At 48.9% G+C, this 69901-nt stretch overlaps 2 long non-coding RNA genes across 2 annotated transcripts in view; both read right to left on the bottom strand.

Moving 5' to 3' along the window:
* Positions 1 to 17425: 17425 nt before the first annotated feature.
* LOC122419760 lies at positions 17426 to 20217 on the bottom strand. Its single transcript, XR_006262983.1, has 3 exons — positions 19831 to 20217; positions 18895 to 18992; positions 17426 to 18011 (listed from the first exon to the last, which is right to left on the bottom strand). It is a non-coding gene; the product is annotated as an uncharacterized LOC122419760 (long non-coding RNA).
* Positions 20218 to 68764: 48547 nt separating this feature from the next.
* Positions 68765 to 69901, bottom strand: part of LOC122454792 — a 17996-nt gene continuing 16859 nt past the window's right edge. The window contains exons 2-3 of the long non-coding RNA XR_006273521.1: positions 69451 to 69459; positions 68765 to 68782 (exon numbers count right to left, since the gene is read on the bottom strand). This is a non-coding gene — a long non-coding RNA (uncharacterized LOC122454792). The remainder of the gene's footprint in view (positions 68783 to 69450; positions 69460 to 69901) is intronic.

The raw sequence follows: 69901 nt of genomic DNA, 5'->3' as shown, positions 1-69901 counted from the left end.
ACCACTCACAGTGGGGTCTAGCCTCAGCTGCAACAGTTCTCGCTCACAGGGCTGTGATTTCAAGCCAGGCTGAGGAATTACAGTGAACAAGTGGCCTCCAGGGAAGGCTTCCCCTGGAAGTGTGGGCCCCAACTTGGCATAAAAAGCTGTTTTCACACTTGCCTTTATTTTTTGCTGCGAGACGATAGCCTCCTCTGGATGTGGAGCCGTCAGGGAGCAGTCTCGCTCCCCAGGAAGACACGTGTTAAGCAGGACGCGGAGAGGTGCGTGCACACCCTTGCAGCCTGGGCCCCGTCTCCTCTGTCCGAGCCCCACGGCGTGCTCCGCCCACACAGTGTGGAGGGGCCCTAAGTGCCCGCGGCCTGGGCACGAAACGAGCATCCGTCAGCTCCCGGCCAGCGGCAGGCTGATGGGGAGGTGGTTTTTAACAGCCTCCTGCTTATTGATTTCTGTGTGGTGAGGTCAACTTCAGCCGCCCTCCCATGGAGAGAGGCTGCAAACCAAAGCGGTTTGGTCCCCATCTATTTCCTGCAGGCTCGCGGCAGTGTGACCAGCTCCCTGCTGGCTGTGACCTTGGGCAGGTCGCCTTGCCCAGGTCTCGGCTGCTCTCACATCCGTGTCCCCTGGCGATGACATGCGCTGGAAGCCTGCTAAGGGCCAGGCACTGCCTCAGTGACTGACACCTGGTCACGCCTTCCAGCCTCGCCCAGCTCCCTTAGCCGATCCTGGTTTTCCAGGTGAGGACGCTGAGGCACAGGGAGGTTAGGCAAGGTACGTGAGGTCACAGCGTGGTGGCTCTGGGGCTCAGCACGGCGCCCGGCCCTGCAGCTGGCTGAGCACCTGGACGCTCAGCTGAGCGCTGCCCAGACGCTTCCTGGGGCACTGCCGTGTCCTGCTGTTGTGTCCTGAGCCAGCTTCGTCCCTGGCCTTTACATCACAGGTCCACCATCTTGTTCCCTGATGGGGAACCTCACAGGGGGCTGGGCATTAGCTGGGCGCACAGCCAAGCAGAGACCTGACGGACTGGCCTCTCTGCAGGGTTCGAGACCTCACCTGGGGGTGGGCAGGAGCTGCCAAGGGAAGGCTGTGGCACCAGGTGGCAGGGCACGGTGGGGAGGCCTGTGGGCCCACCTGAGGAGGCAGGGGCCAGACTGACGCAGCAGCTGAGGGCAGGGCTGGACTTCCTCCTCGGTCACCCCCGCACCCCACACAGAACCCCAGAACTGACCTGGCCCCAAGCAGCAGCTCCTGGGAGTGCTGCCCACCGGCGGGTACCACCGCACTCCCAACTAGTGCTGGGAGACACAGTTTCTGGCCCTCCAGTGGCCAGAAAGCTGGAGACAAATTGGGGGTGGGGGGCAGGCCCTCCTGGGAGACATCAGGGCAGGGCTGTGGCCTGGTGGGCATGAGGAAGGGCAGCAGCCATGGGAGGCCCTGGACTCACCCTGGGACCCAGCCAGGTGAGCTGCCCAGGACAGCACCTGTGGGAAGGGGGGCCCTGCCTACTTTTTCCCCTGGAGCCACCATATAGGCTAATGAAGGGACACGACCAAAGACTCTGGAAACACTGGTTTGGTTCAAGGTGGGCCCCTCACTTCAGCTGGGTCCCCCCAGGGTCTCTTGGAGGCGGACTGGGGGCTGTACCTGGGGGGGGTGCCCTGTAGTGGCAGCTGCCTGGCAGAGGGTGAAGTGGGGGGCACAGGTGTCTGCTGTGCCCAGCCATCCCTCCACGTGCAGGAAGGAGCTGCAGACTGGGGGTGCTGAGCGTGAACTACCTCCCACACCCCCGTGGCCTGAGGCTGCCCGCCCCTCTGTCCGAGTCCTGGGCTTTCCCGCTGCCTACTCTGCAGCCGCTCTGGGTACAGACGGGAGCTCGGGGCTCCTCCAGGTCCTCCTATGCGCCCAGCCCCGCTGACCGCGGCCCTCCCTGCTGGATGCCTCTCCCCACAGCTGCCCCTGGTGGGCACCCAGAACCTGGTGTAACCTCAGCTCACGTGTGGGCAGGGACGGCCCCTTGTGGGGGAGCTCAGGACATGAAAAGGCCATCGAGACACGAAGGGACACCTTCAGAGGTCACCGCGGCCACAGTCATGCCTGCAGCTGGTTTGTGCCCCGCGGTGGGGTGCGCTCAGACAGAGCCCGGAGGCCGGCTGGGGAGCCCAGGGGGACGTGTGCCAGGCACAGGGACACTCTGCTCAGCCCCTCTCCTCACGGGGTCACGGCCAGCGGGACTCGGATGCCTCCTCCCAGCTGCTTCGTGGAGGACGGTGCGAGGAGACAGGCTGGGATGGACGAGAGGGCCACCGAGCACGAGTCTGACTGAGAGAGCACGGCCCTGTGTCTGAGAAAGCCCTTTGCCTGAGAGTGGGGCGCAGCCGCCCAGCGCGGCTTTCCAGAGACCCGGCGCGGGCGCGCGCAGGCAGGAGACCACGCCCCCCCCCACCGGAAGCTATTTCTGCAGCTTCCGGCTCTGGTTCCCCTCAGTCTGCTTCCACCTGCGGCGTGGGTCTGAGGTGCCTGCGGGCAGAGGCTGCGAGTGGCCGCACAAGGCCTGGTGAGGAGGGGAGCCTCCCTGCGGCGACAGCATGTTGGGGGAACAGACTGCCGTGTGTTAAACCCAGGTTTAACCCCTAGGGTTTCAGTTGAAATGGACAGTTTGGAAAATCAGAGCTGCTGTGGCTCAGCCCGCCTCTCCCCCATGAGCAGGACGTGCTGGGATTCTGGGGGGTTCTTGGTAACTTCTTCAGGGCGGGGACGCCACAGAGCTGGGGGTGGGGTGCGGGATGGGACGATGGCCATGCCCGGCCACTCCCGGTGCCTGGCCCGGGCCGGAGCCCGTGAGAGCCTCCATCTTCCTTCCCCTGGAGCAGTGGGAGAAACAGGAAGGCACCCCCCTGGTGAGGGGGTGTGCACCCCTGGGGGGTGCCCCCCCAGCTGCTGGGGACACTAAATGATACGCAGACTCAAAGCGCCCAGCCCAGAGCTGGCCTCCTGTCCCTGTCCCTGCCCGCCCTGATGGCCAGTCCTCCGTGGGACAGCCTGACCTCCCCCTCCTCCACACCCCGCGGAGGCCACCCTGCAGACCCCGGTGGCCAGGCATGGGAAGAACGAGACTGTCACATAGGGTTCCTGTGCTTGTCACACACAGAAATTACTTCTCAATTTTTTAAAGAGCTTGTATCTTTGGCTCTTACAAACAATTTGTCTTCTAAAAGTCCACTTGGGAGCCCTGGATAGCACCCCCACCCCCAGCCTGCCTGGATTTGCTCTCTGTCTCTCTCTGGTTTATTTTTCTCTATGCCTTCATTACCAGAAATACACTTTGTATTTTATTTATCTCACTTAGCATCTCTCCCTGCCCCACTAACAAGAGAACAGAAGTGGCAGGAGGGAGTCAGGCATCACGTGGTTTCTTTTGTTTACTCTGTATCTTCAGAACCTAGCTGTGCCTGGAATGCCATAGGCACTCAGTAAGTACTTGTGGAAAGAGTTGGTCAAAGGGATCCATTTCTCAGGAGAGGGTGACACCTTCTCACCAGGGTCACCATCTCTTTGTAGGAACCCTCCTGGCTGCATCATCTGCCCTGGGCTAGAATCAAGTGCACCTCCTTTCTGGTCCTCACCAAGACCCCAGAGGCTCTGGGCCCAAACCCCCAGTTCTGCTAGGAGGCAGGCAGAGGTGGGGGGACCTGCTCCCAGCACCTGGCCAGTCCTGGCTTGCTGCCTCCCATTGTGTGCTTCCTGGCACTTTTGAGCTAACACCGATGCCTGCAGATGATCACCAGGCAGCTGGTCAGACTCGCAAAGTCTCCAGCCCCGCCCTGGACCCACAGAACTAGAGTCTACCTTTTAGCAAAATCCCAGGGTCATTCAAGTGCTGCTTCCAGTTTGAGAAGCGCTGGTGACCTGCTCAAATGCCCCTTTCTCCCAGGCTAAGGAAAATGCTTTGCTGAGACCATCTTGATTTCTTTTTGTCTCTGCATTTATTGAAACAGACAGCACCCGAGGCTGAGGGGGGACGGGACTTAGAGTTACTGTGCGGAAATGGTGAAGGGCAAACCCAGCAATTAGCGGCAGAGTGGGGAGGCGAGGCAGGCAGGATGGAGAGCCAGGGAAACAGCGACCATAATTGTAGGGTGTGCCAGCCTTGGGGACTTGCGGGGGGAGGTGGCATTAAGACAGCAGCCACCTATGCGTGGGGGGATGACAGGGTGGAGCCCGGTGACAGGGAGGCAGAGAACGTGTGGACCCAGGGGCCTCCTTGGGGCTAGATTCAGCCCAGGTGGGCCTTTGTGTCCACCACGTCGAACCCTCACTGCCACACCCTTTGTGAATGCTGCCATGGTACCTGCACAGGCCTGCACAAGGTTTTTGGCAGCTGGGAGGGTCAGGTTTCCTGCTAGAAGCTCTATTTGCCACATTTGAACTGACTACAGAGAAGGCTAGGCCTTCAGAGGGATGTTCCAACTGGGGTCCCCAGCACCCTGGGGCTTCACGGAGGGTTGTGGAGGCAGCCACCAGCGCGAGATGGGGGCTTCCCATCCCTTGCCCAGTACCCCATCCCGCATGCCCCACCTTCAACCAGGCAGCTCTGCTCTTGTCTCTTTTGCATGCTGGAATTCTGAACAAAACGTCACTGGATTTTTGCTGCTTTAGGGAAAGAGAGAGAAGGAAAGTGTCTAGGTCCTGCACACCGTCTCACCTCACAGGTAAGGGGTCCACCCAAAGTGACTTGATAGGAGGGATGTCCTGTCTTTCTTCCCTGAGAGCCGGGCCTCAGAGAAGGGAAGCCACATTTAGTCTCCTTGTGCAGATGACCGGAGCCTGCTGTTTCCACAGCCTGAGAGAAGATGAGGAAGCTGTTAGGGCTATTAAATCCCCCAAGGACACATAGAGGGTGACCCAGGCTTGGTGCCCAGATCTGTCCGGAGCCCAGAAGCACCTCAGGCCACTTAAAGCCCCAGTGATGTCACCCACCCCATCCCAGGCTCCTCTGGCTCTCTTGATTGAACTCTGCTCCATCCACTGTTCGTCAGCTGCCGTGGTGGGCAACTGTCTGTAGTGAGCCTGGGCATCGGGCAGCAAGGTGAGGACCGCCTATGGGACGGGCATTTCAGGAAGCAGAGCTGGAAGAAACGATCACCTGCACTGCTGCCTGGGGAGCCCCTACGTGACCCAGGTCAGCCCAAGATGACCAGGGAGGGAGATGAGATTGGCTGCTTTGCACGGGCAGGCAGCTGTCCTCAGGGCCAGAGACTCTACAAAGGCCGTTGGGGTGGTTCCCCTCTGGCCGGGGCTCCCGGGCCCCTCCCTATGTGCCCCCTCTGACCACTGGCTCTGTCTCCCGTTCTCTGTGCCTCTCTGCTCAGGGGACACTGGGTCTGCCCCGTGCTGGATGGTGCAGGACAGCAACTGGCTGCAGCCTGGTTCTCACATAGTCCACATGTTTCTGTCCCCTCTGGTTGGGAGGACTTTCTACAGGGAAGGTTCCCCAGAGTCTGGAGTCAAGCAGGGAGGAGGCCTGGAGGAGGAGTAGGTGGCCAAGGCCACAGTGGCTTGTCAGTCCATCCCTGGTTAGAAAGGCTTGCTCCCAAGAAAATAGCAGCCTTGTATTTGATACCCAAGCTTGGCTTCCTGTCACCTCTCAGAGCATGTTTAGCTGAGTGGGAACGATCTCCACTGGAGCGATTAGCAGTGTCTAACCCTGAACCCCTGAGACTGTCTGAGTCATTCTGTGCCTTGGGCAGCCTTCTCTTGCTCACACACTGTGTGGGACCCAGAGGGACTGCGAGACAATGTTTGGGGCTGCATGACGGTATTTTATTTTAGCATCTAGATTTCCTAGCTGCACCAGCGGTGTTGTAGCACTTCCTGTGAATGTATTTATTATATGTTGAAAGGCAGATGGCAAAACAGCTCCTGCTTTGGATTTGGACAGGGTCCTGGCGCTATGATTTCCCAGACTTCTTCCCCACTGACTACCCAGATATAAAGGTTGACCCTTCATTATTCCCCCAACCAAAGACCAAGCATCCCCAGACCCAGGCCGTGGGTCCCCACCTGGGGCGGGTTGGAGGCTCCTGTCCACCTCCCTGCCCCCACCCCAGCCTCTAAGAAGTTCTGAAATAACAAAAGGAGTGAGGTGGGAGAGGTTCCCCAAATAAAGGCCTCTGAGGATGAAAGCCCAAATCCGGTCTTTCCACTGAAAAAAACTCCCATTTGTTCTTGGGTAGAGTTTAAAGAAGAACAGAGTATTGTCCCTGTGAAATGGTTTCATTTTAAGCCTTTACTTTGGGGGGTTTGTTCTGGTTTTGTGCGTTCTCTCCTCCCCGTGGCCGCTGCACATGAAAGGCTGGGGTCAGGCCAGGCATGAGGGGGGCAGGAGCCGCCTGTTCCTCTTTGATTTACCAGAGAACAGCAGGATGCTCCCTCTACCTGGAGATGTCTGGCTGTCTCCTTGGGGCCAGTCCCAGACTTTGCTGAGAATAATCCCTCCTTGAAGAAGAAAAAAAAAATAACAATTCCCATTAAATGATTCACATCGTCCATGCCAAACTCAAAGCTCACAGAGAGGGCTTTGAAGCCTTTTCACTGAACAAAAATAAAACCCTTCGCAGACACTGGAGAAATGTTGCTGAAATAACTCTCAGGTATGTGAAAGAGCTGAGATGTGTGAGCAGCGGAACAACAGCCCAAGATGAAGATGGTTTGATGAACAAATGGAAGGAATGAGGAATGTGGCTGGGAGAGGGGCTGCTTCCTGGGAGATTTCTGGAATGTGTGTGATTTGATCCAACATTGGGCGATGTTGGCACTGATGATTACCTCCACAAAAGAGGGAAGCAGATAATCCCAAACGACGTGTGGTCCCCACACTAGAGGCACCTTCCAACAAGACAGCCAGAAAGGAGGGGTCCAGTCCTGGCAGAAGCCCCATGGTAACATGGGAGAAAGTCTTTGAGGAATTCTGAGCCTGGACCTAAGTCAGACATACCCAAATTCATTCATTCATTTATCCATTCACTCAGTAAACATTTACTGAGCATCACTATATGCCAGCCTTGTTCTATATCCTGGATATACAGCACTAAGCAAAAAGATTCCTGCCGGCCATGCTCCTGACATTGGCTGCATGGTCCAATAAACCCAGGCAGAACATGTAACCAATCTCCGGAGGTTGCTTCTCAAACTGCACCATGCAGACGAACTACCTGGGACCTTGTCAGAAGCAGAAGGTGATTGAGGAGTCGAGGAGGGATGGGAAGCTCTGAACGTCTAGCAGCTCCTGGGTGATGGCATTGCTGCTGGCCCATGGGTAGAGCACCAAGCCTGTTGGGTTCCACCCCAGCTCTTTTATCTGCTGCATGAGTTTGGCCAAGCACTTCAAGCGTATTCTGCCTCCTCAATCTTTCCATGTATAAAAGAGAGGTTGAAGCAGTCCCCAGCATATTCGTGCACAGAGTCTCAGCAATGCATCTTTGTAGCTTGCTTTTGTTATGAATTTCCCTGACTTTCCTGCCCTACAGCTACAACTGCTTGGTTCAGAAGATTCCTTCCAGACCTGAGAGAGTGGAGGGATGAGCAGCATTTGTCTTCAAATACTGCCACTTGGGGTAGCTGGATGTGAGGAGGGAAGGTTTCTCCACAACACTGCTGTGGGGAATCATACCCTGGGCAGCCACCTAGCAGCTGGGAGACCAGAGCAGACAGCTGTGGACTGCAGCATCACATAGGGACCACTGGGATCATCCAGAAAGACAGAAAAACGGGAAGTTATTCAACACCCAGAGTCTGGGGTCAGATGTAGTTGTTCAGTTGCTAAGTCATGTCCAACTCTTTGCGACCCATGGACTGCAGCACGCCCAACTTCCTTGTCCTTCACTATCTCCTTGAATTTGCTTAAACTCATGTCCATTGAGTTGGTGATGCTATCTAACCATGTATGGGTGCAACTTGTGTCTCCACTGAAGCTCTGGGTGACTGTAGGCAGGGTGCTTAGTTTCTCAGTGCCTCATTTTATTCATGAGTAAAACAGATTCCCATGGTCTAGTGGATTTCCCTACTTTCTTCACTTTAAGTCTGAATTTGGCAGTAAGGAGTTCATGATCTTAGCAACAGTCATCTTTTAGGATTTGAAATAGCTCAACTGGAGTTCCATCACCTCCACTAGCTTTGTTCATAGTGATTCTTCCTAAGGCCCACTTGACTTTGCATTCCAGAATGTCTGGCTCTAGGTGAGTGATCACACTACTGTGATGATGGGTCCTGAAGATCTTTTTTGTATAGTTCTTTTGTTGACTAAGAGGTCTACTCCATTTCTTCTAAGGGCTTCTTACCCACAGTAGTATATATAATGGTCTTTTGAGTTAAATTCACCCATTCCAGTCTATTTTAGTTCACTGATTCCTAAAATGTTGATGTTCACTCTTACCATCTCCTGTTTGACCACTTCCAATTTACTCTGATTCATGGACCTAACATTCCAAGTTCCTATGCAGTATTGCTCTTTACAGCATCAGACTTTACTTCCATCACCAGTCACATCCACAACTGGGTGTTGTTTTTGCTTTGGCTCCATCTCTTCATTCTTTCTGGAATTATTTCTCCACTGATCTCCAGTAGCATATTGGGCACCTACCAGCCTGGGGAGTTCACCTTTCAGTGTCCTATCTTTTTGCCTTTTCTTACTGTTCATGGGGTTCTCAAGGCAAGAATACTGAAGTGGATTGCCATTCCCTTCTCCAGTGGACCACGTTTTGTCAGAACTCTCCACCATGACCCAAAGGAACCAGAGATCAAATTGCCAACATCCGTTGGGTCATCGAAAAAGCAAGAGAGTTCCAGAAAAGCATCTATTTCTGCTTTGACTATGCCAAAGCCTTTGACTGTGTGGATCACAACAAACTGTGGGAAATTCTTAAAGATATGGGAATACCAAACCACCTTACCTGCCTCCTGAGAAATCTGTGTGCAGGTCAAGAAGCAACAGTTAGAGTTGGATATGGAACAACAGACTGGTTCCAAATCAGGAAAGGAATACATCAAGGATGTATATTGTCACCTTGCTTATTTAGCTTCTACGCAGAGTGCATCATGTGAAATGCTGGGCTGGATGAAGCACAAGCTGGAATCAAGAGAAATGTCAATAACCTCAGATTGACTACTACCCTTAAGGCAGAAACATGCCATGCAGATGACACCACCATTATGGCAGAAAGCAAAGAACAACTAAAGAGCCTCTTGATGAAAGTGAAAGACGAGTGAAAAATTTGGCTGAAAACTCAACATTCAGAAAACTAAGACCATGGCATCTGGTCCCATCACTTCATGGCAAACAGATGGCAAAACAATGGAAACAGTAACAGACTTTATTTATTTTGGGCTCCAAAATCACTGCAGATGGTGACTGCAGCCATGAAAGTTATGACCAACCTAGGCAGCATATTAAAAAGCAGAAACCTTACTTTGTCAACAAAGATCCATCTAGTCAAAGCTATGGTTTTTCCAGTAGTCATGTATGGATGTGAGAGTTGGACTATAAAGAAAGCTGAGTGCCAGTGAATTGATGCTTTTGAACTGTGATGTTGGAGAAGACTCTTGAGAGTCCCTTGGACTGCAAGGAGATTAAACCAGTCCATCCTAAAGGAAATCAGTCCTGAATGTTCACTGGAAGGACTGATACTGAAGCTGAAGCTCCAATACTTTGGCCACCTGATGAGAAGAACTGACTCATTGGAAAAGACCCTGATGCTGGGAAAGATTGAAGGCAGGAGAAGGGGATGACAGAGGATGAGATGGTTGGATGGCATCACCAACTCAATGGACATGAGTTTGAGTAAGCTCTGGGAGTTGGTGATGGACAGGGAAGTCTGGTGTGCTGCAGTCCATGGGGTCACAAAGAGTTGGCCACAACTGAATGACTGAACTGAATTGAAAACAGATTCACCTTAGTGCCCACTTCCAGGCTTTGTTCTTTCTTCATTTATCTGCTTTCTTGAGATCCAATTTGGAAGCAGGCCCACAAGGAATATGGCAGGAGGCATCTGTCCCAGGCAGGTGGCATTTTGACTGTGGTGTCAACGTCCTGAATGGGTGGGTTCATGATGTGGGTGTCTTGGTCACAGTCACATGGCTGCATCATAGTTTGGCAACAACCTCAATTCCAGCAGAGACTCAAATGTCTCCAGGAGTGGTGCTTCCCAAGGTGAAATAGTGCAAAGAGACCTATGACTGTAACCCACTGGGCTGGGCAGGTACATGTCCATTGTCATCATCTGAGAGGCCTCAAGTTGGAGTCAGGTGCAGGCAGCATCCCAGGATCTGAGATCGCAGTGGGTGTCCAGACCTGCCACTGACCACATGAGCAACTAAAGAGACTGGGCAGTTCGTTCAGGCCCTCTGGTCTCAGGGTTTTCTTGCATAAAGTGAGAACCTGGGATGATCATTTCTTACACCAGGGAAAAGCCAGTCTCCTGTGGACAAGGGTCTGGAAATATCACAGCCGGGAGGTGAGACATCACCTTAGTCCAGCCCCACCCAAAACCTATGTGTGGGCTTCCTTGCCTATAGCAACACCACACAGTATTTGAGACTTGTGTGTGTGTGAGCTAAGTCGCTTCAGTCATGTCTGACTCTGTGACCCCATGGACTGTAGCCCACCAGATTCCTCTGTCCATGGGATTCTCCAGGAAAGAATACTAGAGTGGGTTGCCATACCCTCCTCCAGGGGATCTTCCCGACCCAGAGATCGAACCCACATCTCCTGTATCTCTTGCACTGCAGGGGGATTCTTTACCTGCTGAGCCACTGGGGAAGTCCATTTGAGACATACGTAACCTAAAAACTATTCATTGTTTGTCTGAAATTCAGTTTTAAACCAGCTTCCTATATTTTATCTGGCAACCCTACCTCAGACCCCTTCTCTTTTTCTAGGCCCCAGCCCCAGCCCCCAGTGTCCCTGAAGCCTCACCCATCCTGCCCCACCCCTCCCCCAGCCCACATACCCCTCCTGGGTTAGGAAAAGGGAATGTTCTGTCTCCCCTGTATACTATTCAGTTTGGTCACTCAGTCGTGTCAGACGCTTTGTGACCCCATGGACTGCAGCACACCGGGCTTCCCTGTCTATCACCGACTCCTGGAGCTTACTGAGACTCATGCCCATCGAGTCAGTGATGCCATCCAACCATCTCATCCTCTGTCGTCCCCTTCACCTCCTGCCTTTAGTCTTTCCCAGTATCAGAGTCTTTTCAGTGAGTCAGTTCTTCTCATCAGGTGGCCAAAGTGTTGGAGCTTCAGCTTCAGCATCAGTCCTTCCAATGAATATTCAGGACTGGTTTCCTTTAGGATTGACTGGTTTAATCTCTTTGCAGTCCAAGGGACTCTCAAGAATTTACTCCAACACCACAGTTCAAAAGCATCAGTTTTTTGGCACTCAGCTTTCTTTATGGTCCAACTCTCACATCCATATATAGTTGAGTATAAGGACCTTTGTCGGCAAAGTAATGTCTCTGCTTTTTAATATGCTGTCTTACATTGGTCATAGCTTTTCTTCCAAGGAGCAAGCATCTTTTAATTTCAGGCTGCAATCACCACCTGCAGTGATTTTGGTGCCCAAGAAAATAAAATCTGTCACCATTTCCATTGTTTCCCCACCTATTTGCCATGAAATGATGGGACTGGATGTCATGATCTTTGTTTTTTGAATGTTGAGTTTTAAGTCAGCTTTTTCACTCTCCTCTTTCACCTTCACCAAGAGGCTGTTTAGTTCCTCTTTGCTTTCTGCCATAAGGGTAGTGTCATCTGTATATCTGAGGTTGTTGATATTATTAAGATACAAACTCTGCTTATCTTGGGCTGCCTTCTTGATTGCCAAAAGCTATCTTGGGTAATTTAACAGGACACTGCCTGTTTCTTGCTTTTCTCATTCCCACTATTACTCTCCTTCTTTTCAAAGCAACGAGGGTGTGACAGCTGCTGTCCAACCACTAGGAAAAACGTTGGGTGTGAAGACTTAAGTAAAGGAAACAGATAACTGTTTTGAGACACTGTCTCCCTGTGCAATGACCTGTAGCTGGATGGAGCTGCCATTACCAGAGGATGGGGTTGGGGGATGGTGAGGGAAGGAAACCAAGGGATGAACAGGGTTTAAATGTTCTAAGGGTATCTTGGTTGGAGTCTGGTTGTGTGCATCAGTGAGGCCCATTTAAATATTTAAAATAATATTTAGAACAGGAAATGCATGCTTTTTTCCCCCCTCAATGAATAGGAGGTGGAGTTGGCTGCAGCCTCACTCCCACCCTATCCACAAGCCCTTTATTTACTCCCTGGAGGCCAACACAAGGGCGGGTGCCTTTGTCCAGCAGACATGATTGTGCCCCTTGGGCACATCTGTCCATTGTGCTTGGGTAAGTTTCATGCAGAAGCTGTTATGTTTCCTCCTTTCACTCTCTCATCTTGGAGAGCATTCCAAACCCCTCATCTGAGGTCACCTTCAGATGGGTCACCCACGACTGACGCGGGAGAGGGCCTGGAACCAGACGTCCTCAAACCAGCTGGGGAGTCCTTCCGCCTGCCACCCTCCTCCTGGATTGGTCCAGATCCCAAAGTAACATCTACAAGATCAATTTAAAACTTAACTTTGCTTTCAGAAGAAAGTCCAGCCAGTGGCATAGCTTTGCTATTCCATCTGATCTTTGCTGATATATTCAGAACTGCTCTTACACACTTTTAATTAGTGTATACATGCCAACTTTTGTTTTGCCCCCCCCTTAATATCACTTCTCATAAACATTTCCCTGTACTTGCATAAGATCATATCTTTTTGATTTGCAATGGAAAAACTGTGTCACTATTTTTTCCATCACTCAAGCATCTATGGAGTTGATCTTTTTGCCAGGAGTTCTCTCACTGGTGTTTGAATACAAAAAGGAATGTGAAGTATGTCATCTGAAAACTTCTGTTTAACTACTAAAATGGCTCAGATCTCATTTGCTATACATGTAAAGATGAAAATCAATAGTAGTCATGTATCCCCCTCTTCTGTTTCAGAAAAAGGCATGTGGAGGAACACCCCACCCTCACCCCATCTTTGTCACACATGCCCTTCCTCACAGGCTCTTGGCATGGAAAGGATTAGTAAACTATGTCAAAGGCCAGGAGCCAAAACTCACACCCTGTGCTAGCCAGGAAAACACTCCGCTCCCCAGGCCATGCCCTCATCCCACCAGCTCTGACACTCCGGGTGCCTAAAATCATGAGCAGGACAGTGAGTGCTTGGGTGGCCAACTCTCCCCTTCACGTTTGCTTAAATACTTACTGGACCAAGCTGGAAAAGGGTGCCTGTGATTCCTCCTTGCAGGATGTTGAGGCTGAATCTTCTCCCAGACAGATGTCAGCAGTCATTTTACTTTAAAGATGAATCTTGAGCTTGGTGCAAACATAGGCAATAAGAAATTTGACATCACCACATTCAACCCAGGAGCTGGAGGGGCATCACTTACTCAGAAGATGTGGCAGATGGTGGACTGTGCTGGATCCTGGAGCCCACCTCCTAGAGAACAACTGGTGTTAATCCTTTAGATGCTGGGTACCTGGGAGGGTCCCTGGAAGAGGGCTGGGGCATCAGCAGTGGTTATTGGGCCATGGTCTGGAAGGATGACTAGGTTTTAACACCCAGTACAGCCATCACTGGGCATATTGATTGAACACCTGGCTCAGGTGTAACTGAAGGTGTGGGCTCCCACAGGTGGCCCTCATCTTTCCATGTCCCCACCCTGGAGCCATCCTCATGATAAGTCGCTTCAGTCGTATTCAACTCTTTGGAACCCTATAGACTGCAGTCCACCAGGCTTCTCTGTCCATGGGATTCTCCAGGCAAGAATACTGGAGTGGTATGCCAGGCCCTCCTCCAGGGGATCTTCCTGACCCAGGGATTGAACCTGAGACTCATGTCTCCTGCATTGGCAGGTGGTTTCTTTACTACTAACACCACCTGGGAGTTCCTGGCGGCCATCCTCAGTAATCCTCATATCCAGCAATGAGACCCAATTCCATAGCATTCTAATAAAAGGGATAACCTACTGAAGACTTTGGGGGATCCCAGGAGAGCTGCCAACCTGCAGTCAGCAGAAGTACAAAAGACAGTTCCTCAGGAAGCATGCCCCTCGCTCCCCATCAGCAGCCTCTTCTAGCCCGTCCTCTTTTCCAGCGCAGTCTCCAACGACTTTCCTAGGTGGCCTGAGCAACTCAGCCCCAACAGAGTGACAGTTTAATTTATGGTTCAAACTGGGGTGCTCTGAAGGTGAAAGGGGGGCTATTAGCACACCAGGTCCAAACCTAGCAAATCACTCGCTCTGACTTATGAACCCCATTTGGTGCAGAACAAGCCAGTGGTTTGCTAAATAGGTTTGGTATTTCCCCCATTCTCCTTAGAGACAGGAACAGATTTCTCCCTATGGGTCAATTTGGCTGCTAAGAAATTGTTCTGTTCAGGGTGGCCTAACCTGCTAACCAGTATCTCTAAATGAGAAGTGAGGTCTATTCAGAAGGTCATTTACCCCTGGAATGAGTGTTCTTCATAAAAGACTCAAATTCGTGCTGGTGACACTTAACCTTTTCCTTCACAAGTATTTTCTTTTTGCACATTGAACCCTTTTGAGATTCTTTCATCAGTGAGCTGTTTCAGGCTGGTTTTGATAACCACATTTTTATTTACATGCAAATTCACAGCTCGCATGTAAATACTATACTAATTATTAAACTTCTGTGGCTCATCAGAATGCTGTATCCTAATTGGCTGCGAGATTGCCAATAACCCACAGTAGCCTGATTTGGAGCCAGACCAGTTTTTGCATCTGCATAATAAAAGGAAACAGGAGGCTGGGAGAGTGTACACCTATTTTATATGTGTCTCTTCAAGGTCAAATAATCTTGTATTCCTTCTCAATCTACATATTCATAAAGACCTTTGTACAATTAATGAGACGGAAGATTGAATGGTTGCAGATTAAGAACAAACCCTACTGTTCTAATTAGAGTAAAAGTTACTTAGTCAATCAGATAAGAATTCCAAATTCAAACTAGCTAATACAGAGGCATAACAATGCCAACACACTCAGAGTCCTCCAACTTGCACCAGGCACTGGAGCCTGGGTAGGAAAGTCAGAAGCCCTGGTCATGGTTTCTACCTACGCAAGGACCCCTCTCCTGGAGATGGGCCCCACAGCGGTGGAAGAAGGGAGGAGAGCGGATGGAATCCCGTTGTATCACAAGACATGGTTTCTTGACCCTATTGGTGGTAGAAGATATATCAGGGTCTCCCCACTTTGGCTGGGTTGCAGATTTTCCTCAGACTCCTCCTTGGGTAACCTGAAGGAGTTTTGAGAATCAGTGAGACCTTACTGGAGGAGATTGCGGGTCATCGGGGTTGGATGCAGAGAGATTTAAGACGTCGTCCCTTCCGCCAGGGAGCTTGTGCTTCCTTTGGGACGCCAAGACCTGTGCATCTGAAACAGCAGCGAATGGAGATGGGTTTGGAGCCGGGACCTCCCCTGGGCTCCATGGACTCCCTCAGTCATGCAGTTCTGGAACCTGCATTGGAACAATCTGGAACCCGGGTCACAGCGTAGATTGCTCAGTCCTGCCCTGGATGAGCTGAGAGGGCCTGGACATCTGTGTTTTGGAGAAGCCCTGCATGATTCTGATGCTGCACACTATGGAAACCACTGGCTTGGGAGATCCATGGATGGAATTCAGAGAATCCATGCACCCCTAGATACTGACAACAACATCTTATTTTTACGTAAGTTTATTTAGGAAGGGTCCATAGCTGCTACCAGGTTCTCAAGAGTGGCCGTGCTTCAGAAAAAGGTAGTAAGCCCCAGGATGAAGTAAAGAGATTAGGAGAGCAGAATTCTGTCAAGCAGCCGACACAGGCCTCCGTATAACCTACTTTCGAGGCTTCCCCTGTGCACTGAAGTGTTGGCAGTTCTTTCCTTTCCGTTCCTGTGGTGCAGGCGGCAGCCCCACCAGAGCTCAGGGGATGGAGAGCAAGTGATGAGACGGTCTGGTAGGGGAGGGCTCCTCTGGTCCCTGGGGGAGGAGCCTTCTGGGTAGGGACACAGCCTCAGCACTGGCACACGGTGGAGTCAGCACTGCTGGGGAGGAGCCAGGGGTGCCAGGGAGCACCGGCCAGTCTCCTCCTGTCTTGTGAAGCCTGCCCAGTCTCTCCACCAATCCCACTGCATTCCCCTCAACCTGGAGTGTGGTTCCATTGCATCCAGAGAAGATGATGTGGGGCACCTCCCCTGGCTCTGAGCTCCTCCCTCACCCCTGGGGAGCACAGATTCCCCCGCCCCCAACCTGCTGTATGATCACTAATGAGATCACGTCTGCCTCCTGGGAACGGGCGATTAGCCTCCTGCACTGGGTTATTACCCTTTACAAGAGACCTGCCCAGCTGTCTGCCCGCCCCGGGCCATACACACCTGGCCAGGCCAGGACGGCTCGGAACCGCTTGCTGGCAGCAGGCTCCTTAGTAGACACAGCCTCCAGGGCGGGTGGCCGGAGCTGGGGGGGGACCGCACCTGGCCTGCCTGGGCCTCAAGGCCAATCACAGGAGGAGTGGTGCATCCCCAGTGAACCCCCAACCCAGCTCAGCCTGGGGAGGTGGAGGGGTCACTCCGTAGGCCCTCACGGACGAGGGAGGACCCCCACGGTGCTGAGGCCCAGGGGTCTCAGAGGGGAAGGGCCTCACTCAGTGGAAGCCCTTGAGGCCCCTGCCGTGCATGGAGAAGCTCTGTCTCCCCCGGGGCCACGGGGGCTGTGAAGGGAGGTTTCCCCAGTCCACACAGGGCTCCTGCTGAAGGGGGCCAGCAGGGCTTCCTCCACTCAGATCTGTCTCTCCCCCAGTGTGGGGATGCTGGAGCATCACCACCCCTGCCTTCCCAGATTCCCCTGCCAGCCCCTGCCTTTCCCTTGACTTGGCTGGCTTCCAGTCTGGAGTCGGGGTGGCAGACAGAGGAAGGGGTGGCTGGGAACATTCTCAGGATGCCTGGGACATGCCCACCATCCGCAGGAGCCCCGAAGGCCAGGAGGACTGGAAACCCTGGCGCCAGACCAGGCTGTCTCTTCCCCATCACCCTCCCCCTCCATCCACCCTTTTGGTGCTGCCCACCCGGCATGGGCCGGGGGGCTGCTGGCTTCCTGCGCCCGCACACCTGCTCTTGTGCAGCTGCCTGTAGGCCTCCGCGGGTCTGCAGGCCCACGTGGGTGTCCCTGCCCTTGCCTGGGGAAGGACGGGCCCTCACACTGTGCCTGAGCACCTGTCCTTTGGCTTTGATGTTAGTCCAAACCCAAAGAGCTCACATATTGTCTTTCAGATTACTCTGTGGGGGAGGGGAGAGCAGCAAGAACAGGTGTCGGTGTTGGGTTATTGTCTTCAGCGGCGGGTAAGGGGCAAGCAAGACACCCAGATGACCCCACCCTGCATGGGGCCCAGAGAGTTGGAGGCCTGGACTGGACTGCCCAGAGCAGGCCCTTCGAAGCTCCCGCCTTGGTCTGCTGGGGCTGAGCTCATAAAACACCATGCGCGCGCTCCAGCTCAGGTGCTGCAGTCATGTCTGACTCTTCTCGACCCTGTGGACTGTAGCCCACCAGGCTCCTCCATCCACGGGATTCTCCAGGCAAGAATACTGGGGTAGGCTGCCATGCCCTCCTCCAGGGGATCTTCCCAACCCAGGGATTGAAACCACATCTCTACATCTCCTGCATTGGCAGGCGGGTTCTTTACCTGGAAGCCCATAAAACACTGTTGGGGGCTCAAGTGACAGAAACCTGTCTTCTCCAAGTTCTAGAGGCTGGAGGGCCACAATAGAGGTATCAGCAGGGTTGGTTCCCTCTCGAGGCTGTTGAGGGCGGGATCTGCTCCAGGCTTCTCTCCTCGACTAGTAGGTGGCTGTCTTCTCCCTGTGTACCTGCTCTTCCTCTGTCTGTGACCATCCAAACTTCCTCTTCTGATAAGGACACCAGTCAGATTGGATTAGGACCCACTTAATGACCTGATTTTAATTTAATTACCTCTTTAAACAGTCTGTCTCCAAATACGATTACGTTCAGAGGTCCTGAATCTTGAAGAGGAGCATGATTTAACCCTGAACAGGGTTCCAGAAACTCATGATTCCTCTGGGGCTTGCCGATCTCGGGGTTGGAACCTGCAGCCCTTTCTGGGAAGCCCCCACCTCTAGGCTGAGAATCCGTGAAGGAAGCAAGTGAGTATCCAGGACCAAGGAAAGCCTCTTGTCCTTGGGGTTGGGAGCTCATGGATCCATGAGGTCCAGCCCCCTCTCCAGCAGGCTGCCAGTTAATCTTTTTAGTTTATCTAGAGCCTTTCACCTTCTTTGAGTTGATAACGTAAGGAGGTGCCCCAGAGAGAACACACCTGACCTGACTCTATGAAACAAGCATCCTTATCCCCACTCTACACAGTATAAAAGGGAGGTCCACCCAGGAAGCAAGAGAGCTGGGACTGGAACCCAGGCTGTGCAATCCTGGAGTTTAGGCTCTAGTCCAAGAACTTGAAGAAAACATAGGGGATATTTTAAAATCTCAAAATGGGAAAGATTTTTTAAAGTGTGGCACAAATCTAGATATATTAAAAGACTGATATATTTATTATCTTACAAAGAAACTACTTCATGGCTAATAATAATAACAACAACCACCACAAAAACTCAGACAAAAGACAAAGGAAGTACCAGGGAAAACCGTGCAGTATATGCCAGTTACCACTTTCCTTATTATGTAATGAGCTCTTCCAAATCCATAAGAAAAAGTCTAATTACCCAAAGGAAAATTAGGGGAGGGGGGAGAAAGAAAAGGTATGAATAGAGAGCTTACAGAAAAAAGTAGAAGTGGCTGCTAACACATGAAGAATCACCCAAGGGTCCTCACAGTTGAAGAAAGGCACAGCAAACTCTGACTCTCCATTTTTTCACCTATCAGAGTGGCAAATGGAAAAGACCAGTTCAGTACTGATGAAAGAGTGGGAAAGGGAATTTTTTCTGTATTTTAGGAGGGAGTATAAACTGCTGGAATAGGTTTTCTAGGTATCTAGGATCTGAAAGGATATAAAAAAAAATTGAGGGTGTGAGTCTTATTCCTCTAAGCAGTGCCACAGCTAGGTATCTGCCCACAAAGACTCCTCAAGAGGTCTCATTGCACCAGCCTTTGAAATAGTAAAAACCTAGAGACAGCCTAAATGCCTCTGAGAGGGCAGTGGTTGGAGAAATTACACCCCTCTCCCCCTGCAACAGAATCCCTTGCAGGCTTGAAAGGAATGAGGTTGATTCATAAATTCTGGCAGTGCGATGGGAGTAGGGGTCACCTGTGCTGTGCTATGCCTAATCACTTAGTCGTGTCCGACTTTTTGCGACCCCCTGGTCTGTAGCCCACCAGGCTCCTTTGTTCACAGGGATTCTCCAGGCAAAAATACTGGAGTGGGTTGACATGCTTTCTTTCAGGGGATCATCTCAACCCAGGGATCAAACCCAGGTCTCCCACACTGCAGACAGACTCTTTACTGACATCTACCAGGGAAGCCCAGGGGTCATCTCAGTTCAGTCGCTCAGTCCTGTCCTTCTCTTTGCAACCCCATGGACTGCAGCACACCAGCCTTCCCTGTCCATCACCAACTCATCATCTAGGGGTCATCTAGGAGGTATTTATTCTGGGAAAAGGTGAAGTGCTGGGTGTTGCGTGGAAGGATGTGCTCCCATTTGTGTGAGAACAAGAACTAGGAATAGGGAAGGAGACAGAAAGCAGGAAGAAGTTTACCTTCCATTGTTCCAGGGTCTCTGTGTTCCAAGAGTCTCAGAATCCCCTGGAGGGAGTTGTTTAAACACTGCTTGCCGGGGGCCACCTGCAGTGTGTCTGCTCTGGAGGGTCTGGGGTGGGCCCCTGAGTGTTCTCCATAAGTCTCCAGGTAACACTGCAGGTCCAGGGACTGCATGGAGAACCACGGCTGTAGTCTTTGAGTTAAGGTACCACGTAGGGTGCTGGTTGTATAATTTTTAGAAATAATTTATAAAGATAATCCCTGGTCCAGGACCATGGCTGGCCTGCTCCTCTTCTCTGCAGCCTCTGCCAGTAATGAGTCCTCTTCACCTTGCAGTCAGAAACTACCCCCTGCATCTGCTGCTTCAGTGCGGGCCCCCTCCCCAAGTCAGGTCAGCAGCTCACAAGAAGGACAAGCCACATTCAGAGCACATCCACCACCACCTGCTGGGAGGTGAGGAGCAGACGCTGCCCCTAGAGCCCTCTCCTCGCTGAGATCTAAGCCCCGGAGCCCCTCAGCGATGGAGCGGCCCTTCTCAGGCTGTGTGATCACAGATCACAGGCTCGCCCTGCCCTCTTTTCCCACCAAGACAGAGGAAGGCAGAAAAGCCGGGTTGACACCTGTCCTGGTGGAAAGGCGCCGACTTCCCCGTGACAAGCGGGAACACGCTGGAGGCACGCAGCCATGAAGCCAACAGCAAGTCCCGGGCTGAGCAGAGGCGCTTGCTCGGGAGACGGGCAGTCCTCTGGATCACCTCTGCCGCCGCGAGGAGGTCAGGGCCCCTGGGACGGCCCCCAGGACACCTGACCCCGGTGTGTGGGTGCCCTCTGTCCTCGCACCCGCACAAGCAGGGTCTCGTCAGCCCACCGCCCCCTCCCTTCCTGTACCCCCCGTGAGGCTGGTGAGCACACGCAGACACCGCCTGACCACCCGCCTGCTGGTCGCAGCGACCCATCCTTGGCCCCTGTCCCCTCAGATGCCCCCAGGCCCTGCCCCTCACCCCCGTGCCTTCAGGGAACCGCCCTCCTGCCCGCCGAAGCTGGGACCTGCTTCCCGCTTCCCACCTGTCCATTCTCGCTCCATTCTTGTTTTCAAACGGCGGGGAGAAAGCATGTTGATTAGGAAGCGTTTCGAGGGCTGTTAAGGTTTGCTGAGTGCCGGGCCTTTTGTCTGCCGTCCCTCCGCGCTTACGTCCTCCCGACAGGTGGAGAAGTGCTGACGAGGGCGGCCTGAGGGGCCAAGGCCAGGCCCGGGGCGGCCCGGCCACAGCCTCCACGCGGAGACCCGCGGCGCCCGGACCGGGAGAGGGACCCCAGCGCCCGGACCCGGAGAGGGACCCCAGCGCCGGCAGAAGCAGTGGAGGTGAGGAGGGCGAGAATGGGCGTCCCACCTGAGCGGCGAACTGAGAGAGGTGGCAGACGCTGGCGGAGGCAGGAGGGCGCCTCGGACCAGACCTTTCGCCCTCACGCTGTTCCACAGAAGCACCAGGGTGTCGTCCCTCGGGAGGTGCCCTGGGCTCTAGGGGGCCAGGTCACCAGATGGGGAGGAGCAGGGAGCCCCGCTGTGCGCGTGAGGGTCTGAGCGACCCCACTCCGGGGTGAGCGGCCACGGAGAGGCGCCCCCGGCAGGGTCAGTGAGCAGCCCGGCCACCTCCCCGTCCGCCTCGGGCCCGCGCCCCGCCGCCCCGCACTGGGGCCCCGCACGAGATCCGGTTCACCAGCGAGGTGCGCGTGGCAGGGAAGGGCTGGTTCCAGACGCAGTCGCCGCCCTGTCTCCTGGCCGCTTCCTGCTCTTCCTGCCTGAATGCAGAAGCGACGTCTGGCCACTGGTGGCCGTCCGGTAACGCTGAGGACGACAGAGCCTGCAGTTCAAAGGATCCCGGCTCCCGGTGCCCCCTCACTCAGCCCACCGCCCAGGCTGCTTTGGCCTTGTGCCGGGAGAAAGCAAAGCTCCGATCAGGCTAAGTGCCTGAGGCTGGTTACAGGCCAGGGCTGCCGGACACAAAAGCCCCGAGTCCCAGTGCTGGCGGAGCTGATCGGAAAAGAGGGCCGGGTGGTTAGCCTTGGTCTCGGATCTGGCTCCCAGGACCTCCCAGGACCTGCCGCCCCTCTCCTCACTGCACAGCCCAGCTTCCACTCCTGAGGCTGCCAGGAGCTGGGAGAGACATGTACCGCCCACCGCCGCTGTTCTCCTCCAGTTGAGGCTCTGTCCCACTTGCCGGGCACTCCAAGGGCTCCCAGCCGAGCCCACTGGCAGCAGACAAGGGGCCACCCCAGCTCTTCCTTACCTCTGTCCCAGTGCTCACAACGGTCAGCCTGCACACGATCTCAGGACAGCCCTGAGATGACCCAGCACTCAGAGATGCAGTGACGATTGCTGAAGTGACCTTCTGGGGGTACGTGGCTGGAGAACGATGAGATGGAAATAGAGCCCAGTGTTCATGACCTGAGCTTCTCAGGGCGGGTTCCTCAATCCCACATCCAAATATTCAGGGACAGAGCTCACCAGCTCCTACTCTGTGAGTGTGTGGGTGCTCAGTCGCTCAGACTCTTTACGACCCAGTGCACTGACCCCCCAGGCTCTCCTGTCCATGGGATTATCTGTCCAGGCAAGAATACTGGAGTGAGTTGCCATTTCCCCCTCCAGCGCATCTTCCCAACTCAGGGATCAAACGCATGTCTCCTGCGTTGGCAGGCAGATTCTTTACCGTCTCAGCCACCTGGGAAGCCCTACTCTCCTGCTGAATTAGGGTCTCTGGGGAAGGTGCCCCAGAATCTACATCATAAGCATTCCTCCAGAGCCCTGGCAAGATCCTGGTACACCCCAGAGCCCAGCACCCCTTCCCCAGCTGAGCTGCCTTCCCAGGTGCGAGGGGCAGGCCTGTGAGATGTCAGGCACAACCTCCGCCCAGCACTGACCCTCTGGTGCCAGGCAGTGACGTCAGTCAAGCGCTTCAGGAGGCAGGTCCTCGGCTGGCAGGCCGTTGAAAAGCCTGATGCCCAGGCTAGACTTCAGACCAGTGAGATTTAGATCTCTGGGGGTGGGACACAGGCACTGGCATTTTTTTTTTAAGTTTCCCAGGTGATTCCAAGATGGAAAACCTCCTGTCCCCAGGTCGTGTGGGTCGCTCTCCAACCAGAGGGCATCAAAAGCCCCTGGCCAACTATTAAACACAGCTGGCTAGGCCCCAAGCCCAGAATTTCTGATTCATTAGGTCCTGGGAGGGCCCAAGAATTTGTATCTCCAAGTTCTCAGGTGGTGCTGCTGTGGAGACCTCACTGTGAGAACCAGTGGAGTGGAAGGAAGAAGGGGCAGAGGAGAAACTGAATGCTCCCGCTGGCCACTGTCAAGGTGCCACTGATTCCAGTGAGCAGGCCCTGCTAAGGGCAATGTGTGGCTCCCTGGGGACGGGTTCTCCCACATGCACCTGCTGAGGATGGGACCCTATCTCCTGTAACATAATTACCACCATATAGATGGAGATTGGGACCTTGCCCCCAGGGACCTCAGGGAAGATGGGCAGGTTGTGCACCACACAAATCCAGGGGCGACCGCTCACACGGGGGTGAACTACGGTGCTTCCCTTTGCTGTCAAGCCTGACAGGCCTCCCACTCAAAGCTCAGAGAGTCACCATGGAGACTTCTCAGAAATTCTGTGCCTACATTTGCTTTACCACGCCTCCCCTCTGCCCCTTGGCCCCGTCTCCCCTCTGCCCCTTGGCCCTGTCTCCCCCCTGCCCCTTGGCCCCGTCTCCCCTCTGCCCCTTGGCCCCATCTCCCCTCTGCCCCTTACCACGTCTCCCCTCTGCCCCTTGGCCCCGTCTCCCCCTGCCCCTTTGCCCCATCTCCCCTTGCCCCTTTACCCTGTCTCCCCTCTGCCCTCAGCGATGCTTCAGGACTCCACCTGCCTTGTGCCCACCCGCCCCAGGCCCCCCCAGCTGGGCCTGATCTGAGCTGCCGAGCTGGAGGCTCTGCCCTCCCCGGGGCCCCCAGGGGTGAGGCTGGCGCACTGTCTGCCCTGCCAGGCAGACCTTGGCACCGGCTCTGGGCTGGGGCAGGAGCTCATGGCCTTCCTCCTCTGCCACTTCATGCTGCTGACTGTCCCTCCTCCACAGGAGATAAACCTGCGCGGAATCTGTTTTCTCTGGCGACACATGCTGCGGCCAGCAGGCCGGCGGCTGAGTCACCGGCAGTGGTCTCCTCTGAGCCCCCACCCACCCACCCCCAGCCCTCGTGGCCTCTGCGGGCTTCTCCCTTTCACGGGCACTTCCTGGCCTGACACCCATGTCCCGGGTGCTTCTGTCTCATGACTCAGGCTCAGCTGCCCCCACGTTCCTCCCACGACACTTGGCTGGTACGAGGGGGCACCCATGGGTGGGTTGGGCATCTCATCGCAGGCTGTTCTGTTTGGGGCCCAAACACGGGAGAGCTCGTGGGCCCAGGAGCCCGGCTGGTAGGAGCCGAGGTCCACACCTGGCCTACCAGCTTGTGACTCTGCAGGGAGAGAGGGCAGGTGGCTGGGGACCCAGGGGAGAGGGCATCCAACACTCCAGGGGGAGCGGGCCTCTGCCAGGCCTGAAGTAGTCGGGGAAGGAATGTCCCAACCCGCGGATGCCTCCCACGTTCGTCTCTCCAGCCTGGTCCTCTGCCCCAAACTCCAGGCTCATAAATCCAAATGCCTCCTCCCCAAACTGTCACTCCCGATTTCCAGCCCCCCAAACAACTCCTCCTAATACCACAGCAACTCCAGCCTCTCTTAGCTCAGGCCAAAAACTACGATGACATCCCTGACTCCTCTATTTCTCTCACTGCGTGTATCCAAAGCTTCAGCAAATCCAACTTGTCTTTTTCTTTTGCACACCTGAGTTTGTCCATGAGACTGTGAAGTGTTACCAGTTACCCTGGCCAAGGCCAGGGGGGCACGAGAGAGGCCCACCTCCCTTGTCCCTTCCCCCATGAGCCTGCAGTCAGGGGGTGTCTCTCCTGGGAGGACAGTGCTGCCCACCGCTCTGGGCGGAGGCTCTGGGGCTCTCACGACTTGCTGGGACACAGGGCTGGCAGCGTTATTCTCCCAGCCCCGCTCTGAGGGCCAGGCCAGGGCAGCCCCTGGCTGGGGGGCGCTCCAGAGGCATCCTGAGCAGGGGGCTCATGGAGTTCTCTCCAGCTGGGAGGGCCGCCGTCCGGCAGACCTGGGCCTGGAGGGGCCAGATCCTGTCGTGGCCTGGGCTGGGCAAGGCTGCTGCAGGGTGGCTGTCTCAGCCTTGGCTAACCCACCTAGCCTCTTGCTGACAGTGACATCGGTCTCATTTTTGTGAAAAAGCCAAGTTGCATAGTTTGCTCAATCCCCGGATGGGAGGTGGGGGGGACAGAGGGCAGGCGGCACACAGGCTGGGTGGGTCCCCTGGCAGCTGCTGAACCCTGGGACCTGCCACCAGCTGCAATTACTTGCTGCTGACTTTAATTTCACATTGAGAAGCCACAGATGATGGAAAAAGAAATTGGTCCCCATGGGCCGAATGCTTTTCCGATCTGCATTTATTAGCAGAGTTTCTGAAGGTGTCAGGAGCTGAACGTGAGGCAGCCGCCTCTGGAAGTGAGACCCACGTGCAGGGCAGGGATGGTGGGTGAGGGTCAGGAGGAGAGAGGCTTAGGAAAATACTTCTGCTAGCAAGGGAACGTTCTTTGAGAGGTCTGAACATGCTTGCAACACTCCTCCTCTGCTGGCTCATCCACACCTGTCCCTCTTTCCAAATCTCTCGGAGGGCCCATCCAAACAGGCGTCCTCCTCCAAACCTGTGAGCCTGGGAATTTTGGTACCGGTCCACCTCATCTCACATAATTGATGTGTACCTAAAGAATTCTTTGTTCATTAGCTCTATTATAAATCAAATGCGGTTTTAGATGCACCAAAATGTTTGTGCTTTGAGAAAATTCTCTAGTCAATTCTCCGTTTTAAAATACTCTCACAACCAGTCATACTCAAATTTATGTCTTCTCTCCTGAACAGCCGTGAAAACATGGCCAAGACCTCTTAATTGTTCACACTATCACGGAAATTCATAAACGGAAGGAAACGCAGACGTTTCACTCTCATTTCAGATGTGCTCTCTCTCTTTTTAGCCAGGGAGTGGCATCTTCAGATGAAATCCTACCCAGAGGCTGAGCGGACAAGTCAAGGGAGAGGGGAGCATCTCCAGTTGAGTCAGGTGGAGAACCCAGGCGGAGAAGGTCCCACCCACCTGATGCCTCATGCAGCCAGCTTCCTGCGTTCCCCTAACACGTCCATGGAATCCTCAGGTTGAAGACCATCACTGTCAAAGTGCCAAGAGCATTCCCTCTTACCTGTAGTTCCACTTCCAAGACTCCAAATACTCCCAGCTGAGCACACACGTTCAACACAGCTTTGTTTATGACAGCAACTTATAAAAAAGAAAACACTTTACTTCCCTGCCCTCTGCACTGTCAGTGGGGAACATAGGAAGAACCCAGACTTTGCCTACTACTTGCAGGAAGAGTGCATCTCTCCACCTCCCACCGGGACAGCATCAGAGAAGGCTAGTGGTGCTGGATTCCCACGCTGGACCAGCAGTGAATGGAACTCCTCTCGCCTCGGATGTTAACAAAGGCCAAGTGGAGATCCTGAACTTCCACCTCTGCCTGGCAGTGGAGGTGCTGTGCCCCCCACACCTTTTGTTGCAGGATCAATCTCAGAAAAAGCCAGCTAAAATATAAGTTTTCAATAGGATCCAGATTCTCACAGCATAATACCTAAGGTGTCCAGGTTTCAGTTGGAAATCACTCACCATTGGAACTAGGAAAAACCTCAACTTGAATGAAAAAAGACAATCATTAGATGCCAACACTGAGATGACAGAGGTGTTGGAATTATCTGACAAGGATAAAATGCCTCAAAGAGCAATTATAAGCACACTTGAAAAATAGAAACTCTATACCACACAATCCTACAGTCCCACTCCTGGACATATATCCAAAGAAAATTCTAATTCAAAGAGATACATGCACTCCAACATTCATAGCAGCACTGTTTTCAAGAACCAAAGCATGGAAGCAACTTAAATGTCCATCAACAGATGAATGGATTAAGAACATGTGTATCCATATACAATGGAATATTATTCAGCCATAAATAAAAATGAAATAATGCCATTTTCAACAATATGGGAGGACCTGGAGATTATCATATGTGAAGTCAGACAGAAAAGCAAGTATCATAAAATATCACTTATATGTGGAATCTAAATAAAAATGATACAAATGAACTTATTTACAAAATAAAAACAGTCTCACAGACAGAGGAAACAAGTTTATGGTTACCAAAGGGGATAGTAGGGGATGGAGGAGAGATAGGGGTTTGGATTAACATATACAGACTACTATATACAAAGTGAATAAGCAACAGAGACCTACTAAATAGCATAGGGAACTATATTCAGTCTCTGATAATAACCTATATTGGAAAAGAATCTGAAAAAGAAGATGCATATGTTTATATATATATATATACATATATATATATACAATTTTCTGTACACCTAAAGCTAACACAACACTTTAACTATATTTCAAAAAAAACCTCTAAACCATGAAATAGAAGGTACAAAGAGGAACCAAATGGAAATCTTAAAACTGAAAAATACAATAACTGAAATAACTCAGTGGGGAATGCAAAATGGAGAAAATGGAGGACAGAATCAGTGAACTCAAAGTCAGAACAATAGAAGTTACCCAATCTGAACAGCAGAGGGAAAGTAGACTGAAAAAATGGATAAATAGGGCTGTAAGAAAAACAAGAAAATTAACATTAATGTCATTGAAGTTGGAGAAGGAGAAGAGAAAGAAGGCTGGGTTGAAAAAGTACTTGAAAAAAAAATAGCTGAAAACTTTCCAAATTTTAGCAAAAGACAAATATATAGATTCAATAAACTGATCAAATCTCAAGGTAAATTCAAAGAAATCTATATCAAGACATAGTGAAACTTCTGAAAGCTAAAAGCAAAGGGATAATCTTGGAAACAGCAAGATGTGACACTAATGGGAAAAAGCAGTTCAAATGACAGTGAGTTCCTTACTAATAATGAAAAAAAATCCAACAAGGCCCCAAAACATGTCACTTCATTTTCCAAGTGCTGAAAGAAATGAAGTCTCAACCCAGAGTCCTATAAGCAGTGAAAATATACTTCATGAATTAAGGGGAAATCAAGATGTTCTTAGATGAAGGGAAATAGAATTTGTCAGAGATGTACAAGAATAGGCAAAGGAAATTCTCTAAACACAAAGGAAATGATTAAAGAAGGAATCTTGGAACATCAAGAACAAAGAAAGAACAATAGAAAGACAAAATATAGGTAGATATATTTTCCTTCTCCACTTGAGTTTTCTGAACTATGTTTGACAGATGAAGCACAAATTATAGCGGTCTGATGTGGTTCTGGCACTTTGGGTGGTGCGGTGGTAAAGAATCTGCCTGCCAATGCAGGAGACACAGGAGACACGGGTTTGATCCCTGGGTCAGGAATATCCTCTGGAGAAGGAAATGGTAATCCTCTCCAGTATTCTTGCCTGGGAAATCCCATGGACAGAAGAGCCTGGTGGGCTATGGTCAGTGGGGTCACAAAGAGTCAGACACAACTGAGCAACTAACACATACACACAGATACACACACTGATGTGGTTCCACGTGTATTAGAGGAAATATTTAGACAATTATACTATAAATAGGGAAAGGTAAAGGATGTGAAGGGAGGTAAGATTTCTGTACTTCACCTGATTGAGTAAAATGTCAATAACAGTACACCCTGTTATCTAGATATAATACAGTAACTAAAACAACCATTTAAAAAAGCTACGTAAGAGATACACTCGAAACCATTACACATAAACCAAAGTGGGATTATAAAAAATGTTCAGTGCCCACAGGAAGGCAGGAAAAAAAGAACAAACAATGAAAAACAGAGAACAACAGAAAACAAAAAACCAAATGGCAGACAAACCCTCATAGGTCACTAATTACACTAAATGTAAATTCCAAAGGCACCAATTAAAGGAGGTTGGCAGAGTGGATTTAACAACATAACCAAAGTATATGCCATGTATAAACGCATATAGAAACTAATTTCAAATACAGTGGTATAAATGGGTTAAAAGTGAAAAGACAGAAAAATATAAATTGTACAACCATTAAGTACAAACTAGTATCAATTGTGAGCATTCTAAATAATAACAGTAGCTCTCATTTATTGCTGGTTGGAATGTAAAATGGTACAGCCAGTTTGGAAGACACAGTTTCTTACCAAGTTAAACATAGTTTTACTACACAATCCAACAGTCAGGCTTCTAAATTATTTACCCAACAGATTTGAAAACTTATGTCTGGAAAAAAAACCACATGTGGATATTAGCAGTTTTCTTTATAAAACTAAAAACTGGAGGCAACCATGATGTTATTTAACAGGTGAATAGATGAGCAAACTGTGGTATATCCAGACAATGGAATATTATTCTGTGATGAAAAAAGATTTAGCTGCCAAGTTCCCCCTCCACACACACAAAAGATGAATCCAAAATGCACAATGCTAATTGAAATAAACCAATCTGCAAAGACTGAAAATGTATAATTCCATTTATTTAACATCTATAAATGGTGAAACTAGAAATACAGTAAACAGATCACTGATTTCTAGGAATTTGAAAAGGAAGGAAAGTTAAACAGGTGAATCATAGGGGATTACTTTTAAGGCTGAGAAACTCTTCTGTATGAGAATATAATGGTACGTCTATGATGCTATTCATCTGTCAAAATCCTTTGAAATTTACAGTATAGAGTGAATTGTAATGTATGCAAATTTTAAAAATCATTTAGAAAGTCATGGGGTTCTAGAATGGAATACAGACTGTGACAAAACAATATACCTGTATTTCAAATGTGTAAACAGTCTCCCTAAAGGGAGGGAGAAGAAGATAAATAAGTTTGGAAGTAAATGGGAATTCTTTGAGTAAAGGCAGAAAGAATTCTACAAAAGCACTATAATTTCATCGACAGTTGTTTCCAATAGGGGTATGGTATGGGTTAACCATTCTGTAACAAATATCTATGTATGCTGGATTTAACAATTAAGTAAATGGATGGTGAATTTTGAAAGTCAAGTTTCTCACTGTTGGAATGAGAAGTTAAACAAGCAAGGGAGAAGGCCAGAATGATCCATGGATGATGGATTTGAGTTGGAGACAAATCAGTGTAAACTCATGTTTAGCCTAATATAGATATAAGCAGATACATACAGAAATACAGTATTTATAGATATATGTATGCACACAGGTTAGTATACATATACAGATATTTCTTTTCTCTCAACCATGAGGGCCTAGAAGCAATGATATCACAGAAGTATACCTAGTGCCCAGATCTTGGTTTCTAGTACCATTCCCAATAAAATTAATATCTTTGAGTCAATGCTGCTATTTAAAAAATGATTGAATACATAAATAAGTGGGGAATACAGACAAATCTCCCATACAGAAGAATTTCAAATAATTGATGTAGAGACTTTGCCCTTGAGGAAATGGAATATTACTCCTCACTCCTTAGGTTTGGGCTGTGCATAATGACTTGCTTTTCAAAAAGGACAGTATGAAAGGAGAGAGGTGGGGAAGAAAACTTTATAATCGAGAAACCTGATAAACACTTTCTCATCCAGGTGAACAAGGTTAATATCAACAATGACACATCATGTTGATAGTATGTACTATTGACATGATTTGATGAGAATGGCACTCTGTGATCTTCCTCTTCAAAATCCATAACCCCAGTTTAATTGCAAGAAAAACATCAGACAAATCCCACTTGCAGAACATCATGCAAAATATCTTACCTATATTCCTCAAAATTGTCAAGATCATCAAAAACAAGGTCTGAGAAATTGTCACATCCAAGAGAATTCTTAGATGGACAATTCTAAGAGATGCAAGAAAACCTATGACCAACCAAGACAGCATATTAAAAAGTAGAGACATTACTTTGCCAACAAAGGTCTGTCTAGTCAAAGCTATGGTTTTTCCAGTAGTCATGTATGGATGTGAGAAAGCTGAGAGCTGAAGAATTGATGCTTTTGAACTGTGGTGTTAGTGAAGACTCTTGAGAGTCCCTTGGACTGCAAGGAGATCCAACCAGTCCATCCTAAAGGAAATCAGTCCTGAATATTCATTGGAAGGACTGATGCTGAAGCTGAAGCTCCAATACTTTGGCCACCTGATGCAAAGAACTGACTCATTGCAAAAGACCCTGATGCTGGGAAAGATTGAAGGCAGGAGGAGAAGGGGATGGCAGAGGATGAGATGGTTGGATGGCATCACTGACTCTATGGACATGAGTTTGAGCAAGCTTCAGGAGTTGGTGATGGACAGGGAAGCCTGGCATGCTGCAGTCCATGGGGTCGCAAAGAGTTAGACACGACTGAGTGACTGAACTGACTGAAGAGAATTCTAAGGAGACATCATGACTAAATGTAATGTAATAATCTGAATGGAATCTCAGACAGAAAAAGGGCATTAGATAAAAACTAAGGAAATCAGAATAAAATGTAGGCTTTAGTTAATAATGATATATCAATATTGGTTATTTGTGACAAATGTATCATATTAATGTAAGATGTTGGATAATAAGGGAAACAGAGAATGGGGTGTATGGAAACTCTCTTCACAGCTTTTTTAAATCTACCCTAAAATAAAAGGTTGATTTTAAAAAAAAAGCAGGAGTGTTATATTACATGATGAAATATACGTTAAAGAAAAGGTAATTACCAGACAGAGAGAGGCACATTACATAATGCTCAAAAGCTCAATCTACCAAAAGACATAAGAATCCTAAAAGTGTACGCAGCAAACAACCTACAGAAATGTGAAGCAAAACTGATAGGACTGAGGGGACAAATAGACACACCCGTGATTGTAGCTGGGAGCCTGGGCATTTCTCTCTCAAAAATGGACAGAGTAACAAGACATAGATCCAGCAAGAACATGAGAAAACTCAACATCATCAACTAACAGAATCTCATGGACATTTAGAAAGCATTCAAGCCTGTGACAGCAGAAAGTATATTCTTTATATGTCCACGGGACATATACTAGGATAGACTATATTCTGGGCCATAAAGTAAATCTCAACAAAATTAAAATAATTGAACTTATATAGAGAGCACATTCTGACTATAATGGGATCAAACTCTAAATAATAACAGAAAGATAACAGAAAAATTGCCAAACACTTGGGAATTAAATACACTTGTAAGTAATCCACGTGTCAAAGAGAAAGTCTCAAGGAAAATTTAAAAATATATTGAACTAAATAACAATGAAAATCTGTGTTAAGGTATTGCTGAGAGGGAAATTTGTAGTGTTAAAGTTTATATTAGATAAAATGAAAAGTCTCAAATCAATAATCTGAGTTTTTTTCTCAAGAATATATGAAAAGAATAGCAAAGTAAAACCAGAGCAAGCAGAAGACAGGAAATAAGAGCATAAGTCAATGACCCTGAAAACAGAAAAGCAAATCAGTGAAACTAAAAACCTGATTCTTTTAAAAGATAAATAAAATTGGCCGATTTCTAGCAAGACTGAAAAAGGGAAAAAAGAGATGAGACTCAGATTAACAACATCAAGAATAAAACAGGGACTACCATTACAAACAATGCAGACATCAAAAAGATAATAAGGGATACCACAAAAAACAACGTAAATTTAACAACTTGGATTAAATTAATACATTTCATTTAAAAAAGTACAAATTACCACAACTCATCCAATGTGAGATAGATCATATGAATAGTCCTGTAACTATTTAAAAATGAATTCATAATTTTAAAATTTCCACCCCCCCCAAAAGAAATCTCCATTCAAACAGCTTCACTGGGAATTCTATCAGAACTTTAAAGAATTAACCCCAATTCTATATAATCTTTTCCAGAAAATAGAAGAGAGAACATTTCCCAGTTCATTTCACAAAGCTTGGATTACCCTGATAACAAAATCAGAAAAATGCAGCATAAAAATAAAACTACAAACTAACATCACTCATAAATATAGATGCAAAAATCCTTTAAGTATTAGCATGTAGAATTCAGATATGTAGGAAAAGAATTATATATCATGATCAAAGGGAAATTTTTCCAGGTATGTAAGATTTGCTCAATATTTAAATCAATCAATATTATTCATTGTATCATAAGACTAAAGGATAAAAATGTTATGGTATATCAGTGGGTTCTTAAAAAGCATTTGACAAAATGTAATATTCATTCATGACTTTAAGAACTCTCAGAAAACTAGGAATGGAGGAAACTCCCTAAGCTTGATAAAGAGCATCTAAAGAAAACCTAGAGATAGCATTAATACTTAATTGTGAAAGACCAAGTGCTTTCCCTCTAAGATGAGGAACAAAGATCCACACTCATCAAGGATGTCTCACTTCTGTTTTTTCAATTTATTTTTTTATTGAAGGATAATTGCTTTACAGAATTTGTTGTTTTCTGTCAAACCTCAACATGAATCAGCCATAGGTATACATATATCCCCTCCCAAGGATGTCTCACTTCTTATTCAGAATAGTACTGGAAGTTCTAACCAGTGCAATAAGGCAAGAAAAGGAAATGAAAGGCATACAGTTTATAAAGGAAAAAATGAAAGTGTGTGTGATCTGATCTAAGAATATTAAATAAAAGTGACACAAGTTAATAATCACAAAAAAAAGAGATAGAAAATCCCATATTAGCAAGTAATTTCCTATATAGAAAATCCCAAGGAATCTATAAAAAAAAAAAAACTTCCTAAAACTAATAAATGAGTTTGATAAGGTTGCAGGATCCAAGATAACCATTTAAAAATCAATCGCACTTCTGTATACTAGCAATGATCACTAGCAATTAAAAGCATAATACAATTTACAGTTTCTCAAAAGTGAAATGCTTATAGGTAAATTTTTAAAAATATAAGGACTTATTTACCGAAAATTATGAAACGCTAATGAAAAAAAAGAAAGATCTAAAAAATGTAGAGAAAGACTACATTTTGGGATTGGAAAACTCAAAATATTAAAGATGTCAATTCTCTTCAATTTGATACATAGGTCTAACAAAATTTCTATCAAAACCTTGCCAAGATTTTTTTATAGATACTGACAAAATTATTCTAAAATTTTTATAGGAAATCAAATGAACTAGAATAGCTAAAACAATTATGAAAAAGAAGACTAAAGTGGGAAGAACAGCCTGCCTGATTTCCAGACCTATTATATAACTATAGTAATCAAGACTGTGCAGTATTGGCACAGAGACAGACACAGATCAACAGAACAGAACAGAGAACCCAGAAATAGACTCTCACAAAAATGCCCAACTGATTTTTGACAAAGCTGCAAAGGCAATTCAATGGAGGAAGGATAGACTTTACAGCAAAGGATGTTGGCGCAACTGGACATCTAATGGCAAAAAGTGAACCTGAACCTAAACTTTACACCTAATTCAAAGTGGATCAAGGACTTAAATGTAAAATGTAAAACTATAAATCGTTTAGAAAAAAAGTAAGATGAGATCTTCAGGACTTAGGGTTAAGCCAAATTTCTAAACTTGACACCAAAAGCACAGTCTTTAAAAGGGAAAACTGTTAAGTTGGACCTCATCAAAATTCAAAACTTTGTCCTGTAAAATATCCTGTTAAGAAGATGAAAAGACAGGCTAGAGACTGGGAGAAATTATTTGCAAACAACATATCTGACAAAGAATTGGTATCTAGAATGATACATAAAAACTCTTCAAACTTAACAGTAAAACAAAGCAAAGCAAAAGTCAGTTAGAAAATGGGATGAAGAAACATTTTTACTAAAGATGTTCAACATCATTAGGCATTAAGAAAATGCAAATTAAACCACAGATATCACTACATACCTGTTACAGTGACAAAAAATAGGGACAGCACTAAATGTTAATAGAGAAACGATATCATTCATATACTGCTGGTGGGAATGCAAAGTGGTATGGTCACTCAAAAACATTTTGGCAGTTTCTTATAAAACTAAACATACAACTGTCATAGATTTGCACTCCTGGGCATTTATCCTAGAGAAATTAAATTTATATTCCTACAAAAAGCCTGTACAGAAATGTTTATGGCAGCTTCATTGGTAAAATCCCTGAACCTGCATGACTTTTCAGGGAATTACGCTAAATGGGAAAAAATCAACAATCCCAAAGGTTACATTTAGAAAATAGATTCGCGATTGCCACAGGTAAAAGATGAGTCAGGGAAGGGAGTGTGGTGAGGGTGGGAAAGCAGTAGATGCGGCTAAAAAAGGGCAACAAGAGGGACCCTTGTGGGGATGGAAACATCCTGCATCTTGACTGCAGCCGTGTCAGTGTCCTGGTGGTGATATCGCACTCACTGCAGTTTTGAAAGATGCCAACATCACCATTTTGAGAAACTGGGTAAGGGGAATATGAACGTGAAAGCTGCTCAGTCGTGTCCGACTCTGTGCGACTCCATGGATAGTCCATGGAATTCTCCAGGTGAGAATACTGGAGTGGGTAGCCTTTCCCTTCTCCAGAGGATCTTCCAACCCAGAGATAGAACCCAGATATCCTGCATTGCAGGTGGATTCTTTACCAGCTGAGCCACAAGAGAAGCCCAACAATACTGGACTGGGTAGCCTATTCCTTTTCCAGCGGATCTTCCCAACCCAGGAATCGAACCAGGGTCTCCTGCATTGCAGGCAGATTCTTTATCAACTGAGCTATCAGGGAAACCCAAGGGGTACATAATGTTTCTCTATTATTTCTACAATTGCATATGAATCTACAACTATCACAAAATAAAAATGCTAATAAGTGTTTTTAAGGAAAATAGTTGAAATGTCTAATGTTAGGAGCATTGCTAAATGAACTACAGTCATTCATACATTGTAAGATAAACAGCAGTTATGAAGAATAAGGGAGCTCCAATGCAGGGGGCATGTGAGCAGTTAGGTAAAAACAGCAAGGCACAAAAATGTATGTAGATGTAACTCTTTTGCTACAAAATGATAAATTTGAAGTATAAATGCAGAGAAAAAGTTTGGGTAGGTAAGCTATAAAGTGCTAATAGTCATTCCTCATGGGGAAAGAGATTGATTGGGAGACAGACACACTTTTACTTGTAACAACAAATTCGTGCCAAAAAAAAAAAAATACTTCATTTTATAAATTAAGAAATTGAGGCTTAGCGGAGGTGAACACAATGGTCAAGGTCACCAAGCTGGGAAGGGGTTCAGAGCTTGGCTCTAAACTCAGACCTTCTGACTCAAATCCAGAGTGGCTGAGGCAGGAAATCGGCAGGACGGCTCCTCCAGACCTGCTGCTGTGCCCGGGACTGTCCTCAGATAAGGAGCTCTCCGGAGAGGAAGAACCTGGGACAAGGAAGATCTGCAAGGGTGTGGAGAACAGGAAATGGCGCCGGCTGGGATTTTCCCTGCCCCTGGTGCAGGGAGCACCAGGAGCCCAGCAGAGAGGCAGGAGGGGCCGGGGAGCCTGGCTTTCAGGAGACATCCAGCCACTGTGCCAGGCTCCGAATGGGCTCTGAGCAGTCACAGTCCCTGTTTTCCCAGATCTTCACCATCCAATCAGGAGACCGATGTAGTCAAGTCTCCAGGGTGCAGCGAGATCCTGCAGTCACGGGTGCTGGGGGCCTGGGAGAGCCTCAGAGAAGAGACCATGTTTGAGCAGGGCCCTGGGAAAAGATGAGTAAGAGTGAGTTGGGTAAAGCAGGAACAGGTGGTTTTCTCAACAAAAGGATTAGCATGGCCCAAGGCATGGAGGGAGGTGATAAGCTGTGGCTGAAACCAAAAGTGAGGGCTTGAAGTCAGGCAGCAACCTTGGGGTCCGTGGGGACACTCTCTAGTTGGGAGCCACTGAAGTTTGTGCCCGGGAGAGTCCCCAGGAGTATGTTTCAGGGGGTGAGTTCTGGCAGCTGATGGAGGGGAAGGGGAAGAGGCAGGCGACAGCTGGAGGGCAGGTACATGTGATAGGGTAGAGGCCAGGGAATTGGAAGGGCAGGGATGGTTTGGAGGAATGTACTTGAAGAGTATGTTGTGGGCAAGATGAACAGGACTTGCTATGGGGCAGCTCTGTTGGTTTTTGGTCACCCAGCAGCCATGACATCCTCTCTGGTCACAGGGCCATGATTTCCCTTGGTGATATCTTGGAGAGATTCTCAGCCAGAAGGCCCTGCCCACAACCTTTCTACAAGGTTAAAACTATGTTTACCTTGTGTCCTGAGACTTTGACCTTTGAATGCGTGCTCAGCCACTCAGTCATGTCCGACTCTTTGGGACCCCATGGACTGCAGTCTGGCAGTTTCCTCTGTCCGTGGGATTTTCCAGGCAAGAATCCTGGAGTGGGTTGCCATTTCCTTCTCCAGTGGATCTTACTGACCCAGGGATCTAACCCACATCTCCAGCATTGGCAGGCAGATTCCTTACCACTGAGATACCACTGACACAGGGAAGCCCTGTGTCCTGAGACTTTGACTTTTGAGAGGGGTAGACAAACATGAGTAGAACTGGTGGACTCTGTAGTCTACCCCCTGCCCCTCTTGCAGGGCCCTGAGGCTGTTTCTCCCCTCTTTCTTCAAGCTAATGACCCTCCCTCTCTCTGCAGCCTCTTCCAAAGGGCCTTGGTAATGGGTGGGCTGTGGCCATGTTAGAGGCAGAATGGAATCCGCTGGGCTCTTCAGTTCCACACACTCTGAGAAGATGCTTAAAAATTCCCCTGGGTCCTGTGGGCGTCTTTCTTCATTCTCTCTATGTGGTCTGGGTTCTGCTAGGTTTGAATCATCTATCAACCCTGACTTACTCACTCAACTCACATAACTCAAAAATTAAAGCGTTTCCATGGTCCAACCTCCCAGAATCTGTCTCAGAATGTGGCTTCAAGGGAATGTTGATGTGGAATTCCTTAAAGTGGAATCCACTCCACTCTGAGGCACTGAGTCAGGATGTCCTGTGTGACTATAAATGGTTGGGCCTATGTAAATGTTCACGTCACCCAGTTCTCCCAAGTATCACACCTGCGTGTAATGCCTGGGTCTCCCTGTGAGCGGCACTAACTGTCATTAGGACTTTGGCTAAAAATTGCCCTGGTGGGGACGGGCAGAAGAACAGCACTGTTGCCTGGCCTCCCAGGTCGGAGGGAGGGGAACCTACAGGGACTTTTACTGAGCACCTTCTAGAAGTCAGGAACTGAGCTCAGTGAACTGAGGTTCTGACACACATGATCTCAAGTTCTTACAACAGCCTTGAGGGAAACATGTCACTTACTATCCCCACTTTACAGACAAGAAGACCAAGATGTATCAAGATCAGGCATTTAGCAGGTGGCGGAGTATGAGTAAGAATCCAGGAAAGTGCATCAAATTATGCATGGACCCGCGTGGAAGGGAGGATCCAAGTGCAGAGAAAGCAATCTCAGGGCTTTAGGTCCTGCTGCCCGGCCTAGGTGTGGCTGGCTGAGGCACGTGTGGGAGAACCACGCTTTGCATTGCACGAGAAACTGACAAGGCTGAGAAAGGCCACCCAGACGCCTTACTACAGTAAGTTGTAATAGAGAGAGAGAGCTGTAATAAATCAAGAGAACCTGAGCCTGTGGGGGTGGGCACGCCAGGCCTCCTTCCTCCTAGCAGCCCATCAAGTTGTTCCTGGCATCAGGAAAGCCCGGGAGAGCCTTTTTGGGGTCTGCTGCAGGACACGTTTCCTTTCAGAATGACTTCCCTGCTCACAATGATGCTGTTCTCTGAGCCCTTCCACCCACCCACCTACAGAAAAAGGGCCCCTGGCAGCTGTATCTACAATATACCCCCATCTTCCTGACCCCAGATGGCTGGACTAGTTAGCTCCTGGGTGAATCTAGCTGTAAAGAGAGGGAATATCAGTTAGCTGTGCCACAACCATTTCCAGCCCACACATGCACAAAGCATCGCAGAAGATGAGTTGGTGGAAAAAAACAGAGGCAAGCAAGACAGACAGGGAGTAGATTCCTGTATCCTTGGCACCTTCTAGGCCTGGTTTTCACCTCTCTTGGAGGTTTTTTAAATTTCATCCTAGATTCCAAGATAGTACCCAAGTTCCTCCCAATAAACTTCATAGGTTTGTTAGAGCTGGACTTTTGTCACTTTGGACCAAAAGTCCTGACAATCCCAGGACAGGAGGATGTATCCTTTTGAAATACTAGATGTCTATTGTTCAAGGAGCCTCCCCAAGGATCCCAGAGGGGCTGGGACAAGAAGGGGACAGTTGTATCCAGTTGAGGTTGAGATCCTCATTCCAACTTTAGGTGAAACAAAAGAGTTAAACTCCAAGGACATTTATCACAATAATTGAGCCCTATCAGAATGAAGCAGGCATCACTCTCACTATGATAACTGAACCTTTCAATGTCAACTCCAAGGACTCACACACAGCTTCTGGGTGTAATTTATCTGCCGAGACTGTTCTGTACTAACCCACGAATCTACGGCTGACTAATGACTCAGGACTCTGTGTTCCCTCGACCTCACATAAAGGTTTTCCTCATGCTGCCCTCCCAAACAGGGCAGGGGTGGCAGGGGGCGGCCTTGTTATCACACTTGTTTCCCTCCTCAACTGGACTCAAAATATTTAAAGCTTTCTGTTTTACCTTTGGCCAGTTCCCACAATCCTTCCAGGGATCCTTCCTCAGGCTCAGGGAACCCATGGTCCCCGGTATCACCTCTGCCAAGCGCTCCACTGCAGCAGCATGACAGCCGGTGCCCAGCAAGGCAACCCAGCCTTCACCTGGCTTCTTGGGGCGGGACCGTCCTAAGATCTGTGACTTCCCGGTACTGTCAGACCTCTGCTAAGTAAGAAGGAAGACCTGGGAAGCCAGTGGTGGCAGAAATTCAAGGGAAGGGGTAGAGATGTTCTGCGTCACCCTCTTCTGCCCTCTTTTCTAGAGGAGTGATCAGGGGCTTCGTAGGTTGCTGGCTGCAGCAAGGAGCATCCCTCCTTTCCTGCTGGGTCCCAGAGGTGGCCGTGGTCCACACGACCCCCCGCAGCTGGGAGCACCAGGGTTGCAGATCAAGCCCCACCAGCAGGGCTCCTGCTGTGACCAGAGGCCCAAGGACCCCCCCTGGATTCAGTGTGTGTAACCTCAAAGCAGAGAATTTGCCTTTTATTGGCAGCCCCACGCACATCACAAGCCTCCAAAGGCATTTATGAAGAGCCTCTTTCTTCTTTGTCTATTTCGATGCTAGAGCAAAGAGCTGCATTTTAAAATTTCACTGACGGATTTATACCCTGCCTGTTTCCAAAGCAGATGACAATAAAACCACAGGTACGAGTGTGGCCAGGAACATCTGCCCAAGACAAAAGAGGGGAACAAAGGCAGGGAATTGTGCCCAGCCCTCAGTCTTTCGGGAAGGTAGAATCTAAGATGTCATTCTCTGGACTGTCTTTAAACTTCCCCAAGAGGCAAGGGCTCCTGTTATTTCTCTCTGCACACTCCCCCAGCCCCGTCAGCAGGGCAGTCTCCGCTTTGTGGCTGTGTTCCAGGCCCACTTGGAGGAACTGTCCTGTTGCAGGGTGGCCGGTGGCCGCTGCGGAGGCCACACGGGCTTTCTGCCGTCACCTGCCCTCTCCTGCCCGCCGCCTCTGCTCTCTTGGCCGCGGCCACGGAAGGCCCAGGAGGCTTGCGTTTCTCAGCGCTGCTGACAGCTCCTTCGGTCTGTGCCCTGGCCCGGTTTGCAGAGAGTTCTCGTTTCAGGTGAAGGAGCGAGCGGGGGACCCCGCCCCGGGCAGCCCACTGTGCCGGGTGTCACAGGACATCAAGATGAATGCCACAGCTGTGCCCTCGGGGGCAGGCAGACGCAGACCTGCGGGCGTCCGGAAGTGAAAGGGGAAGAGGGAGGCAGTGGAAAGCGCTGAGTGTGGGCTTCCGGCAGAGCCCACCGCCGCCTGCAGAGTTTCTGCGGGAGCCTGCGTGGGCCGCGCCTCCGCGCCGGCCTCGCGGTGCGGGCGGTGCGGGCGGTGAGGGCAGAAGGGGCCCCCTTTAAACTCTGCTCCTGCTATCGACTCTCCTTCAACCTTAAAAACGGGAGACACAAAAAAACTTCCTTTTGTGTCTCTCAGGGAGTGTGATTTGATGGGAAGAGGGGCCGAACTCGGGCCCCTGCTGGGCCCTCCTGTTTCGGGGGCTGTCACCTAAAGGCCCACAGAACATGGCGTCTGAACTTCTTTGTCCTGCCATCTGCTTCCGGGACCTCCCTGAGTCTTGTTTTCCTTATAAAACCGGCCCGACAATAGAAACTGCCCAGAATCTTGGAAATTTAAATGAAATAAACATTTGGAGCCGGGTCAGTACAATAAAGCACGTGTGTGTATGTACATCCACTGGGCACCCCCTCCCTGCAGAGCTTGGCGTGCCCCCAAAGGGGACACCCCGGCTCCAGTGGGGCTCCGCGTCTGCCGGTGAGGACAGCTGCCCTGGGGCCTGCTTCTCCTCTGCCTCGCCCACCCTAGCCCTGCCTGGCAGCAGCTGCCTCAGCACCCCTGAGGCCAACTGGGATGGGGGGAGCTGGGGCAGCTGGTGCTGGACGGGAACCTGGAGGCTTGACTGCAGGCAGAGAGCTGCCTGTGCAGGCCCCAGGCCCGGAATGCCGGCTCGTGAAACTCTAGCCAGCTGACCTTTGGGGCACGGGGTGGCCTGAGGCCTGTCTGTTCTTTGGAGGCCGGGGGTACAGGGAGCGTGGAGCAGCGGGAAATGACGCGCACCCATCGAAGGCGCCAGCAGCACCCTGGCTTTGATGTCGTTTTCCTCCCAGCTTGCGGCATTCTCCCTTCAACGTCCTCACTGCAAGTGCATTGCCCCTCACTACCCGCTGTCAAATAGGAATAATGACGGCAGCAATATTTAGGGAGCTCCCACTGTGCGTGGCTTCACCGCCGCTCTCTGGGTCCCTCATGCCCTTCGCCTGCCTCAGTCATCTGGGCTAGGCCCCTCGCGGGCTGGCTCCCTGACCTGCATCTCACTCATCTGTTTATTGCTGTGTAGTGTCAGAGTGTAAGGTAAGTGCTAGGGGGTGGACTAGGCCTGACAGAGTGCTTTGAAAATGAGCATTGAGTGAATGAATGGAAGAAGAAACAGGCTCAGAGAGTGCAAGTAACTTGCCCAAAGCCACAAAGCTAGAAAGTGGTGGAAAGAAAGTTTAAATTCCATTGTCCTTGACTGCTGGAGACGCCAGTGTCTGAGCTGCCGCCTGAGCTGAGGTGTGTGGACACCTCCCTCCACGGGGAACGCCTCACCCCTGCTTCCCCTGTCACCCTACCAGGGAGCACCAGGGGCCGCGCCAGCCCAGCTTGTGGATTTTCCTAAAAGGACAGACCTGGTGAAGGAGAAGATGACCCTGTCACCCGTAAGAGGAGAGGGTCCAAGCCGGAACAGGAGCGCGGTGCATCCTGCTGGCTCCTTCGAAACCCTGGGACTCTGTGCAGGGCATCCTTTGGAAGACGGGAGAGCTGGCTCTACCTGTCTCGCAGATTTGGAATCTAGGTCATTCTGCTGCTCCCCTCCCCCTCCGGAAGGCGAGCTGACTTCTCTTAGGGTCTCAGAGCCGGAGAGGGGCCGACAAGAGAAAATGTTTTAGTGGGACCCACACCCTGCCTGCTGCTGTCAGGAACGTTTCATTTTGAAGCCAACGTAATTTATGAGCTGCAAATGGATTTAGCATTTAAAAGAAAAAGACTTGGAAAAGGTACAAAGTGCACCTCACACCCTTGCACTGAGGCGTGTTTGCGGCTCTATTAATCATCCCAGACAAAAGAGATTTTAATCTAGGGCTAGGCAGTCCAGGGAGGCCCAGCCGTGCTCCCGAACCCCAGGGCTGGCTGGGAGCAGCAGGCGCTGGCTGCGGGCCTGGCCTGCGAGCGGCTCCGGCCTGGGTGCTCGGCACTTGTGCGGAGCCCTGGTCTGAGTCACACAGTAGATGAAATTACAGAGGTTCCTGCACATGATGAATCAGAAAGCAGGATCAAGGCAAATATTTGGACAAGCCTTGCCCCGCGTAGAGCAGGAGGGAGCAGAGCAGCCTGCCAGCTGCCTGCCCAGAGATGGTTTCTGACAGAGTGCTGCCGGGGGGCAGGCTGCTGCTTACGGGGGAATCAGTTCTGATCTGCAGGCACCATGCAGTTGGAGCGCTTGGCTAGGCCAGCGCTGAGAAAGAGGCCTGGAGAGTCCCAGGACCCTGAGCCGTGATTCAGTCTCACCCTCCGGGGAGGGGGCCCGTGTGGGGACAGCGTGCCAGGGTGCGGGGCGGTGCGGGGAGATGGGTCACGTTGAGTCAGCCCATCCGCCTTCTTTTCTGGGAGTCATCGCGGCAGCAGGCCGCGTTTCCTGCAGCAGTGAGCTGAGGAGACCACGCAGCCCTTCCACTGCCCCTGCCTGGGCCGCAGTGGGGAGGCAGGCAGACATAGTGACGGCAAAATGGGGAAGGAAGTGAAACCCTGCACCCTGTGCCAAGGCTTTACTGCTGCGAGGACTTTCAGGAGAGGCTAATTGCCACCCTTTGCAGCTTCAAAGCCAGGCATCTTCAAGGCTATTCAGAACAACAGCAGCAGCAGCTCACCAGTAATAACAACGCTACCGTAGGTTTGTCTGGAATCTTTATTAATTTTTCGAAATTAACTTTTGAAAGAGCTCAACCTTCTTGGGGTTATTTTAAGCTACCTTCTCTCCTTTGCAGGGAAGCTCCCAGGAAATAAACTAGTCTGCCCTGGAGACAGTAGATAAACCCCTAGGAGCTAAGGGTTGCTGTTGATGAGTGGCAGGGATAGCACACGTTTTCTGTGAGCTGACTCTATGCTGGGCCCCAGCTCCATGCTTCCCACAACAATGTCCTGGGCGAGGCTCATGAGAACCCTTACAAGGTGGGTGCCATTATTTTCCCATTTCACAGATGAAGAAATAGGCTTGGGGAGGTTATATTACTGACCCAGACCCAGGCAGAATTCAAACCCAAGCAGATTATACACTGCTCAAACACCAAGATTATACTCTGCTTCCCAGCAGCTCTCCTGATTACAGACCTATCTGCAAAATGACCACTGGCACAGGGTCAAGCAATGCCTACCGTTCTAATCCTCATTCAGGTGGTCAGATCTTGAAAAGACCAGACATGATGGCTGCCTTTGGTATCCTGGCTGCTCTCGAAACTTGAAGAAGGCTGAGGGGAGCTGGCTTCCTCAGAGGCCAGATGGTCCTCAATGGGTCAACCAAAGTCTAGCCCACGTGGGCCAGTGTTGTTTTCTCAGAGACAAAACTCAGCAAAAATCTTCCTACCCAGACACCCTCTGAGACAGCAAGGCTGATGAGCTTGCTTTTGGGGGAGGTCTGCATTCTGAGGTCAGGGAGCCCCAGCTGTGGCTTCACTAGCTGTCACACTGTTCCCCCTTCCTGTTGCTCCATACAGCCTCAAAACCTGTGACCTAACAAAAGCTATTTTATTATGCACATAGATTCTGAGGGCTGAGAATTCAGCAGAATTTAGTTACAAGTGTGAAGGACCCACTTGCTTCATGATGTGTGTGGTCTTTCTTGTCTGGGAACACTCAAAAATGTGGGTAAATTCAGGGGTGGGAAGCTATAGCTGGTGACTGGAATCATCTGGAAGTACCTTTTCTCTGTGTCTGATGGGTGATGCTGGCTGTCAGCTGGAACCTCAGCAGGGCCATCACCAGAATACACACACACGGCCTCCTTATGTGGCCTGGGCTTCCCAACAGCATGGAGGCCTTGGGGGTGGGATCTGCCTTCTTACATGACAACTGTATTTCTTTGCTGTAACAAAGTACTGCAACCTCACTCAGTGCCTTGCTTAGAACAATAGAAATGGATTATCTCACAGTCTGGAGGTTGGAAGTCCAAATTCATGGTGTTGGCAGGGTAGGTCCTCTCTGAGGACCCTGAAGGAATGTTTGTCCCATGCCCTTCTCTTTGCCTTGTAGATGGCTGTCTGCTGTATCTTTACATCATCTGCTGTGTGTGTGTGTGTGTGTGTGTGTGTGTGTGTGTGTGTGTGTGTGTTTAAATTTCCCCTTTTTATAAGGATACAAGTCTTACTGGATTAGGAGCCACTCTACTGACTTTATTTTAACTTGACTACCTCTCAAAGACCCTATTTCCAAAGAAGGTCACATTCTGAGGTACTGAGGGTGGGTGCTCCAACAAATGAATCTGGGGTGGGAAAGCATAACTCAGCCTATAACAACAACTCAGCGCCCCAAAGGCAAGTGTTCCAGGGGAACCAGGCAGAAACCACACGGCCTCTTCTGAGGAGCCTTGGAAGTTGAGCTTCATTCCATTGGTCACAAGCTAGTCACTAAGGTCAACCCAGATTCAAGGGGAGGGGGCAGAGACCCCACCTCTTAGCTGGAGGAAGGTAAAGGAACTTGTGTAACTTTTTTTTCCCCTGAAGTGAAATGAAGTGAAAGTCACTCAGTTATGTCTGACTCTTTGCGACCCCATGGACTGTATGGACTTCTCCAGGCCAGATTACTGGAGTGGATAGAAGGGAAGCCTTTCCCTTCTCCAGGGGATCTTCCCAACCCAGGGATCAAACCCAGGTCTCCCTCATTGCAGGCGGATTCTTTACCAGCTGAGCCAGGTACATGTTATCGCTATTCCTCTTTTACAGGCAGAGAAAGTAAATCCTAGCGTGCTGAGGTCGCCTGCCTGGGGTTGGAGAGTCAGTGTACTGGTGAGCCAGGGTCGGATCTCCGTGTGGCACGTTTTAGAACTTCCGCACTGTCCCTGCACAGGTTAACTCAATCTAAGTGCCAAGTGCTCTGTCTATAAAATGGTCACAACGATACCCAATTCAGAGTTGTTGTAAGGACTGAATGATGTGAGTTATGTAAAATGCCTGGCACATTGCAAGAGCTTAATTAATGGCAGTTTTTTTTCCTCCTTCTTGTGCTTCTTCTAATAAAACATAATTGACATATAATATTATATTAGTTTCAGGTGTACACCATGATCACTAGGTGAGCATATTGCAAAATGATCCATATTCTAATCATTATCATTAATCTTAGCAGTGAAAACAAGATGTCAAGAGCTTTTGGGGGTTAGGAGTAATGGAAAAATATCAGATTGAAAATTAAAATCTCTGGATCTTAGTTTCAGCTGTGGATGTTTACAACCACTAACCTTTATTGCAACCTTATGATGTATCCAGCCAGGAGCTGAGCATTACCCCATTTGATTGCATTTGAACTTCACTCTGCTAGTGAGGTGCAGATTTGAACCCAGGAGCTAATACACTGAATCTCTGTTCTACCCCACTTCTGACCAACAATCTATAAGATTTTTTTCCAGCTATAAACATGTGTAGCCTGTAGTAATGTCCTGACCCATGTAATAATGTAATGACTCATGTTCTCATGTAGGCAAAGATGACTTCATTTATTTTTCTATACCTAAAACTGTTTCATATCTTTAGGTTTCCTATTTCTCCCTGATGACAAAAATTATAACCTAGTCATTTTCATGAAAGCCCAGTAGAATTCAGTGATTTCTCAATTTAGATTAAAGCTCACTGCAACTTAGGGTTTTCTACATGGGATAACGTCTTACTTCTGCAGGAAATTTATGTATGATCATGCCCAGAATATGCCTGGTTCATGATAGAGAAAGAGACAAAGCTAGGTCTTCCTAAATTATGTTTCATTTCCTCTGCCTGAGCACACAGGAGGACTGCATTTCCCAATCTCCCTTGTAGTTAGGTTGGGTACATGTGATTAGTTCTGGTCAAGGGGCTGTATGAGGATATAATGCATGATGTTTATTTGCTAAGGTGATGTAAAGCCCTCTCTGTGACTTTCCAGTCCCTTTCTCCTGCTAGGGCCACCCTAGCGGCCATCACTAAGCATGCTGGATCTCTGAGTCATCACTTGGAAGGGAGCTACCTAGGAGGAGGAGCCATGGATCAGAGCTAAATGAAGGAGAAACAAACTTTCATGTACCAAGATCCTCTGTTTTGGGGTATGTTTGTGACTGCAGCATAGCTACCCTATTCTAACCATAACAAGAGTCATCCTGGGCCCCTCTGAGATATACACTGTTCAGTGTGGACTATCAACATTGATTTCCACTGGTATCTGTTGAAGTGGATTTTGAATCTCCAAAGCCAAGAATTTGGTTCCTTGGTATTTGTATTCTGTTGCATTTTCTCTTTCCCAGGGAAAGGAGACTTCTGGAAGAATCAGGGGCAGTAAGAGTATGCTGGGGAGTGGAAGCGGGATACTAAATTTTTATCTCTGAACACAATTGCACTGCAATAATGAGAAGTACTATACCATGTTACAGCTCACAATAACCTGTCATGTAGACATTACCCATCTTTGATAGGCGAGGGGGGCTTAGGGGGCTTAGGGAGTTCATGCGCCTAGCCTAAGATCAAGTGGCAGTGCCTTGGACCTGGGGAAGGTGGTCTGTCTTAGGGCATGTGTCAGCAGAGCTAGAAAAAGAAGTGTCTACAAGGAGAACCCAAAGGCAAACACACGGAGCCAGGGTGAGCACCAAGCCTGTGGCTGTGCCCAGTGAAACCTCGAGGATCTCAAGACCAGTGTGTTTACGGGCATCCCCGGCTACCGGGTTCAAAGAGAGAAGAAGGCAAGCTTCATGAGCGTGGACCCTCTGTTCTGGGCAATGCTGTGTCCTTGGGTCCTAGAGCAGTATCTGGCCCACTGCAGACACTCAAATAGTATTTGTCCAATGAGTTAATGGAAGAAGTGAAAGAAATAGGACCTGCTCTCAGGTCCCTCATCATCTGGCTAAGAAAACCTATTTTACAAGGAAAATAGGAGTGCAGATGAAGCACTAAACCAGGCCAAAGAAAGTCTTCGCAGGTATGAATGCAATGAAGAAAAATAGCCAATATGTGGGTAAGGCCATCTGGATATCGCAAAGGTCACATATCTGTCTCCCACCACTGAAGTGGCTCCAGGGCTGTCTCTGTATGACTTCCGGCAGTCGTGATGATCGGTATTAGACTGAGAGGCTGAATTCATTGGGGAAAGTTTGTTTTTAAGCAAATTGGGATACAGTGAGTCTAAAGGGTATCTGCAGAAGATGGGTGCCTCAAAAAGGAATAAAGGACCGGGCATTTCTGAAACCTCACCAGGGCAGAGCAAGCAGGGTCAGACCCTGAACGGGGAGGGGTGGAGCGTATCATAGGGAAGATGCTTCCAAGAAGAGCACTGTCTGCTGGGGCTTTTGTCAGACAAAACAGTGTGCCCTGTGCGATGTCCCTTCACTAAAGACTGCTGAGGCCCAGGGAGATCTCAGAGGGCCTGGACAGGCTGAGTCCAGGCGGCGATGGTGAACAGTGCAGGATTCTAGTTCCTGGTTGGAGGGAGCTGAAACAGAGTCAAACACAAGTGATAACCCCTCTCCACAACATTGGTGTGAGGGTTAATAATGTACCTACTACCTAGGACAGCAGTCCCCAACATTTTTGGCCCCAGGGACCAGTTTTGTGGAAGATAATTTTTCCCAGGATGGGGGTGGGGGTGTTTTCAGGATGATTCTCATAATGAGGATGCAGCCTTAATCCCTCAATGCCCAGTTCACAGTAGGGCCCATGCTCCTATGAGGGTCTAATGCCGCTGCTGATCCCCAGATAGTAGGTGGAGTTCAGGCAGGAATGTGAATGATGGGGGGCAGCTGTAAATACAGATGAAGCTTTGCAGGCTCACCCGCCACTGACCTCCTGCCATGAGGCCTGGTTCCTAACAGGTCACAGACCAGTACCAGTCTGTGGCCTGGGGGCTGGGGACCCCTGTCCTAGGACATTTGCCACCTGGGCCAGGGTGAGGGAAAGTGGGGGGATTTAAAGAGTGGGAGTCCTGTAGGAACAGGAACTAAACATTTGTTCATTCCATATAGTGTTTAACCAGTCAGAGAAAACGCAGCATCAGTTCAGTTCAGTTCACTCGCTCAATTGTGAAGCCACCTGGGCCAGGGTGAGGGAAAGTGGGGGGATTTAAAGAGTGGGAGTCCTGTAGGAACAGGAACTAAACATTTGTTCATTCCATATAGTGTTTAACCAGTCAGAGAAAACGCAGCATCAGTTCAGTTCAGTTCACTCGCTCAATTGTGAAGTCAATTGAGCTCAATTGAACTCAGAACTCGCTCAATTGATGGACTCTTTCCAACCTCATGGACTGCAGGACACCAGGCCTCCCTGTCCATCACCAATTCCTGGAGCTTGCTCAAACTCATGTTCATTGAGTCAGTGATACCATCCAACCATCTCATCCTCTGTTCCCTTCTCCTCCTGCTTTCAACCTTTCCCAGCATCAGGGTCTTTTCCAATGAGTCAGCTCTTCACATCAGGTGGCCAAAATATTGGAGCTTCAGTTTCAGCATCAGTCCTTCTAATGAATAATCAGGTTTGATTTCCTTTAGAATTGACTGGTTTGATCTTCTTGCAGTCCAAGGGACTCTCAAGAGTCTTCTCCAACACCACAGTTCAAAAGCATTAATTCTTCAGCGCTCAGCTTTCTTTATGGTCCAACTCTTATATCCATACATGCTGCTGCTGCTGCTGCTGCTAAGTCACTTCAGTCATGTCTGACTCTGTGCGACCCATAGATGGCAGCCCATCAGACTTCTCTGTCCCTGGGATTTTCCAGGCAAGAATACTGGAGTGGGTTGCCATTTCCTTCTCCAATGCATGCATGCTAAGTCCCTTCAGTCATGTCCGACTCTATGCTACCCTATGGACAGCAGCCCACCAGGCTCCTCTGTCCACAGGATTCTCTAGGCAAGAATACTGGAATGGGTTGCCATTTCCTTCCCCAATCCATGCATGACTACTGGAAAATATGCAGATGGCACCACCCTTATGGCAGAAAGCAAAGAGGAACTAAAGAGCATCTTGATGAAAGTGAAAGAGGAGAGTGAAAAAGCTGACTTAAAACTCAACATTCAAAAAACTAAGATCTGGTCCCATCACTTCATGGCAAATAGATGGGGAAACAATGGAAACAGTGACAGACTTTATTTTCCTGGACTCCAAAATCACTGCAGATGGTGACTGCAGCCATGAAATTAAAAGACACTTGCTCCTTGGAAGAAAAGCTATGACCAACCTAGATAGCATATTAAAAATCAGAGACATGTCTCTGTTTTTTAATATGCTATCTAGGTTGGTCATAACTTTTTCCCCAAGGAGCAAGGATCTTTTAATTTCATGGCTGCAGTCACCATCTGCAGTGATTTTGGAGCCCGTGAAGTGATGGGACCGGATACCATGATCTTAGTTTTTTGAATGTTGAGTTTTAAGTCAGCTTTTTCACTCTCCTCTTTCACTTTTATTAAGATGCTCTTTAGTTCCTCTTTGCTTTCTGCCAAAAGGGTGGTGTCATCTGCATATCTCAGGTTATTGATATTTCTCCTAGCAATCTTGATTCCAGCTTGTGCTTCATCCAGCCCAGCATTTCACATGATGTACTCTGCATATAAGTTAAATAACCAAGGTGATAATAAAACAGCTTTGATGTACTCCTTTCCCAATTTGGAACCAGTCCATTGTTCCATGTCTGGTTCTAACTGTTGCTTCTTGACCTGCATACAGGTTTCTCAGGAGGCAGGTAAGGTGGTCTTGTAGTCCCATCTCTTGAAGAGTTTTCCACAGTTTGTTGTGATCTACACAGTCAAAGGCTTTGGCATAGTCAATAATGCAGAAGTAGATGTTTTTCTGGAACTCTCTTGGTTTTTCTATGATCCAACAGATGTTGGCAATTTGGTCTCCGGTTCCTCTGCCTTTTCTAAATCCAGCTTGAACATCTGTAAGTTCTCAGTTCACGTAATGTTGAAGCCTCGCCTGGAGAATTTTGAGCATTGCTTTGTTAGCATGTGAGATAGGAGTAACAGGCAAGTTTTGCCTTGGAGTACAAATGAAGCAGGGCAAAGACTAACAGAGTTTTGCCAAGAGAACACACTGGTCATAGCAAACACCCTCTTCCAACAACACAAGAGAAGACTCTACACATGGACATCACCAGATGGTCAATACTGAAATAAGAGTGATTATATTCTTTGCAGCTGAAGGTGGAGAAGTTCTATACAGTCAGCAAAAACAAGACTGGGAGCTGACTGTGGCTCAGATCATGAACTCCTTATTGCAAAATTCAGACAAATTGAAGTAAGTAGGGAAAACCACCAGACTATTTAGGTATGACCTAAATCAAATCCCTTATGATTATAGTGGAAGTGACAAACAGAGTCAAGGGATTCGATCTGATAGACAGAGTGCCTGAAGAACTATGGGTGGAGGTTTGTGACATTGTACAGGAGGCCGTGATCAAAACCATCCCCCAAAAAAAGAAATGCAAAAAGGCAAAATGGTTGTCTGAGGAGGCCTTACAAATAGCTGTGAAAAGAAGGGAAGTGAAAGGCGAAGAAGAAAAGGAAAGATTACCCATTTGAATGCAGAGTTCTAAAGAATAGCAAGGAGAAATAAGAAAGCCTTCCTCAGTGATCAATGCAAAGAAATAGAGGAAAACAATAGAATGGGAAAGACTAGATCTCTTCAAGAAAATTCGACATACCAAGGGAACATTTCATGCAAAGATGGGCACAATAAAGGACAGAAATGGTAGGGACCTAACAGAAGCAGAAGATACTAAGAAGAGGTGGCAAGAATATATAGAACTATTCAAAAAAAGATCTTCATGATCCAGATAATCATGATGGTGTGATCACTCACCTAGAGCTAGACATCCTGGAATGCGAAGTCAAGTGGGCCTTAGGAAGCGTCACTACGAACAAAGCTAGTGGAGGTGATGGAATTCCAGCTGAGCTATTTCAAGTCCTAAAAGATGATACTGTTAAAGTGCTGCACTCAATATGTCAGCAAATTTGGAAAACTCAGCAGCGGCCACAGGACTGGAAAATGTCAGTTTTCATTCCAATGCCAAAGAAAGGCAATGCCAAAGAGTGTTCAAACTACCTCACAATTGTACTCATCTCACACGCTAGCAAACACAGCATAGGTACTGTCGTTCTTTCAGATAATACCCATGGCAGACATTGCTAATGCATTGCCAGACTTTCTTACCCAGGCCAGACTCACAGTCAGAACCTTCTCAACATTGCACCCCAGGTAGCCACTACCAATGGAATGTTGATTTAGGAGATTAAGTCAGTCTGCCTTCTTTGAGCTGACCCAGAAGCCACAGACAGGCAGGCACTTGATGAGTTGAATGGGGACTGGAAATATTGTAAGATGTTATGGAAAAACCTGAACTGACTCTTTGGCCAAACTAATACAGTGGGTTGTTTTTTAATTCCCTCACATAAGATTTGAATTAGCTGATGACATTTTTAATTGGGAAATTTCATATCAGTATCCAGATTTCTGGCTTCTCTTAAAAAACTAGAGTGTCTGGCAACACTGCCCTCCTGCATGGTAACAACTGCCCGTAGCTAAGGAGTGGCTCTCCCCCGACTCTCCATGAATGGCTGTGTGCTGTGTGGTTTGCAGGTCCTTCATGGCCCCTGTTGGCCTTTTGGATGGCCCCCATCCCTGCCTCTCAGCCTAACCAGCTGAACACAGGCAAGAGAGTGGCTCTGAAGAAGGCCCACGTTCGAGTCCCACTTCTGCCAGTTAGGCATTGCATAACTTTGGAGAAGTGCCTTATCTTTATTGGGCCTTTGCTTTCTTATCTGTAAAATGGGGGTTAACAATAGTACACTTACTTCATGAGGTGGTTGTGAAGGTCAAATGAATTAGAACCGTGCCTAAGACACAGGAATCACTGAAATATTAACTATCTTTGTTAGGCCTTTGAAGTTTCTGTAAACACTGGAGAGCCTGTCTCTAAGTCCCGGGGAAATGAGTTATAGAAGGGCCAGATGGTGTCCCCCCGACATGGGAGCATACAGGGTCCTTACTGGGGGCAGGTCTCTGCCCCCCACCCCAGAGCTTGGAAGCAGCTTTCTGGATCTACAGCGCTCAGGACACTCATGGTCTGAGGCATGTATCTGAGCTCAGGAAAAGGAAAGAGATCGCTTGTTATTTGACCTCAGTGTTTCAAGGGTGGGCCTGGAGGGTGCTCCTGTCTGGGAAGAATTACAAGATGAGGCTAATTAGAGTAGAAATGTTGGCTGGAATGCACACTCAGAGCCAGTGAGAGGGGGCCCTAGCTGCTCTAATGACATAGTTTAATGGGGTGGAGATGAAAAACTACAGACAAACAAACAAAAGCAAAAATAAACATGCAAACAAAAGCAGCACCACGGCAAGCCTGAGAGGCAGATGTCAGCCACCTCTTCCTTTTTAATCTGGGAGGTGCTCTTAACCCCCAACGCCCAGTCTGCCCACGCTCCCTCTGTCCCACACTCCTGGGAACATCCCGCTGCAGCTCCTGGGGAAGCAGAGCATCCACATGGCCTCTGTGGACACGGGCACGTGGTGAGGACATGCCGGGGGGCGGGGGGACCGGCACCGTGGTGGGGAGACCTGCATGGTGCACGGCGGGGTGAGTGCCAGCTGGGGGCACACACAGGGTGTGCAGGAACAGGGGTGTTTTGGTTGAGGGAGTTCATCTCCCCTCCCTGGGGACACTGAGCCCAGATGCTTTTGAACTGCATCCCTTGTTTTCCTCTCTCCTTGAGAGATGAAAAGGCCACTGGTTCTGCTTGAAATTCATCCAAATGGGCTCCTGAATGCCCATTGGGCCTCTCATTTCTCCAGCTTTGCCAGCCTCTGCTTTGGGTGTGCTGCGGGTGAGAGAGGGTAGATTTAGATATACCTGCGCTGGAGGAGGTGGGGGAGACTCTTCACAGGGAAGGACCCAGGGGATGGGGAGGCCTCAGAATAACCCAGGAACTCACACCTGGTGGGGGTGAGAGAAACGGAGAGAGAATAGGCGTGAATCCTACAGCCCCTCCAAAGCTCCAGTCCCTGGAAGCACCCAGCCCCTTCTGCCATGTGCTCTGTGGGCCCACGCCCCAGCCTGGCCATGCACGCAGCCCACGTCCCCTAACCCCGGCCACAGGCATGAACTGTTCTGAGGTTGTCTGGGGTCCTGTCGACCCCACCTTCCTCCTCTTTGCTCCTTCTGTGTGTAATTCATGGCAGGGGAGACATGCCCTGTCCAAATATTTTTCCTGGAGCAGGTTAGAGTGGGGTGGGGGGACGGCGGAGGGGTGGGCGTTTGCAAGTGGGCTGACCAGTCTGGGAAGCAAGTGGCTTGCCAGTGCGCCGGGCATTGCTGTGGTAGTGCTCGGAGCTTGAGTGTGTGGCACTCTGCCCAAGGGGGGACCTGAAGCAGCTTTCTCTGTGGAGCCCCTGCTCCTGTAGGCAGCCCCACCCAGCTCTGAGCCAGACAGCAGGGAAGCCAAGAGACATACGCTAACCTTGACTCCCCTCAGCAAGAGGATGCAATCCCTTGGGCCAGAGTTTTTGTAGCGGGTGTAAAATTTATGACTCATGTGCAGGAAACAACTTTCCTTACTTTCTACAGTAGAACTCAGTTTATTGACGAGCTCCTTTTCTGCTCAGTGGTGGGAAAAAGATGCCTTGCCTTTGGTCATGAACTCAGTGGAGAGATGCTCAGTGTTTCCCAGTGGCACGGGGAGTGTGGGGACGCTCATGTACAATCTTGTCAAAGGAGGCTGGGCCCTCTGGTTGGCTTGGTACTCTCCTTTGAGTGGTGGGAAGCGTGGAAGCTCCCTCCCTGCTGTGATGCCTGCTGAGGGTTCCTGTGGTTCCTCACTCCAGGAACAGAGAGGGGTGCAGAGACCACATACCCAAGCCTCAGCCCTCTTCCTCACTCTCTCTCTTTCCACTCTTCCTCCAGCCCAAGAAAATGGGTCACCCTGCATTCTGGCACAGCAGAAAAATTGCCCATGTGTTACATCCTGCTCCTTTCCCATTTCACAGCTTAAAAGCAGAACTCTTCATTAATTTGAGGCTCCTAGAGGAGTCAAATTCACAGCGGCGGAAAGTAGGATGGTGGATGCCAGAAGGGAGAGAGAATGATGCGGAGTTGCTTCATTGCTTCAGAGCTTCAGTTTGGGAAGATGATGAAGTTCTAGAGCTGGAAGGTGGTGATGGTTGCACAACATTGTGTGTGTAGTTACTGTTACTGACCTGGAAACAGCTAGGATGGTAAAAATGGATAAGATGGTATACATTTTACCACAAGAAAAACTCCATGTTTAGTAGGGAGTTTCCTCTAAAAAGTAGGAGTAAATCTACCATATGACCCAGCCATCCCACTACTGGGCATATACCATGAGGGAACTACAATTGAAAAAGACAAATGTACCCCAATGTTCATTGCAGCACTATTTATAACAGCTAGGACATGGAAGCAACCGAGATGTCCATCAGCAGATGAATGGATGAAGAAGCTGTGGTAATATATACAGTGGAATATTGCTCGGTCATAAAAAGGAACACATTTGAGTCAGTTCTAATGAGGTGGATAAAACCTGGAGCCTATTATACAGAGTAAAGTAAGTCAGAAAGAGAAAAACAAATATCACATATGTATGGAATCTAGAAAGATGGTATGGATGAATCTATTTGTAGGGCAGCAATGGAAACAGAGAAAACAGACTTGTGGACACAAGGAGAAGGAGGGGGTGGGATGAAGGGAGAAGGGGCAGGGACACGTATATGTTAGCATATGTTAAATAGATAGCCAGTGGGAATCTTCTGTGTGACTCAGGGAGGTCAGACCACTGCTGTGACAACCTAGAGGGACGGGCGGGAGGGGGAGGGAGGGTCACGAGGGAGGGGACGTGTGCACACCCATGGATGACTCAGTCGATGTATGGCAGAAACCACCACGAGGGAGGGGACGTGTGCACACCCATGGATGACTCATGGATGACTCACGTCGATGTATGGCAGAAACCACCACAAGAGGGGACATGTGTACACCCATGGATGACTCATGTCGATGTATGGCAGAAACCACCACAAGAGGGGACGTATGTACACCCATGGATGACTCATGTCGATGTATGGCAGAAACCACCACAAGAGGGGAATATGTACACCTATGGATGATTCATGTCGATGTATGGCAGAAATCACCACAAGAATGTAAAGCAACTATCCTTCAATCAAAAATAAGTAAAAAATTTAAAGCTCCATGTTTAGTCTTTCTGGATTTAGTTCTTTATCTGTAACAAGACGCTTTGGGAATTTAGAACAGTTTTTTTCTTTTCTTTCTCTCAAGTACCTGGCTCTGATCACTGAAAGACTAAGTAAGAAATGGGCTTCAAGAATCCATCCAAGATGTCAAAAGGGGACATAGTTTCTCTTTTTAATCCAACTATGAATAATCTTAATCCTCCCCTTGCTGTACCAGGAGACATTGTTAAGGAAGGATAAAAAGTTTTTAAATTCATTAATTAATTCTACACATGATCTCCATTTTCATTGACTATGTGTTAGATATACTGGCCCCTTCATGGATCACAGGCTTGTCCTGGCCAAGGGGCTTGCATAATTCACTGAAGCTACGAGCTGTGCTGTGCAGGCCCATCCGAGACGGATGGAATCAAACTGAAAAGACCCTCAGTGGCGGATGTGTCTGGTGGTGAAAGTAAAGTCTGATGCTGTAAAGAACAATATAGCATTTGCATAGGAACCTGGAATGTTAGGTCCACAAATCAACGTAAATTGGATGTGGTCAAGCAGGAGATGTCAACGTTGACATCTTAGTCCAACATCAGTGGACTAAAATGGATGGGAATGGGCTAATTTAATTCAGGTGACCATTATATATACCACTATGGGCAAGAATGCCTTAGAAGAAATGGAGTAGCCTTCATAGTCAATGAAAGACTCCGAAATGCAGTACTTGGGTGCATTCCATGCAAAAACGACAGAATGACTTTGGTTCATTTCCGAGGCAAACGACTCAACATCATAGTAATCCAAGTCTATGCTCAACCACTAATGCAGAAGAAGTTGATTGGTACTATGAAGATCTCAGGACCTTCTAGAACTAACACCAAAAAAAAGATGTCCTTTTTATCATAGGGGATTGGAATGCAAAAGTAGGAAGTCAAAGGATACCTGGAATGACAGGCAAGTTTGACCTTGGAATACAAAATGAAACAGGGCAAAGGCTAAGAGAGTTTTGTCAAGAAACACACAGTCATAGCAAACACCTTCTTCCAACAACATGAGAGATGACTCTACACATGGACATCACCATTTGGTCAATACCAAAATCAGATTGATTATATTCTTTGCAGCCAAAGATGGAGAAGCTCTATACAGTCAACAAAAACAAGACCTGGAGCTGATTGTGGCTCAGGGCATGAGCTCCTTATTGTAAAATTCAGGCTTAACTGAAGAAAACAGGGAAAACCACTGGGCTTCCCAGATGGCTCAGTAGTGAAGAATTTGCCTGCCAATGTAACAGATGCAGGTCCAGTCCCTGGGTCGGGAAGATTCCCTGGAGTAGGAAGTGGCAACCCATTCCAATATTCTTGTCTGGAAAATTCCATGGACAGAGGAGCCTGGCGAGTTCCAATCCATGGGGTCATAAAGAGTCAAACATGACTGAGTGCACACACATACACACAGAGGAAAAACTATTGGGCCATTCAGGTAGGCCCTAAATAAAATCCCTTATGATTATACAGTGGAAGTGACAAAGAGATTTAAAGGATTAGATCTGATAGAGTTCCTGAAGAACTATGGATGGAGGTTCCCAACATTGGACAGGAAGTGGTGACCAAAATCATCCCAAAGAAAAAGAACTGCAAGAAGGCAAAGTGATTGCCTGAGGAGGACTTGAAAATAGCTGAGAAAACAGAAGTGAAAGGCAATGGAGAAAGGGAAAGATATATCCAACTGAAAGCAAAATTCCAGAGAATAGCAAGGAGAGATAAGAAAGCCTTCTTAAGTGAACAATGCAAAGAAATAGAGGAAACAATAGAATGGGAAAGACTAGAGAAATCTTCAAGAAAACTGGAGATGTCCAGGGAACATTTTATAAAAGGATGGGCATGGTAAAGGACAGAAACTGTAGGGACCTAACAGAAGCAGAAGGATTAAGAGGAAGTAGCAAGTATACACAGAAAACTGTACCAAAAAAGTCTTAATGATCTGGATAACCATGACGATGTGGTCACTCACCTAGAGCTGGACATCCTGGAGTGTGAAGTCAAGTGGGCCTTATGAAGCATTAATACAAACAAAGCTAGTGGAAATAACGGAATTCCAGCTGAAGTTATTTAAAATTCTAAAAGATGATGCTGTTAAAGTGCTGCACTCAATATGTCAACAAATTTGGAAAACACAACAGTGGTCACAGGACTAGGTAAGTTTTCATTTTAATCTCAAACAAGGGCAATGCCAAAGAATGTTCCACCTACCATAAACTGTGCTTATTTCACATGCTAGGAATGTTTTGCTCAAAATCCTACAAGTTAGGCTTTAGCAGTATATGAACCAAGAACTTCTAGATGTACAAGCTGAGTTTAGAAAAGGCAGAGGAAGCAGAGATCAAATTGCCAATATTTGCTGGGTACTAGAGAAAGCAAGGGAATTCCAGAAAAACATCAACTTCTGCTTCCTTGACTATACTAAAGCCTTTGACTGTGGATCAAAACTATGGCAAATGTTTAAAGATCTGGGAATACCAGACCACCTTACCTGTTTCCTGAGAAATCTGCATGCAGGTCAAGAATCGACAGTTAGACGTGAAACAGCAGACTGGTTCAAAATTGGGAAAGGAGTACAATTGGGAAAGGAAACAAGGCTGTGTATGGTCACCCTGCTCACTTAACTTCTATGCAGTGTCATCATGGGAAATGCCTGGCTGGATGAATCACAAGCTGGAATCAAGATTTCTGAAAGAAATATCAACCACCTCACATAAGCAGATGATACCAATCTAATGGCAGAAAGTGAAGAGGAATTAAGGAGCCTCTTGATGAGGCTGAAAGAGGAGAGTGAAAAAGTTGACTTGAAACTCAACATTAAAAAAGCTAAGATCATAGCATCTGGTCCCATCATTTTATGGCAAATAGAAGGTGAAAAAATAGAAGCAGTGTCAGATTTCATTTTCTTGGGCTCCAAAATCACTGCAGATGGTGACTGCCACCATGAAAAGTCGCTTGCTCTTTGGAAGAAAAGCTATGGCAAATATAGATAGCACGTTAAAAAGTAAGGACATCACTTTGTTGACAAAAGTCCATATAGTCCAAACTATGGTTTTTCCAGTAGTCATGTAAGGATGTGAGAGTTGAACCATAATGAAGACTGAACACCAAAGAACTGATGCTTTTGAATTGTGGTGCTGGAGCTAACCCTTGAGAGTCCTTGAACTGCAAAAAGATCACCAGTCAATCCTAAAGGAAATCAACCCTGATTAGTCTTTGGAAGGACTATTGCTGAAGCTGAAGCTCTAATACTTTGGCGACCTGATGAGAAAAGCCAAATCATTGGAAAAAGACCCTGAGGCTGGGAAAGATTGAGGGCAGGAGGAGAAGAGGGCAGCAGAGGATGAAATGGTTGGGAAGTATCACCGACTTAATGGACATGAATTTGAGCAAGCTCCAGGAGATGGTGAAGGACAGGGAAGCCTGGCGTGCTGCAGTCCATGGGGTTACAAAGAGTTGGGCACAACTTAGCAACTGAACAAAAAGATGTACTGCATTGGTCAAGAGATTTGAATATAGTGTGTCTCTAAGATGGGTTGAGGCATCAGAGAGTCTCACCGTGGTGAGCTGAGGGGAATCCCTGAGCTTTAGAATGCAGAGTGAGGCAGAGGGTCTGGTAGCCAAAGTGGCAGCTGATTTCTTTATTTAGGTATCTAGAGCACCTCACCCTTCTTTCATTCAGCACTTGGAAGATGCCATTCCACAGTCTGCTGATTTCTATAGTGTATTAGCTTCCTTTTCCTACTGTGACAAATTACTGCAAATTTGGTGGCTTAAAAGAGTACAAAGATATTATCTTACAGTTCTGGAGGTCAGAAGTCTGAAATGGGTTTCAAGGAACTAAAATTAAGGTGTTCATAGGGCTATGTTCCTTCTGGAGACTCCAGATCTGTTTTCTTGCTTTTTCCACCTTCTAAATGTTGTTCACATTCCTCAGCCTCAGCTCACATCACATCGCTGTGACCTCTGCTTCCATCATCATATATCCTTCTCTGACTTCCTGCCTCTATCTTTTAAGGACACTAGTGATTACATGCGGAGAAGGCAATGGCACCCCACTCCAGTACTCTTGCCTGGAAAATCCCATGGAGGGAGGAGTCTGGTAGGCTGCAGTCCATGGGGTCGCTAAGAGTTGGACATGACTGAGCAATTTCCCTTTCCCTTTTCACTTTCATGCATTGGAGAAGGAAATGGCAACCCACTCCAGTGTTCTTGCCTGGAGGATCCCAGGGACGGGGGAGCCTGGTGGGCTGCCATCTGTGGGGTCGCACAGAGTCGGACACGACTGAAGCGACTTAGCAGCATCAGTGATTACATGGGGCTCACCTAGGTAATCCAGAGTGCTCATCTCAAAATGCTTAACTTAGTCACATCTGGGCTGTTCCTTGAGCCAAGTAAGGTAATGTACTCACAGATTCCAGGGATTAAAGCTTGGATGTGTTTGGGAGGCCATTATTCTGCCTGCCTCGATAGTTTCTGTTGAAAGGCCAGCCATAGTACAATATATTTACTCCCTTGCAGGTAATGAACCTTCTGCTAATAATTGTTTTCAAGATTTTATCTTTGTTTTTGGCTTTCAACAGTTTGACTGTGACATGACTAAGAGTGATTTCCTTTGTATTTATCCTGCTTGGGTTTTGTTGAGACTTTTTTTTTTTTTAAAGAGAGGGTTTTGTTTTGTTTTGTTTTCTTAACTGGTTTTGGAAAATTCTCAGACATTATCTCCTCAAATACTGCTTCTGCCCATTGTCTCTCCTCTCCCTCCAGGCTGCTAATGATGGCGTGTGAGGTGCCCTCAGGGCCCATGTATCTCACACTGTCCTGCTCTTCCCCTTCTCTCCTCTCTGCACTTTATTTCCTACTGGCCTCTCTTTGGGTTCATGCTTTGAGTTTCCTATGTCTGTCTGTTGTTAAATTCATCCAAGAGATATTGATTTCAGATCCCCTCTTTTATAATTCTAGAATGTCCATTCAATTCTTTTATAGATTCCAGTTTTCTGTTAGTCTCTTTTTATCCATTTTATCCATCTCTCCCTCTACCTTGTTTAATGTAATTACATGGTTATTTGAAAGTCTTTAACTTCTACTCCAAAGTCCTTGACCACTTCTATAGCCTGTGTCTTATTTTTGGTCAACATTTCCTGGCACTTGAGTTTTTAACATGAGCCGGACGTTGTGTATAGGAGACGTCTAGAGGGTGCAGAATACTCACCCTTTGCTCCACTCAGTTGCTGGAGCAGGCTACCTAACTTCATGAGGGACTGAGCTGGGTTGGGGCTGGCCTGCAGGTTTCATGAGGCTCCTTGTACTGCTGATTTAGTCCTGTGCCTCAGGTGAGACTCTCCCAGACATTTCACTGAAAGCCTAGCAGGTCTGTGCCCACAGACTGGAAAAGGCCTTCCTTCTCTTGTATTCTAGGTTATTTGGTCTTCGTTGCATATAACTCTTCAAGGTCTTTTCAAATATCATGGTCGCAATTTATTTGTTTTTTCTTTACTTGTTGCAACAGCAGTTTCGCCTGCTACTATCTACTCCATCTTTCTAGGAAGTGAAACTCCCTCTACGCTTCAAAACAGCAACAGGTGAAAATGCCTGGGGAATAATAAGGTAATGAAGAAGACAAGTGAGGAAATGGGTAGTGGTCTCTCCAGAGAATTAGAGGGGCCTCTATTTGGGGGGCATTGAGAGGGTCCAATAAATACTACCCTTTTCCCCAACCCATGTTCTGAAATATTAAGCTGGGAAGATGGTTCCACTGTGATCAGTCTGGAAAGAATTGGAGAGATGATGTCGGTATGACAGCAGGACAGACATAAAGGAAAGAGGACAAGAGGACGGGATGGGAAAGAGACACACAGCCTAGAGGAACCCTTGGGGCAGAAGTCTGGGGTCACAGGACAGTCAGCCTCTGGATGCAGCAGGAGGGGAGCAGGGAAGGCAGCCTCAGAGCTGGGAAAATAGGTCCCGGGTTTTCATTGCCACAGTCCTGAGCCCCCATGACTACAACCGCAGGGGATTCTTTGAAACTTAGATGTGACCAAGTCCAGTCAACAACCTTGGGCATTTCTTCATTATCTTCAAGGGGAAAGATAATCTCTTTGGCATGCCTTTCCAGGCTCCTCTCCGTAATCCAACCGGCTTTTCCAGCCTCATCCTCGTCACGCTCCCCTTGTCCCCATTCCACATTTGGCCTCACTACAGGGCTCTCCTCCGAAACCCGATCCCAGGGCAGAGCAGGGTGGGGCAGACCAAGGCCGGCAGCTCTGGAAAGGCCAGGCCTGCCAAGGAACCAGGAGGGGACGGTCCTGACGCCCCACCAGGCCATAGTCCGAGAACTATTCAGAAAGGGGGGTCAAGCTTTGAGCCCAGAGACCAAAATGGGGGCGGGGCCAAAGAGCAGGGTGAGGAGGGGCCCGGTGGGGACCCAGCTCGGGAAGGACTGCTGCAGAAGCCGGATGCCAGCCACAGCATCCCTTCCGGACAAGGCTGACCCAGCCACCCCTGGACCACAGCTGGGACCCCCCCATGGGCCTCCCGGCCCTCTGAGGTCACTACCCTTGCCCTCTGCCTGTGCCTTTCCTTGCTGGGTGAGCTGGCTCGTCCTTGCAGGCCCTGCTGGTCCCTGCTCCCCCCGCAGCACCTGGCACGTGCCTTCCAGGTGCCCCGCAGGTGAGCGTGCTCTCTGCTGTCTCAGAGAGTGTGCAAAGCAGACCTGCCGTCCACTAGTCTGCACCTGCGATGCTGAGAAATGGAATGTTTTTATTTGACAGTGGAAAACACAGATGCACAGGGCGGACTGTAATAAGTTGTTTGCTACCTCAGATCATTAGCGTCTCCCGAACTCTCACGCTCACCTGGGCTTGTGGCCGGACCTGGGAAGGCAGCGCTGCCGGCCAGGTTGCCTCACCCCGCAGGCGGCCCACAGTATCGCGTGGAGAGGTGCCCGGCGCCCAGGGGAGTCCTTTGTCTTCAGCCCAGAGCTGCTGCAGGCCCCGCAGGGCCTCCCCTGTGCGCTGTGGGGTTGCTCCTCTTCAGACCCTAGGTTGATGACCTCAGCACTGCAGGCCGTGCAGTCACGGGGGCCGAGAGGGTCTCACTGCGCAGGCTGACTCCTTGGGAGCCTCTCCGCAGGTCGGCGGCCTGAACCGGCCCCATGCAGGCGCTGTGCCCCGGCCTGCTTCAGCCACAGTCGGGAAGGCCAGCCTCTTCTCAGGAGTAGGGCTCACTGCTGCCGTCAGCAGAGAGGATTAGGCCAGGGGGCAGGCCCCTAACCAAGCACCCAGGACGCTCAGTGAGCTGCAGAAAGGCAAGACATTCTAAGGAGATGGGCTGGACGCCAGGACGGCCTCCATCCCCAGCAGGGGAGAGCCTGGCACGGGACCCAGCCAGAAGGGTGGCAAGCCCTGGCCTCCAGCCTCACAGAGGCCCCAGGGGAGCTGGGCAGTGGGGACGGGGATGGCCTGGGGACGAGGCCTGGCTCTCTGGACTTCCGTTTGCCAGCCAGGGTGGGGAGCAACCCTTGGTCTGGCTGGCTCTGGGTCAGAATGTGAGCACCAGAATGTCTGTAGTAAAGTCAGGGCTCTGAACAACGGACACGTGGACACTGATGTTGGAGACCTTTGTCCACCGGGGCTGGGGACGTGTGTGCACTGATTCTGTCCACTGCCCTGGAGCCCGGGTACACAAAGAAACCCCCTCACAGACCCATAGGCCAAAGGCAGCAGAGCCGCCATTGTGCTTGGGGCAAGAGCGGGCAGAGGGGACTCAGCCTGCTTTTGACAAAGTTACGGAGCCCATGGCTGCCTCCTGTGCAGAGAGGGTCAGGACCGCACCTTGTCCTGGGGCTGCTTTGGACCTGCAGAGACAAGGAGACCGGTGTGATCCTTCCAAACAAGGAGACGTCCACGTTTGTAACTGAGATGAGAGGGGAGCTGCATTATTTATGAAACAGCTCAGCCCAGAGTTAACAAGGAAGAAGGAGGCCTTTAGAGGGGAAAGTGGTTTCCAAAGCATCCGTATTTTGCTGAAAAAAAACACACACAAACTATGATTTAGGGCGTGCTGAGGTTTAGAGCCGGAGATGACTCCAGAGCAGTTAGACCACGGGGGAAGGGGTGAGTGTGTGGGCAGAGGGTCAGAGAGCTGGGGTGGGGGTAGGGGCGTGATCCCCCGGGCTTGGGGTTGGGGGGAGGGCACGTGCAGGGGACAGCCCTGGGCATAAAGGAGAGTGTGTACACATGGATGTCTGTGTGTGAAGGAGTGTGTGTGTGTGTGCCTGGATGTGTGTGAATGCACTTGGAATGGATCAAGGGACAGAGGGAAGGTTTTCTCCCAAAGATGCAGAGCCTTCTGGACTTGCCTATTAATTCTGTTTGCCTGGCTAATCTACTGTAAGAACTTGGGCCAAGACTCTGAGAAAATGATATTTTTCATCTTTTTTAAAAATTTAAGGTATAAAGTGTTCAGTTTGATGAGGTTTTATCATTGTATACGCCAATGTGACAACCACCACGTTGTTATGAACAAAATATAGAACATACCCATTACATGGAAAGTGCCTTCATGTCCCTGGACACTTTTTGACTTCTGTCCACATGGACAGAAATTCACATACATGAATTCCAGAAATTCATATAGTGGAGTTTTACAGTATATACTCTTTTGTGTCTGGCTTCTTTCACTCAGCATGTTTTTGAAATTCATCCATGTTACGTGTTTAACAGTAAGCACTCCTTTTTATTGCTCTGTAATATTCCATTAAGGGCTCCCCAGGTGTCTTAGTGGTAAAGAATCTGCCTGCCAGTGCCGGAGATGCAGGAGACTCAGGTTCGATCCTTAGGTGGCAAAGATCGCCTGGAAGAGGAAACCCACTGCAGTGTTCTTGCCTGGAAATTTCCAGGGGTGGAGGAGCCTGAGAGCTGCAGTCTGTGGGGCCACAAAGAGTGACACACGACCGAGCACACACACAATATTCCATTAAGTAAGTAAGTGTTAGTCGCTCAGTCGTGCCCGACTCTTTGTGACCCCACGGACAGCAGTCCACCAGGCTCCTCTGTCCATGAGATTTTCCAGGCAACGATACTGGAGTGGGTTGCCATTTCCTTCTCCAGGGGGTCTTCCCAACCCAGGGATTGAACCTGGGTCTCCTGCACTGCCGGCATATACTTTACCGACTGAGCTACAAGGGAAGCCTATTGGTGGGTATAAAATATTTTATCTGATTGATTCTTGTGAATATGACCACTTCATGTACAAGACTGTGCAGACATATGTTCCATTTCTTTTGGGCTGGCATCTAGGAGTGGAATTGCTGGGATATATGTAGATGCACGTTTTCCACTGTGAGAGGCTGCAGAACAGGTCTCCGTGCACTGGATTCATTTCCAATTGGCTCATATACTTCCCAGCACCCACAGGATTTTATTTTATTCTATCTCATGGATATGAAATGGTATCTTATTGTAGTTTTCATTTGTATTTCCAAATAAAGACTGATGGTGTTGAGCACTTTTTCATGTGCTTATTGGCCATTCACGCCTTCTTCATTAGATGTCTGTTGAACTCCTTTGCTCATTTAGAAAATTGGGTTGTTCATCTTTTTGTTATTGATTTATAGGCATTCTTGATATATTCTTGACCCTCCAAGGTTTTAAAAAGTAAAACAGCAGCTACTAGTCATGTGACCTCTCTTCCTTAGGCTAAGTAATACCACCCCTCCCTCCCACTTCCTATCATATCTTTTGGGTGGTGTACTGGGTTTTAAATGCACCCGCTGTGATCCCATGGCAGAAATGCTAAAGTCTATTTAATCAAACTCGACTGCCTCCTGAGGCCCTCTTCTACTGAAAGCAGAAAACAAATGAACAAATAAAAGCAACTAATCTTACCTCTTCATTTAAAGACTGAATCTCTTTTGTATAAATACACAGTTCAGGATCTAACTAAATTTAAAACCCCTCTCAGATTTCTCTGGGGACAGGAAGACTTTTGAGAGGAGAGACGTCTCCTCAGGGCAGCAGAGAAAGCCTTCCTGGTCCACTCCCTGGGCTCCAGGCTCAAGTCGGCCCATGTGCAGGCCTGTGGGGTCAGCCCTGGTCTCTGGAGGTCAGCTCCACCCCTGGGTCCGCGCCACTTGACCAGGCCTTGACCTCCGGCTGCAAGGTCTCGTCTCCTCCCAGGCGACTGCCTTCCTCTCCCTCCACCCTTTCAGCACTACTGTTCCCACTCCCAACCTACCCAGAATGTTCTGGATCTCACTCAAGCCACACAACAGCCCCAGGGAACCTGGCCAATGGCATTTCAGAGGCAATCAGTCTTTCCTAGTTGCCACTTCAATGTGTGTGAAGGATTAATACCTCGAATAATGCTAATGGACTTTCTTTTCCCACCCCTTTGTGATTTTCCCTTCTTTCACCATGGTTTCCATCATGTTTATGAGCGGTAGCTGGGATGCAGGAAAGAGGAGAAACTGGCATTTCAGACTCTCTTTCCACCTAAACATGCCACACTAGCATGTCCCTTCTACTGAAGCCACCCATGTGGATGTAGGTAACTGTGTAGGGTGGAATTCTAAACCAAAAGTGGATCACAAGCTTATGGATCCTTCCTCAGACTATCTGCCATCTCCTGCCTTGACAACAGTGTCATCATCTAATTCTGCTGACCAAAAATGTCGCCAGTCTCTGCCTCCCACATCTCAGCCCTAGAAAGGCTGCTCCTCTTCTTGTGAGGATGGGAACCCTTCTGCCCATTCTCCCCTATTCTATGCTGCTGCTGCTGCTAAGTCATGTCAGTCGTGTCCGACTCTGTGTGCCCCGATAGATGGCAGCCCACCAGCCTCCTCCATCCCTGGGATTCTCCAGGCAAGAACACTGGAGTGGGTTGCCATTTCCTTCTCCAGTGCATGACAGTGAAAAGTGAAAGTGAAGTCGCTCAGTCGTGTCTGACTCCTCATGACTTCATGGACTGTGGCCCACCAGGCTCCTCCGTCCATGGGATTTCCCAGGCAAGAGTACTGGAGTAGGTTGCCATTGCCTTCTCCCCGCTATTCTATGACTTGTAGTAAAAACTCCATGTTCATCCTCCATATTTAAAAGAAATCTATCTGAATTTAGGAAAATGTTTCCTCTCTCAATGGCCTGATCTTGCCATTGAAAACTTGACTTTCAAGCCAGTTGCTTCGGACACCTGAAGCTGAATGTCCTCTTTTCACGCCAGTTTCTCCTCTCTACTGCATCCCAGCTAGCACTCATGAACATGATGGAAACCACGGTGAAAGAAGGGAAAATCACAAAGGAGTGGAAAAAGAAAGCACATTAGTATTATTCAATATATTAATCCTTCATACACATTTAGGTGGCAACTAGGAAGGACTTATTGCCTCCTCTGAAAAAGTCATGTATTCCTACATTCACCTCCAGCTTTAGTTCCCACTCAGCCCTCCTATGCTGGACAGGCTGCTAGACATTCTAAGGCTTTGGGCTTGAAAATCCCCTTCTTGGTTCCTGTTCATGTTAACTCTGCACCCAGCATTGCTCCATCTCATGCAAGGATTTTCTTAGTATCTGGCTCCATGAGACCCATCCACTGCTGGGCAACAAAGGAGCAGGATATAGACCCTGAAGGAATACTCATTTCTTAATAATGAAATTATTAGGAAAGCCTCATTTTTTAATAACGCAGGTGAGCCTAACTAAATTTTGATGGGGCGCACAGTGACACCCAGCCTACTACACTGCTCTATTGTAGTCCCCTTCCCTAATGCGTCGTGGCTTGTTGGTGTGACTGATAAGGTCTGGTGATGGTATACTGTTTCTGAATCTAGGTTTTCAAACGTGATGGCTTCTGCCCACCTCCCTTGGGTCACTCCCTCTGGGGAAGCCAGCCGCCATGTTGCAAGTTCACACAGGTCGCCCCATGGAAAGTTCTACATGACAAAACATGTGAGTGAGCCATCTTGGAAGCAGGCCCAGAATCACAGTGGCAGTCTGGTGTGGTAGACAGGGTTTCTCTACCCAGACCACAGCTCACAGAAGAGGAGGCAGAGGCTACAGTTGGCTGGATGGTCCATCAATGTCACATGTCTGGTCAATGCCCAAGCCACGCCTTGACTCACAGCCCCTTTTCAGAGAAAAGGATTGGTTTCATTCTTCACTGTACAGTGTTTCTCAGACTTCACAGCTAATGCGCCCTGGGCCTTGACTTCTCCATGCCACAGAGCCTGGTCACCAGGACATCCTGTGGTGGGAGGCAGGGGCTGGTGGGAGGGTACTCGGCACTCTAGGTTGAGGAGATGACGTGGCTAAAGGCAAAGTGATGAGAAAATGGGCAGTATTTTTGGAGAGGAGCAAGGTGCCCACTGAAATGGGAGGCTGGTGCCACATCAGAGGGTTCCTTGAATATAGTACAAAGGACAAAATATGGTTCCTTCCTGGAGCACGCTGGGGTTGCCAGGGCCTGCATCAAGACTCCAGCCTCGAGTTCGCAGTAGGAAGTGTGTCTTTCTTGAAAGGAGTTCCCTTGTGGCTCAGCTGATAAAGAATCCACCTGCAATGAGGGAGAGCTGGGTTCGATCCCTGGGTTGGGAAGATGCCCTGGAGAAGGGAAAGGCTACCCACTCCAGTATTCTGGCCTGGAGAATTCCATGGATGGTCCATGGGGTTGCAAAGAGTTGGACATGGCCGAGCAACTTTCACTTTCACTTCCTTGAATGTGGAGGGTACCATGCAACAGACACCCGGGGAGGAAAGGTATCCTCAGCCCGAGCATGGTGGTGTCCAAGGAAAATGCTGTGGAAGCAAGAAGCAGAGTGAGGGCAAACTGTCCACTCATACTTCATCAGGGGAGACGTTTCTAGAACAACATGAGTCTAGAGGACACAGGAAAGGCCCTGAAATGGCAACTGGGGCTCAGGGCTAGCCCTGATGACCCATGGATGTTGATCTTTTGGAAAAACTTCCTCAGCGGGCTCTCAACAACCTCTGGGTCTGAACGTCCAAAAAACAGAGGCTGATTCAGTGAAGGCAGATGGAAATGTATTAATTCTTTTGGTTTTCTTTCACTTCGTTTTCCTTCATTGCAACATTTTTCCTTCTCTGGAAGGTAGATAATTTCCTGAAGAAGGGTCCTAGACATTCTAGATGACCTGCCTCATAGGCATTACCTTTCAAGGGCAACTTCAGTCAAGTGTTGCTTGCCAACATGTGACTGCATCAAGTTCAGAAAGCTGGGAATTCTTCAAGAGGAAGATAGAGCTGAATTGGAGGAAGGACAGTTCTCTATGACCTTCAGATCCTAGCATGTACCAAAGCTAGGGTAACCCCCGGAAGGTGTGAAGGTATGTATTTTGCAGACTTAGGCAAATAACACTTTATTTTTCTATTATTTAACTTAACTTAGCTCCCAAGCCCTTGTTTACATTCAGTTGCTACCAGATTTTTCTTAGTGCCCTTTGGATAAAAATGGAATCAGTTAGGGATTTTATTGCCCATTCCTTTTTCCCTCCTTTCTCTCCAGGTGTTGAGAGGGAGGAGGCTGCTTTTTGGGTGGGAGGCACTGTGCGGCTGTGACCAAGATGCCCAGTGCTTACTGGCCCCAGGACGTTGGCACCTACTCTTTTATGCCTGTGTCTGTGCCCCCTTCACTCTCCAGTTCCAGATCCACATGGGTCTCTCTGTGTCCTCTTTATCCCACCACCGAGGCTCTGCAGCTAGCTCTCAGGCACTGCACCTCTCTCTGGCACAGAAACATTGATTTCCCCATGCTGAGGCTCCGGACACCACCTGGGCCCATCTCCCCGGGTCTCTCTGTGCTCTGGATG

Source organism: Cervus canadensis, chromosome 17 (genome assembly GCF_019320065.1).
Source record: "Cervus canadensis isolate Bull #8, Minnesota chromosome 17, ASM1932006v1, whole genome shotgun sequence".
NCBI lineage: Eukaryota > Metazoa > Chordata > Mammalia > Artiodactyla > Cervidae > Cervus > Cervus canadensis.
The sequence above is the reverse complement of the archived record's forward strand: the minus strand, read 5'-3'. Positions and strand labels throughout refer to the sequence as shown.